Genomic DNA, 72,089 nt, shown 5'->3' on the forward strand with positions numbered 1-72,089 from the left:
CTTGTTTTGGATCTTAAGCTTGACTATGACCCCGTAATAAATTTAACTTTACATTCAGTTTTTCGGCTGTAATGTCTTAATATCAACAAAAGCATGCAACACCCCTTGGTTTTCCAGATTTCTTTGTGAGCAAATATTAGTATTTCAATGTTTTTATGTACACTTTAAGTTAAATAGCCCAGCTGTATTATTTACAGTTACTGGCAGTGAATGTAAACAGTGAAATTACTAGTAAACGAGTTTAAAAACACACATATAAAAGTTACAGGTATGCCTTATCCCCCTTAGTCTAATGCGTGAAGCACAATCATCTGGACATGTCTGTATCATTTAGGTTTATACTTATTAGTCCATTGATTCTACGTTTGGTACTTTAAACAGACACAATACAAACGCTATTAGCAACACAAAACTATTTTGAAAAAAAGTATTGTAGGGCCTGGCAAACCGAGGTACAGAAGGACAAATACACTTGCTTGCCGGGGAAAACACGCTCTTTAATATTAGTCCTTAACAGGACTATAAGAAGCACCCAATGAGGCCCAAGCCAAATACACAGAGCAGAAACACAATGTTGTCAGACGCCGAACTGTAAGGTGCTCACACGGTGGGAGATTTACACAAGCTAAATACACTTGAGGATCAGACAGGGTACACACAAGATACAGGCAAACACACACGCGACAATAGGGAAATGCAACCGTTAACAACAACCTTACAACAAGAGCTATTTACAATTACAGACAGGGGCTATTTACAATTGCATGCGGGGCATGCTGGGATATGCGCTACAGTATTTTCGTACCCTGACCACTTAGAGGCTCCGTATAAATGTGACATTGTACGGGCTGTTAATAAAATACTAATGATTCTGTTTCACTTTTTTTTTTTTTGGGGGGGGGGGGGTATTGGAATATATTCAAACAAATTGTATGACATTTGAAATTCGTTCAAACTTGATTTTTGAAAAAAGTGACAGCCCTAGTTGGGATGCTCTTCATCGCTGTTGAAGTTTCCATCACCAGAAGGACAAGAACAAGCCATAATGCAGGAGGATGCTGACCTGTGGAGACGGGGATTCACTCCAGGGCCAGAAATCTTTAGATTACACTATGCCAAATCGTCAAGGTGATGGTGAGTAAGGTGGAAGTGGTGCTTTTCCATTCAGATCATTTTATCTTCATGTTTTGATCATATAGCGATGACCCACTTAAGCTTCCACATGGTTAATGTGGATAACTGGAACACACAGTCAAGCTTAAATCTTACAATGTGACCTCGATAAGTTAGAGACCTGGCATATGGCTTGGACACACTCTCCCTGATGAAACGATTCAATGGTTACATCCATCAGGCTCCAGCTGCCTCGGCTAGCATCGCATATGGCTCTCATCCTTCTGGCTGGACAGGGATACTTCCAGGGCTGGCTCTCTGCAGACTGGGGGTCACTTCCAGACACCTTAGAAGAACAAATAACTTCAAAGAACAATCAAAGACCTCCATTTACATGGAAATATAGGTGCTATTAAATTTCAGGATGGTGCCAATCTGTGTCTTCAAGGACCAAAAAATCATAGGCAGGTTTCTGGGACAGTACAATGAAAAATACTCGAGGGTAGCATCAGCCAACAGCAGTGTGCCTCCATGAGAGAGCTGTTCATTTGCATTACTCTCAACAGCATGCTTGAGATGTTTGTCCTCCAAGGCAATACTTCAGGGCAAAAAGCATCATCGTTCAGTGAAAGGACTATATTAAGGGCAAATTACACAAGGACAGCAGAGCGTAAGGATGCGGCGCAGAGGAAATGCATCAAGGCCAAGTCACATTGCGCATATAAAAATGCCGTCACTCAAATCGACATGCCATATCACATTGGGAGGCCCCTGGGCTCTTTAGCAGGCATTAAGTTCATGCCTATGCACAGGGAGGAATCTGTCGTGTGATATTCTGAGCCAGAATGTCTGATTTGGCTCTGTGAAGATGCTACAGTTGGCAGAGGTGGGTCCAGTGTTGAATGCCTGATGCTACAGCCTAGTGTTACAGTGCTAGGGTACACCAATCAGAGGTCTGGGTAGGATGTTCAGATGCTGATCAAGACTCAGGAAGCACATATAACAGCATGCGCGTTGGGGCGGGGAGGGTGTACTCTCTACTTCACAGTCGTTGGATATTTCTAGGTAATTAAACATCCACTGCTCGCTGTGCTGATACCCTGAGGAGCTAGGCTGTGAAGGCTCTGATATCGTTCCTATTATTCAGTGCCTTTTCTTTCACAGAGGATGTCAGATTAAGCGCATGGGTCTTCATTAGCTGTGGCTGATCCCTTAAGCCTCACCACACTGATTTCAATAATCTTATTTCATTAACCGGGTAAGCGTTCATCTTCCACTCCGACCTGCCTGCTACCAAGTTGGAAACTCACGGCCAGATATTCTCAGCATCACAAACCGCAAGCAAACAACCTTTTAAATGCCAGAATCAATGGTGAATCAACAAACACATTTGACCAAATTTTAGACATTCAGAAATATTCTCTGCTGAAATGTTTTGTACACTTACAGCTTGCGTGTGGTATAAATGCAGGACTTGTTACAATGCAGCAGTTAGAAAGCCATAAGAGCAGACCCTAGCAGTAATTCCTGTGCTAAGTGCACCTCCATTGTCATCATTTCACACCGTAGTTAAACACAGTCAACTTCTTGGGCGTGAGGGATTACATTAAGTAATATGAAATAATCACACATGGTAGGAGCAGACAAACCCTGATAAGACACGCTAAATCCCTAACATTCTCAGAACAGTCCGACGCAGAGTAAGGAAACACGTTTAATTACACCAGACAGCTGTCTCCATGTTGCCTTGCGGCAGTGAAGGTCATGGAGTCCTGGAAGTCACACTCTCAGTCCCTGCCTGTGTCTGGGCCGCCAGTCAGAAAGTCCTGCAGAGCTGAAGCAGATATGTCCAGGTGACAAGCAGCGCTGGAGAGACCTTGAAAGTCCAAAGTCCTTGAAAATGTACCTGTATCAAGAGGACGAATCTCTTGATATGACCATCAGTGTCCATTTTAGTTGGAGGTGACATCATACAGGCATATATACCAAAAAATTAATAATACTGATTCAAAGACCTTGTTCAGAAACAATATATGCATTTTCATATAGATGTAGAGTCATTTACGCAGGTTAGAAACAGCAATGTTATCACACAATTGGACACGCAGAGAAAATTGCCTAGAAATTACCCTACATGCATCTTAATTACAGAAAATTGTATAGTAATAACAGTTAATATAATTACAAAAAATAACTCATTAATCGTACAGGGGGGGGGGGATTATGCAGTACAGCAAATAACCTTTGTCTGTATCAATTAAGCACTAAACAAAATGGCAATAAAAACCAAATTATTCCTTTATTTGCACTCTTTTGATTTATTTATTTTTTTTGCTTTTGTTTTTATTAGCTGGGTTGTTGACTGAAATTTCGGGCAGGACCAGTATATATACAGCCGTGGAAAAAAATAAGAGAAAATAAGAGATTTTTAAAGAAATCTGCATTTTTAAATCCTGGTTTCCTGGAATCCAGGGGTGAAGTGCACTGCTAGGACAGTTTGTATCAGGCTCCTAGAAGCAGGACTGAAATTCCTAAAGCAAGGAAGAAGCCCTTCATTAATAAAAAACAGAGGAATCTACCTTTCAGTGAAGTAGCTTCATCACACACTGAAAAAATTACAAAAATCCAACCTTTCATTGAAATAAATGTATAAATTATTTTTAACAAAAACACTTCTGCCACAATTATTGGCACCCCTGGAAATTATAGTGAACACAATGTAGCTGAAGCATGTTTCCCCTGTAAATTGTTCATCTTTGAGTTGATTGGAGGGAATAGGAATCTTCAAGCTATAATCCATGACTTCCTGATCAACTGGGGTACAAATATCCTCCTGAGACCCCACCCATTCATTTATGTCCATTGTAGTTGACATTTTGTTTTTGCATCTATCTTTTCACTGATGTAAGGAAACATATTTATGTTAAAAAGAGGACATGCTGTGAAATTGAAAATAAAAATAAATTTGAAAAAATCTAAATTGTAAGATGTCTTATTTCCTCCAAAGACAAATAACCTACAATTGAAGGACACTTTTTTCCTTGGGTCTCAGGAGGATATGAGGTGACAGAGCTCAAATTTTCTTAGTCATCCATCAACATGGGAAAGATAAGAGAACATACAAATCAAATGAAGGAGTAGTGTGTTGACCATCATAAGGCAGGGAATGGGTAAATAGCTACTCGCCTGAAAATGCCCATTTGTACTGTTGGGGCAATAATAGTTAAAAAAAAATTTTTTTTAAAAAGTGGGGACAACTGGAACTGTTACAAAAATGCCTGGAAGAGGACCCAAGTTTATTTTGCCCCCATGTACAGTGTGGATGATGGTGAGAAAGGAAAAATCCCCAAGGATCACTGTTGGTGAATTACAAGACCAAGTAAAATCTTGGGGTTACCATATCTCCGAAAAAACCATCAGACACCTGTTACGCCCAGCTCGTCCGATCCTCGTGTGTGCCACGCCCACTTCGTTACCTCGTGTTAATTCCCGATTGTCATCACCTGTTTCCTGTTCCTTTTGGTCCACGTCTGAGTTAGTCTTCCCGGATCTATCATTGTGGTGCTATGTGATGTTTAGTGCTCGTTTTGCCTGGTGTGCCTCCTGTCCTGTAAATAAACCCCGTTTGTCCGTATTACCGGGGGGCACAGAGGTATTGCGGGGGGGGGGGGGGGGGGCACCAATGGGATAGCCTCAGGGGCATGTGCCACCCTAAAATAATCTCTTCACAGACTGGACGATTAAACAAATAAAGCAGCGCAACATTACAGTAACTAACAGTAAATAAACCACTAACTTACGTGTACTATTAGAGCATTTATGTAATTAATTTAAACTTTATTTTACCAGGTAAATTACACTGCTTTACGTGATATTCGGGAGAAACAGCAGACTTTTTATGTTGTAAGGTGTAATGACTATGTGCTTAGGTTGCTGAGGTGTTTTTTTCTGTTCCTACATTGTACTCCCTACTGAAGTATAGTTTGGGGGCTGTTTTTTTTTATCTCCTCCTCTCTCCTCATGTAATTCTGTTTTTCTGTTCTTCCTATATCCCCCGTCTTCCTCACCCGTCTACCCCCTATAATGTGATGTTTGTATATGTATGGTCGGGTTGATGGCCAGTTTTTCGCTGGTACTTGTGACTAGTGACATGGTGTATTGCAACAGCAATAAAGGTTTTTTCATCCTCATAACGCATCGGAACTTCCGGGGATACAAACGTCATACAAACGTCATGTTCTTCAGCCAATAAGGGCAATGTTGTGTCGTCACGGAGGCTGTTCCAGTTTGTTCAGCCGGCTGAGAGGTGCTGTACGATCTGTCTTAAGTCGTCTTGCTCTTGCAAGGTTTTTGTACCATGTGACATGGTGACGCGTGACGACGTTTTGCAGCGCCGGACAAAACGTCTAGCCATATCATGAAAAACGAGGTTTAAAATTTTCTACATGACGTGCAGGGAGACTATCAATTAATGGGTATGATTTAGTGTTGTTTTGTGCTATAGTATAGGCTGAAACCTGCGGTTATCATTAAAAACAAAATGCGGTAATCATAAGACAAACTTTAATTTGTGTACGCCAATGTATATTAACAGGAATGTTAAATCTGCATTTGCATAATTTCAAAATTATGTTGGACTTTTATTTTTAATTGATTGCTCTTTTTTCCCCCATAGTGGTGAAATTGTACCATTTGTATTTTGTAATTGCATTTGTTTCGCTCAATTACATTTACATTTTTTTTACATTTTACAGCATTTGGCAATTAGAAAAGGGAGTTGTATTTCAAATAAAGTTTGAATCTGAACCTGTGTAGTTTGAATGGGGGGGGGGGGGGCTCAATAATGTTCCTATCTAGAAAAGGGGAGCCCTGCAAAGAAAGTTTGGGGACCACTGGGTTAGATAGATAGTGTTTCTTTTCCATTGCAGCCATCATGGTTTATTGTCAGTCATTCGTTTTGCTCTTCCTGAGAAAAAGGCCAAGATAAAAGGAGCTACTTCAACATAATCCTCTGAATGTTATTTCAACAAGCAGGAAGTGATCGTCAAGTGGAAGTGGTTCTGCACCTATGGTATGCGGAGCTGTTCATCCAGCTGGATACCATGCACAGTGTGATTCCATTATGCTGAGGAGATTCGAGGTCCGGAGAAACGTCCTGCAAAGTCCAGTGACCCTGCTTCAGCCTCCGGTTTGTTGTAGTGTTTCAGGCCCTCATTTAGGTTTCTTGAACTTTAAGGTCATTTTTAATTAACAATGATTAACTTAATTCCTTCTTGATAACTCTCTACACTGCGGGGGCTGATCACCCCTCTCCCTTCTTCCATTATGAAGATCGCTTGTGGGGGTGGGTGTGGGGTTGACCGTGGTTAGGTTAGAATCAGAGGGTTGAATATAATTTCTGGAGCTGAATGATACTTTAATAAGAGGAATAAAATGGTAATCACCTGCAGCAGTGTAGCCCTGACCTATTAAATGGGACATTTCCATTTCATTTTGCAATGGCCAACTTTAAAATGTGTGCGTCAGTTCCGCCTGGTTACATGTGTAATTGAGTGTGCAATGCCTGTCTTGGGCCACCAGAGGGAGCACACACCACATCAAGGCAGTCACCATCAGCAGGGTTCCTGTGTCCAGCAAGATGCATCATAGAGGGAAATTATGCTCATGTGATTACAGTTAAATCAGGTTGTATCTAAATTTCAATCTCAGTTTATTCACATCCTTCAGCTCATGCTGTGAGTTGCAACACAGGAAAGAATGAACTTCACCTAAAACACGTTTTGGTTATTTCAGTGTCCTGGTAAAACAAGAAGCCATCTGTGTCCATTGTTGACTTGGCGCAAAACATAACATGATTAGTGAGAAATGTTAGCTAGTTAGCTAGAGAAATGTTCCCGGTTCCTAGTGCAGTGGATCAAGCTGAATCTATCCCATAAATCTGCAGGGCCCTGGTGAACAGACTTAATGAAGACCCACTCACTATGAGAGTCACATCCATCATTTTTATCACTGAGGGACAGGGGCTGGGCCTTTACACGTAATGGTTTGCCCTGACTTATGGATCTGTTAGCCCAGCAAAAAGAGCAATGTATTCCTAGGAGTGTCTTTTAAGTAACATCGTTTAACGGTTTGGCCGTATAGTCAGTTTCCATGGGAACTATGAGAACATCACATGTGTCAGGTAATTCTATTACCTGACAGCAATATAAGTGAGATTTTTTAAATGTGTCATATTTCAGTTTATTATGTTTTTGTATGTGTGTCTTCCTGATTTGTTGGATGTTCTGCTTTTATTAATTCCAAACCAACTGCATTAATCCATTATGTTATTAACATTTAATTGCTTTGAGAAAATATGCACTAGTAATGTATATTTTGATGAAAGACCAACTGTTTAAACTGGTTAGATGAAAAAGGAATATGCGATAAGAGCTATAAATCCTCTTCTGAAGCCATTTCAGTGATCCACTTAAATGTGTGAATTAATTAGATATGAACTCAATCACAAAACCTTACCAGGCTTTACTAAACGGGTTCTTACATTAGCATTTTTAGGGGTTATGTTGGTGACAGAAAATTTCCAGCCAGTCTTTTAAATTTCCCAGGCACTGTTATTCTAGTAAAAGTGTCTTGCTTATTATTTCCATAGTTACCTTCGTTTACATGTGGGATTGTCTAGCAGTATTAACAATGTACAGCATATTGCTATTTTATGGTAAATGTTGTACATTATCTGCTCCATTTTTTCATCCTTCCGTTTTATGTTCACTGTGGAGTGAGGTTTCACACATTTAATTTCATACTTCTTTGTACACAGGTGTACTTCACATTATTTTCCACTAGAGGGAAGCAAAGATCTAGTTTTTTCTATTACGTGAAACTGAAAATTCCTGTGAAATATTTATTTATTAAGTGTGAGTACAGGTACATTATAGTGTTGTGTTTTTTCCCACATATCACATCTTGCTCTCTTTTTTAAGGCATACTCACACATATTAGTGAACAAGAAGCTTGGTGCAACTTGGCAATACAATAAATTAATAAACCACTGAATCATGGAGAAGCTTCGCTGTGGGGACCCGCTCCAGCATCCCACCCCAGCAGGAAGGTCCCTAGGCCCAGCGTTTATCTCCGCAAGAAAAGACGAGAAATGAGTTCTAAACTGTTAATAGAACAGGGCCCACCTGCAGAGGAGGTTGTCTAGCATGGCTTAATGGGGGGGGGGGGGAGGGGGGTCACACCACACACTTGTAAGACCTGCTCGAAAACTCAAGAACAGAGCAGACAGAATTGTTTTTTTAGAAGAAAAGCATTGAGTAAAGCTTGGGGTAATACTACAGCACTCATTCATTCACTTTATGCATTTAAAGTGGTCCTCGAGGTCCGAGCAATGCTGGTTTTCCAGCCTTCCTTTGCCTGTCAGTCAGGTGTCAAGCCTCTGACCAATCAGAATCAGTAATTATTAAACTAACTACCTGGGAGAACTGATAACAAGGCCTGGATTTGGAATCCAGGTCCAGATTTGAAGAACCCTGGTTTAGACCATGGCTCAATAGCATGTAGTTAAACTGGCAGTTATAATAATAACATTTTAATAGTAAACATTTTTGAGCTCTTGGAGTTTCTTGTGATTTATTACAGTTTAAACACCATCAGTGCCATATACGGTAAAACCCAGTAAAAAGGGCCAAAATGGTAATTAATTAAGAAAAAGACCTCCCTACAGTTGACCTGCATGTGTTGACTGTGCAGTGTTGACCTTTCTGTCCATTTCACCCCGAAACACCTCAATGTCAGGTCAGCTGATTGTTCTACGTATTCCCCTTCTGCTTGCTTTTCATCAAAAAGTTCTATTAACAATGAGCATATTGCTTGGGCTTTAGCAAAAAAAAACTCTAAGGTCAGTAATGGAAGAGTTGAGGAACACGCAGGCCACACACATTTGGGATTTGTGATCTTTTAGGTTGCGTTTTTTCTCAGTGTATTACAAACGATAAAGCACTTTTCTTTACAGCGTCATTATTTGGGACCGTGTTCCACCACATGTAGCCTTGCTGAAGCAGAATGCAGTGCTGATTTCTAGCCAGACCAGACAATTCTGTCAAAGCCATAAAAGCCAGCAGTAAAGTCTCTATGATCCCTGGACAGCAAGGAGACGTCTTGTGCCATTGAGACACTTTGCCATGCAGTGCACGACTGATCCGTGTTGGTTTTATTTCCCTGTGCTCCTCTGTTCCTCCTCTTCTGACTCTGATTTGCTACCAAATCCTGAATGTGGTGAGATGCTCCAGCTTGGAGACAGATTCTGCTGCCAACCTTAATGGGTCACTTGTTGTCTCACCTGGGGGAGTCCGATTCCAAAGCCTTTTTTTTTGTTTGCCTTTCCTGGGTTTGGTTCCGTAAATGACATTTCAGGGCTGCCACCCAGCCGTGACAGTCACCGACAGCCCTGTGACATTTTTCTTGTGTGCCCCAGCATCTCCTCTTTGCTTTGTCACTTTCTCATAGATGACATCAGCCTACATCCAACCCAGCATTTTATAACTCTAAACCTGCAGTTTGTGCAGGTAAATTATTTAAACTGATTTACTGATTAGTGATCCATCAGGGCAAATTAATGAATTAGGGTAAATTAGTAAATGAAATGAATAGTGATACATCATGTTCCAAGATTATACTTGTTTACGTTTTTTTTATAACAATTTATTCATTGAATTGTTCCTTGGGATAGATAAAAAATATTTCCAGAATGCCCACAAATAACATCCTGAAAACATTCTCCATATGTTTAGGGAAAAAAGATTAATGACGGAATCAGGAGATTGTGACTTGGCATTCTCTGTTTGAAAGCTTCTGTGTGTTCTGCTTGGTCAGATGAGGCTTGTTTACGTTCAGATATAGGGATGTAATGATACACTCAACTCACAATTCGATACGATTCACAATGAGCTGCAGACAAATTTATTAAAAGATATTCCTTTATTTATTTTTCTTAACTGTGTAAAACGTGTCCTCTTCTTAACAGTGCAACTGAAATTGAATAAAATACTGATACCCAAATCAAAATACATAAAAAAAAAATCTTCAAATAAACGGTAATGCTTTACATTAACTGCACCTTCATAAATCTTTAATAATGCATTCATAAAACGTTCAGTACACCTTAATAATGTATTCATTAAGTATTCATAAATCATTCATAAACATTATGCATGTATACCTTTACATCCTAACATCCCTTAACAGCTGTAATATACATTAATAACAAACATTATATAACATTATATAATAATAACAAACATCATAATTGTATAATAATGTAACGTTTGTTATTAATGTATATTAAAGCTGTTAAGGGATGTTAGGATGTTAAGGTCTACTTATGAAGGTGCACTGAATGTTCAATAAATGCATAATGAATGAATTATGAAGGTGTACTTAATATAAAGCATTATCAAATAAACTAAGGCTTGCATGTGCAGCTTCTTAGCGTGGTTTGCCCTTTTAATAATCTTTGCTCTGTCAGTGGTGAATTGAGCTCACTGTGTGGTGGACATGCTGAAGCATGTTTGTTGTGCTATTTGTGTATGTTATCAGTCTTTTACAGTGTTTGCACACAGTTTTTGTCGTCTGTGCACTTATAATAAATGTAATATTACACCAGTTTTTCTGTTAAGTACCGTGAAGTACTCCTAAAGTAGCGATTCATTTTCCACGTCATGCCGGCATGCCAGTCATTCACAACCCAGAGGAGTCAGTCCCAGAGGAAGACGCTTCCCTAAAGGAACTTGAGTGGGACGCTCTGGGTGTTGCCCTAAGTTCTACGTCGTGGGCCCGTGTCCAGGACTTGAACCACAACGGTGCTTAACTCCAAAAACTACGGCAGTACCAAGGAAAGTTCCAAAGAGGGGTGGGCCGAGTCTCTATCTCCTAACAAGGGAGACAGGGACACACCATCTGTGGCAGCCGGACCTGTCTCCATCTCTGCTGTTGCCTGGTAGGTCCCACGGCATCCGTGGTTTCCGGCCTGGAAGACCCGGGGGTGCCCCCTTGCTCTGTGGTGACAGCGGCACCCCCAGCCTCAGCAGTCCCTGCTGAACCCACCTGCTAGCCCTAGATCTTGGTCTGTGGGTCCTTCTGTGCCCCTCGGGTGTGACCCACCTGTCTCCCCAGCATCCTCTTCTGTCCTGATCTCTTCCCTACCTCCTGCCTCAGTTCTTGTCCCAATCCTGGCCTCACAAGTCCCAGGATGTCACCTGAGCCCTGCTGACCGTGCCGTGCTGCCATGGCCCCACGTAACCGCCAAAGCCAAGGGGGACACACGCACATTGGACCAACGCCCAGCGTCCTGGGGTCTTCCAGGTCCCCCAGTCTAACATCACTCCCTCTCCTACCTTTTCCCTTCTCTCCCTTCTGGTCTTGGTTTTCTCCTGTCCTGTCGCCTTGCCCTAGTTAGTTCCCCCTGTGGTCTGCACTGGTGTCTCTGTCCCTATCCTGGTGGTCCTTCTATGTGTCAGTCCTGAAGCTTGTTAGTCTTACCTCTTGTTCCTGACCTCTTGTTAACCAGCCACAGCCACAATTGAGTTTACTCCTCTGATAGTCATGTGTATTAGCGTCTCTTAGTCCAGTGCTCCCAGTCATTGTTTTCTGTCTGCGTGTGCTGCCCTGCCTGGTTTCCATGATAAACTCCCCCGTTGTACCTGCTGACAGCCTGCATTTGGGTCGTCCTTCTCCCGCCATACTAAAACAGTACTAAAATATATGGAAATGTGTGTGAAGCAATGAGAAATGATGTTCTACTGTGCAGAAGTGACATTATGGTGTGGGGATTACACTTGTTCTGCAAATGTTAATTGTCATTTGAGAAATGCTCCAAAGCAATCGAGAAAAACTGTAAAATCTACAAAAAGTGGCAGTCTCAGCTGTAAAAAGATATTAGTTCAGCAGTTTGAGTTGATAGCGACTCTTGCACACCTGTTGGTTTTCCAGATTACTGGTAAAATTTAATTAACATCTGAATGATAACATGCCCTTCATGTTCAATAGGTGTCACTGTCTTACAGTCACTGGTAGTGAATGGACACAGTACAGTTATTAATAAAGATGTATATGTATAAATATGTCAAAACTTTTGTCATCTTCCATAGCCACGTACCCACAGCTGTGTGTGTGTGTGTGTGCGTGTGTGTGTGTGTGTGTGCGTGTATGCGTGTGTGTGCGAGCGGGTTTACCTATCCTTATGGGGATACAATGTCCCCATAACGTGATAAAACTGGTTTCCTTGTCCCCATAAGGGAAAACTCTATTTTATAAAAATCGGTGACTACTATGAAAAAACTAAAAATGCAGAAACTCTTGTATTTTGTTAGGTTACTTATGGTTATGGTTAGGGCTGGGTGGGGGTTAAGGTTGTCATAGTTAGCGTTAGCATTTTTCCCATTGAAATTAATGAGCGGTCCCCATAAGGATATGTTTACCCTACATGTGCGTGTGTGTGTGTGTGGGTGTGTGTGTGATGGATGAAGGAATATTGAATGGATTTTGAAGGGTGACAAGTTTAATACTGAATAATAAAATGGGATTATGAATATGAATAAAAAGACTAAGGATAATTATGAAAACCACAATGCACATGTTTGGAAATGAAGACAATTATCTTAACTACAATCAAACTTTATGTATGCATTTTCGCTGTCAGCAATCTGCTGCCAGCATGCCTTTCTAGCTTTGACGGCAGCTATGGTGTTGCGTTTCGCCATTATTGTACTTTAGAATTCTTGATATTTTACCATAATAATTCTCTGTTCTGCTGCAGTGAAACAAGTAGCCCTGTAGCAATCCATGCTTTACGTGATTGACTGATCATTGTACACAGCACACTTTTATGTGCTAAGAAAGTAATCTTGGCTTCAGTAAGAAAACCTGGCTTGACACAAATTGCTGATAGTCAGCATCGTCATACCATCAGTTTCAGATTGCATTTGTTTGGTTTTGTCAAACTCGAACTTATCTTCGAAGTCTAACTTAGTTGAACCAGCTTCATGATACAGGGCCCTGGTGTGCTTACCTGAACAGCACTAGGATGAGCTCAAGCTAACAGGCCTGCTCTTTCTCTCAGCAGCCACTGAGTACTGAAAGTAACTGAAAACTGAAAGTAACTGAAAGTAAATTTGAGGAAAATAATGTATTTCTTCTGTTGGTTTATCTCTCATTTTTCAGTTCATGGTTCTGTGACAGGGAACCTTTGAGGGAACCTGCCAGATGTTCAGATTTTCTTTATATAGTATCCAGTCACTGATCCTGGAAAATATTGTATGCTGAATCTTTGTCTTCCATCAGTCTGGCTGAGCATGCAGGAAAATGGGGTGTGATTTCTGAAAGACCCAGAGTTTGGTTCTTAAACGGGTCTCTAGACACCACGATGACCTTCCTGTAGCCTGACTTAAGGGCTGTCTCTACATGAAAGTAAATACATGCTTAGAACACAAGAACATAAGGAAGTTGCAAACAAGACGAGGCAATTCAGCTCACTTGGAGGGAATTAAACTAATAATTTAAAGTTGGTGGGATCTTGTCAAGTTCATATTTGAAGGAATCTAGGGTTTTAGCTTGCACTACCCCTTCGGGCAGACTGTTCCATACTCGCATTACACGGCGTGAGAAGTTGATTCTCAGATCCAAACTAAAGTGTTCCGCCACTAAATTTCAACTGTGGCCATGGGCTCTTAAATTAGAACTTATTTTGAAGTAACAAATTGGATGAACAGCACCTAGATTTGTTAGAATCTTATATACCTGGGTCATGTCACCCCTTAGGCTGCATCCACACGGCAAGTGGTGAACCGCTCATCACAGCCTAAAAATTCACTTTTGTGTTCACACCGCCAGCAGCGAACCGCCTGACACTTGAATACTACGTCATAAAAGAGCGCTTGCCTTAAAAATAAGTGCAATTGTAAAGTGTTTTTTAGCTTGAAACAAAATGAGTTGCATTGTTGGTTTACCCAAAAAAGCTCTTGCTCTCTTGTCCTTGGATGGTAAAGTGCGCTTATAAGTGCATTTACTTTAGTTTCTTCAGCTCTTACCATTGAAATTTCGCCACTTGCCGTGTGGACGCAGCCTTAGTCTCCGTTGCTTGAGACTAAACAAATCTGGGTCTGCCAACCTCTGTTCGTAAGACAGCAAATTTAACCAGACTAATCAACTAACCAAAAATGAATACACTGAAGAAATGAGCATGTAATCTGGTGATGAGACTGAAACTGTCACGCACGCGGACCGGAGAAACAGGAGCAGGGAGACGAGGAAGCAGGGAACGAGGGATTTATTATAAAAACACATAAGGCAAGCCACAAGACTGACGTGAAACTTCAATGACCAGACTGGGGAAAACATACCTAATGCAGACTTAAATACAGGTGGACGAAAGATAATCAGAAACAGCTGGTGAACACGGGGAATCCACACGGGGTTAATGAGGGGGCGTGGCACACAGAAGGAGCAGACGATCGGGGCAGGACAGGAACCCCCCCAAAGGCGCGTACTCTGGGCGAAGCGACAGAGACCGAGGACACAACAGTACCTGGGGGAAAAAAAAACAACCTCAACGGGGCACAGGGAAGAGCACAGACACACAGAACTGGCACATAGGGGACAACTCAAACAATAAGCCACAAACCACTGGGAATGCAGACAAACACAAAGACACCAAGGACGGAAACACAGGACCAGGGATCAAGAAAGGGGACAACGGAGGGACCACACCAGGGAATAAAGGCACGGAGGGATGAGGAGGAAGCACAGGGGGCACACCCACAGGAGGCACATAGGGACCATCAGGAGACGTAGACACAGAAGGACGGGAATGACACACGGGAGGCACAAAGGAACCAAACAGAGAGGAAGACACAGAGGGATGGGGAGAAAATACGGAGGTCACAAAGGGATTAGATTGCACTGAGGGACGAGGGGGAAACACAGGGGGCACAGAGGGACCAGAGGGGAGACTGAGAGGTGGGAACCCTGCTGGGATCTACCTTGTCGTGATGGTGGGGGAGTCACAGGGGAAGTCAAATACTGTAGATCCCCGAGGGGTCCCACTCGAGCTCTTCCTCTGACTTCACTGTGGAGGGAGGAGCGGTGGTCTGGAACTCGAGGACCTCCTCGGGGACTGTGATGTGAGGGACAAGAATCGGGAGAACTGAGGCTGTAGGGTCAGGGACAGAGTACACTGGGGCCGAGGGGTCAGGGACCCAGGGGAGCTGGGGGTTCATAGGGCGGTGCGTCGGCCGCCGGGGCTGGACCCTTGCGGGGTTGCGAGTTGGCCACCAGGGCTGGACCCTCGCTAGGTGGCGCGTCAGCCATCTTGGGAACTGGAGCCTAGGACGGGACATCGAGTGTGGGCGGAGCCTGTGGAGCTGGGGCCTCGGGCGGAGCAGCTGCAAGACCTGGAGCCACGGGGGACAGGGCAGGGGCCGCTGGAGCAATGGGGGACAGGGCAGGGGCCGCTGGAGCCATGGGGGGCACTGCAGGGGCCACTGGAGCCTCGGGGGGCACTGCAGGGGCTGCAGGAACCTCGGGGGGCACTGCAGGGGCCGAAGGACTCTCGGGGGGCACTGCAGGGGCCGCAGGAACCTCCAGGGGAGCAGTCACCCCTGGCATGGGAACCACGGGACCCCTAGCAGGGACTTGAACCACCGGGGGCAAAGCAGGGACCACAGGGAGCTGAGCAGGAGCCACGGGGAGCTGAGCAGGAGCCACAGGGTGCTGAGCAGGAGCCACAGGGAGCTCTATGGGTGGCACAGGAGCAGCAGGGGCCTCAGGCGGCATGGCTACCACCAACTCTGGACTAGCAGGGGGCACTACGGGAACATCGGGGGGGCGGAACTGGACTCACTGGTGGGGGTTGCACCTGGGGGGTGGGCGCAGCAGAGACCTCAAGTGCTGCAGCCTCTCCTGTCAGAGGAGCCTCCTTCTCCATCCGCTGGAGCAGCCTCCTCAAGGTCTCCTCGGCTCGCTCCAGCTTCTGTGGTGGGGCAGCAAAAGTAACCTCTGCCAGCTCCTCTCTCAGCTGCTCCAGGAGCAGGGCAGCCCCTGGGGAGGTTTGCACTGCGGGCTCCCCCATTATCCGCCAATAAAGGCCCTGGAGAGTAAAAAGGGGCGGGCCAGGGTCTCGGGCACGGGCGAAGCTGCAGACGTGCCAGCCTCGGGCGTTGGAACCACGGGGGTGGGAGCCAGTGCCCCCTTCTTGGGGAATTTGGGGACCTAGGGAATCCCGTCCTCGGCAGCTCTGACACCTTTATGGGCCGGGCATGTGCCCACAAAGGCACGGGCCTCGGGGACTGGGGCGATGGACAGCAAGCCTGTCGACAGGCTTACCTCTTCAACAGGCGTGTGGAGAAAGGGCGCTTCCGGAACTGATGCAGTGGGCTTAGGCGCTGCGGGAGCCAGCTGGCTAAAACCGGAGACTGGCGACCCGGGCACGATGAACACCGCAGGGTCGATCACAGTGGGTGATATCTCTTTAAGGGCCACGGAGAAACGAGTGGAACTTGTAGGCAGACAGGCGTCCTGCGTAAACGCAGAAGCAGGCAGTCTCACCTCTGGTGCAGGCGATGCAGCTGCGTCGGGGGCCGGCTCGAGGAGGGCGGCGTCCACGGTGACGTTGAGCGTCATCGGCGAAGCGGGAGATCCCGGAAGGGCTTTGGACACGCCCCTCCGTCTGCGACCCTTCCGCTTCTGTTGAAGTAGATGCAGCAGGAGCGACGGGGAGATTGGGCTGGCCGGACAGTTCCAGCAACCCACAATCCCGGTACACCTGGTGTACCATTGCTTCCGCGGTCCCGCCTCTTAACCGTGCCAGATTCAGCCGTACCTCCTCCACGCAGCACGAGGCATCTGACAGGGAGATCTCTTCTAGAATCTCCCTTGAACGGAAAGCCAGGGCTCTGGCAGCTGAATCTTCCCTTACCTCGGGCTGTTGGAGCCAGTAAACCACCTCATCCGTCAGCTCGAGGTATTCGTCCTCCGTGAGACGAAGCGTTTGTTTGTCGAGTCCGGTCATTCTGTCATGCACGTGGACCAGAGAAACAGGAGCAGGGAGGCGAGGAAGCAGGGAACGAGGGATTTATTGTAAGAACACATAAGGCAAGCCACAAGACTGATGTGAAACTTCAATGACCGGACTGGGGAAAACATACCTAACGCAGACTTAAATACAGGTGGACGAAAGATAATCAGAAACAGCTGGTGAACACGGGGAATCCACACGGGGTTAATGAGGGACCGTGGCACACAGAAGGAGCGGACGATTGGGGCAGGACAGATACAGAGCATAATTTCAGGTGCCTCTAAAGTCCTCCGCACAAGTTGCTTTGCCTTGTCTATGACGAAGGTTAGTTTTGCTCCTGATAATTTTGTCTCCTGGTGATGCCACATTCCCCGGTCAGCAGAACACACCATTACTTCTCCCAGATACATCTGAAAGGACATGGCACCTCTCCAAGACATCAAATCCAAGATCGTTTGCATAGAGTTTGGGCCAATTTAATTACAGTTAAGGGGCTAGCCTTCGTAACATGCTCATTTCTTGTCGATTTGGCTCTACTCGTATCTGCTGAGACTACAAGTGAATCATCTGTAATGGAGTTATAGATGAAACCGGAAACAGTCCAGGCACTAGGAAATCCCTCCAGCACAAAGATTTACGAGCCCTCCTGTCTGTAATACTTTAAATCCACATAATTCAATCAGAACCGATCGCCGGTCCATTTGGTAAGCAGCTAATTTAGTAAATTAGTACTGTGGCCAAGTGAATCTACTTTGTGTCCTTTTGAAAAGAGAAAAGAGTCATTGCTTAATGTCAGTGTAACACAGATGCGGGTTTATTTCATGCTGTGCAAAAGCCCAGTTTCAGCAGCACATCTCAGCAGGAGGGCCTTAATTTTTTTTACTACAACTTGGTGTTTTTTACTTATGGTTTTAATAAAACCACAAGTATTCAAAAAAATCAAAGGTAAACAAAATGGCCTCCATATGATTTCATGTACTAGCAGTTGGGGGTCTGCTTGAAACATTTCCGGCATCGCTGGATCCCTGGAGATAATCTTCTCAGGCTAATAGCATAATGCTTCTGATTTTGTGCGAATGTTAGTGGCCTAACTGGCTTGCTCATTTCTCTTTCTAAATGCATTTTTGCGGTGATGATACGAAAATCCTACGTGAGATCATGGTGAGTGTTTACGTCTTCCTTGGGGAAGGTACTGCGTAGCCCCTTAAAAAGGTACATATGTCATTTATGATAATGACACTGTGATTAGATTTAATTATGACACTAAAACTCTGTGTGGAGGAGATTTGTGGGCACACAAATTCTGTTTTCACTCATTGCTAGTTCAGAGGTGCCACTGTTGATAGACCCTTTTCCTCACATCCAAACAAATTTGAAGTGGAGATGCACTTTCCCATGAAATGTTGCGTGGCAGAGTGAGTGCCCTTAGGTTCGCCAGGTGAGACTAGACCAGAAAGCATTGGAGCATGACGCTCATGGTTTAAAGTCTTCCATTCCAGAAGAAGAGGGTAAACTGTGGGCACCAGTTCTCTCAATTAGCAGCCCAGAAGGCAATGGTGGAGCATGGTAAAAGCTGCACCTGAGCCTCTGGTAGTGAATTACACAAAATGCCAGGGTTGGGCATTTCCGGTCCAGAGACTAGTCAAGTCAATTCAAGTATTTAATAGCATTTTTAACCATACACAGTTCAGTACAGTATGCAATCAAAGGAACAGCATTTTTCTCAGACCAAGGTGCTACATAAATTAAATAACAGCCCAGCAACAAAGAGTGTATAGTGAGCAGAAACTGTGCAACCATTGCAGGATAGTGCAAAAGGACAAGACAACTGACACCGATGAGTACAAACAGCACAGTAAACCCAATACTGATAAGGTGCAGTTTGGTTGTGCAGTGAGATCAGTACAAATCCAGACCAATATTTTGTTTCTACAAACCATTTGGGCATAAATAGTTACAGTCACAGAGTACTCAACTGATTGGTGGAAATTAAATCTTGGTCTGGATTTGTAGTTTCTGGAACTGAAATGCCTAACATTGCATGATACAAAATAAATCGAATGGGGGATGGTTATCCTTGATGACACTCAATATTTGCCCATCCCTACCCTCGAGATCTCATTAAATGTCTCAGATGATCACTCAAACAGACACTTAATAGGGAGACGCATCTGATACATTGATTTGACATGTTCTCAAAAAATTAGGTTATTTACAAATTCAGCTCAGCTGGCAGCTTTTATAAACGCTTGACTACAGATAGTGGGCATTATCTGAAGATCCAGCTGTCAACACAGGGCATATTTACAGACATGCAGAGTCCATTCAATTTGAATTGTCTCAGATGCACATGAGAAAGGCTTTGATGGATTCATGAGATTAGTTGTTTCACTTTGAATTGTGTGAACTTCTCTTTCGGGTTTATCCAGTAGCCTTGGTACAGGGTCAAAAAGCTTTGCTTTGTCCCAATGTTTAAATCTGTCCATCCATCTACTCTGTTTTTAAGATCCTATTTTCTGGATGTGAACTGTCATTTTTCAGATTACTTTCTCCCAGGATCTTGACTACATATTGCCCCTTGGTTACGTTTTAGTATTTTATTCCTACTGTTGTTATGTGTGGTTTTAATGCTATGGATCAGGCAGCATCTTTTTCCCTGGCTGCTGTGCCCTCTTGCTAAACCTGTCAGCGTTTTTTAAAAGAACATTCATCGCAATGTTCGGGCATCCTCAGCCACCTGTCTCCGTGGAAACACCACTGCTATTCCTCCTAGAGGCGAAAATGCAGTCCACTGTTTCTCTGGAGGTATGCAGGATTTATGACATTAATGAAACATTTGCCAGGAATCATACCTATGATATCCTAACATCCTACATTTCTGTTTTCTACAGAAGTAGAAAAAAAAACCATGAATTACCTCTGAGGCGATGTTGTCATGCTGGATATCTATATTTAAAGGGATCCTACCTCCTCTTTTGGAGCTCTGTGACAGATAGAGAAAATGATTTCAGTTTATGTCTTGATGTAATGGATTACCCTGTCTTTCCCTGTAGGATGAGTCTTCACTTCAGATTGTTCCTCGCTTGCTGTCAGTGGGAAGATGTATAACAGAGTCTAGGTCATGTGTCTTCCTCTACCCCAGAGGAAGCTGGAAGAAAACACTTCTGAGCAGTGCACCACAACTGTATTGCACCGCAACACAGACAGACATCAGTAGGTGGTGCAGTAGCAAAAGGGCCCTTGTGGCCAGATATTTCCTTAACATCTTTTGCAAATAATCAGCTGTGGGAAATGAGAAAAATGGTGAGGAATTAATTAACGCTGTGGGGGAGAAAAATTGTCTCAGCAGAACAATCAAATAACATTAGATAAGAGCATCAATTAACAGAAACAGATGAGTCTGAAAAAGGTGAAATGAATTATGTCTTGTTTCTGGTCTTAATTTATTCATAAGCACCCCCCCCTTCCCTGATGGATTGGAAGTCTGTTACCTTTATTGCAGAAAACTCCCTTTGTTCACGCTGACATAAATAACCAGAATTTTACTACTGCCAATTGTTCCTGATTCTGTTAATACATCTGCACTAGAAATCCTTTCAATGAGTTAAACTGTGTTTTAGCCATAAAGAGGTACAATGCAGGTTATTTAGTGGGGCTAATCCAAAGCTATTCACAGTCACTCTAGCTCCTACGTGACGTAACCGTTGTCTGATCAAGTCTCTGCTATTGTTCGGCTGGAGCGCCAGAAAATTCAGAAGGAAGTTCTGCCATCAGATTTGGGATGTCAGAGACGCATGGGGGCCATGGTGGCAAGCAGAGACTTTCTAATTGTAGCAGCAAATGAGAAAGAGGGTTTTAATTTCCAAAGTACGATGTCTGACCACCCTGCACCTCGGGTTTCGCCCCGCCGGGGGCTTGTGTAAGAATGGGGGCCGTTAAAGCAACTTTTTCCCCCGCCTCTGCTGCTAAGGACAGAATACTGATCAGCATGAAGATGGACAGGGGTCCAGGGTTGGGAGATGGTGGGCGGGGCAGGGGGACCCATGCTCCACCTCACCATGGAGATGGGGAAACTCACGTGAAAAAGGAAAAGTGAGGGGATCCTCTACCAGGTAGAGGGGGGATATGGAGAGCACCTGGGAGGGGGTTTGTCCTCAATCAAACATGGATGAGAAGTTATACTGAAGGCAAATGTTTCAGGGGGGGACACCACCATCTGGAAGACACAGGATACACTTTTAATGGTGTTTTAAATGGAGGCCTCTGCAGGCGGTGGGATGCCCCAAGGCCCTGGCTCATTTGTACCCGTAAGAGCATTGAAACTGTGCTGGTGTGTTTCGGTCGTGCCGAGCTCTGAAGAAAAAGAGACATGACTGCTCCTCATCTGCCTAAATGAATCCTGACACTCAAAGCTTCATTTAAGGAAGGATTTGTAGAAATGTGACTACCCCCAAAATGAAACAAAATCAAGTAAATGTGTGGAAAACGGTGATGAGACTCTGCACGCACCAGGTGGCCTGGGAACCCGTGTAATTACAGTGATGGTGCCCTGTCAGTCATCGCTCACCACGCAGCTCTGAGACCAGCCTCTTGCAGCATCCCACGTTCAGGCTGACAGCTTAATGGGCAGCTATTTTCGGCTGGAGAAACTAATAAATGACCTCATCTATTCTGCCCATGGGTGAAGTCCCTCCACCTACCCTTATCTTTAACGGGTTTCATTCTACACCTTAACTGCAATATATGGGTGGGTTTCTAAATACTCCCTGTGCTGCATTGAGTGCAATCTGGACAGCACTGTGGGGGGAAGGGGGGTAAATGCTTGTGTTTTTCTGATGCACATCCCTACCTGACCCAACATGCTAGTTTTATTCTATTTCTACATTTATTTAATAGACACATTCTATCAGCAATATACACTTCTTTTGAGAAGGCAGGGTCAGTCAGTCCGTGGAGCAATTAGGAGTTAAGGGCCTTGCTCAGGGGCCAATGGCGACTTCACTCTACCAGCCTGAGATTTAAACTGGTGACCATGTGATCACAGGCACCTGCCAACCTGCTGAGCTACACGCTGCACCCCCTCCCCCAATTCCTTGAAATGCCTGTCCACAGCCCTGCCCTTATCCTGTAACAGAAGAGTCCCACACAGGAGTGATGTCCTCTTTAAGAAAGGGTGTGCCTTTCCTGCACCCGCTTTTTCCTTTGTCCTGCAGGAATGGTTTTAAAGACAGGGTACTCAGTATTGTCATGAAGATTTTGGAATAAAGGTCATGGCTTTCCAGACCTAGGCCAACGCTACCAACCGGGTCACATGATCACCTGGGACGTTTTTGTTAATGCCAGAGTGCAACCGTTTATCGTTGTTTATGTGTGCTGCACCTGTGTACACCACATGCTCCAACGGATGCATAACAGCAAAGGTATGCGACGCAGCCATTTCCGCTGATGGCCACAGGATGCAGAAACAGCATGCTTTGCTTGCTTGTGTGTCTGTGCCACTGTTTGAGCACCTCAGCAGAAACAGCCATTCTGCAGGACATCAGATAAGTTTAAACTGGTGGAATCCGAGCAAGTCAGTTAAATTCTCTCTTACTCTCAGGATCATCAACTGACACTATTAAATTCCAGCACTGAGTCTTTTCATCATATACTGTACACTCACACTTGTTTTTTTTGCCAGAATTTGTTAAATAATACACAACAAATTCAGTTAAATGTGGTATACAACACAGTTCTCAAATGACATAATATCCAGTTCTACATACCCTTACGTAAGTAAAATTTTATATATAGTACCAATCAAGAATCTGGACACCTTCTTTTAATGCATTTCTCTTTATTTTAGCAGTGTTATTTATGTTATAGTAAAAATCCTTGAGGCAATTAAGTAACACATATCAAATATTGCAACGACCAAGAAAAATATTCAACATCTTCTCAAAGTTTTATATACTCATCAGAAAGCCTACTTTTGCTTCAATGACAGCATTGCAGACTGTTGGCATTCCTTCAGTCAGCTTCCAGATATAGCCACCTGCAATGCTTCTCCAACAGTCCAGAAGGAGTTTCCACAAGTTCTGGGCAGAAGCTGACTACCTTGCTCCTACTCTTTGATCCAGCTCATCCCAAACCAGCTCAACGGGGTTTAGGTTGGGGGTTTGGAGGGACCTAGTCATCTGCCACAGCCCTCCATCTCTTTCCTTGTTCACAAGATAATACTTGCTACATAACCTTGAGGTGTGCTTGGTGTCTTTTTCTTAATGAAAAATAAATGATTTTCAGTAGGTGTGTCCAGACTTTTTGACCGGTACAAGTTGGATTGACCTTCACATACCATTCCAGACACCTTACAGCAAAAAACATACAAGCCAAAAATAATCCGGATTAAAGAATGTGTGTTAAATAAATTAAAAGATAAAGTTTAAATATGTAAAAGGACACAGAGAGGGCTGACAGGTGAGTGATTGGTTGTGTGCAACAGACTATTTTTGCGTTAGTGCTTCCATATACTGTGTCTCGGATATTTTTTGTGTAAGTCTGGATTTGCGTAAATTGAGGGCTGCCTGTATTTGAAACACAGTGGCCATTGAGTGATGTTCTGAAGGAGGAAACCACAGGCCCAAAACCACACAGGCCCAATTCCACACAGGCTGCTCAGGTTTCTATGGGCGGAACCGGTATGGTATCAGTTAAATTTGCTAATGGGGTTTGTCAGCAGAAAAAACAGAGACGTGAAACACGAAAGCCCCAGTCTTGATCAAGGAACTCCTCCCATAACCGCTGGAACATTTTTTATCCAAAATCATATATTCACCTAATTGTTCTTTATTATTCCATAAACAGCCACCCTGATCCTGTTTGACAATAACAAAACCAGACTAGTTTTATGGGTGTTTTGCTGTAAGAGACAGACTGTAACAGGAATGATGGGATACCTCTGGCAAGGCTGCAAATCAGCATTTGTGGAATTTCTCTGGGCCTGTCACGCAGAAAGATCACCATCTCTACTGGACATTGTGCCGGAATCTGTGTCCACAGCAGCTTGAAGCCCAGACTTCCCTCTTGGGAGTCTTGCTGATCTTTTTAGCCCCAGCTTCTGGTGAGGAGGCTGACAGGTTGTCTGTCACGTGCGACCAATCACCATCCTGTCAGCCCTCGTGCTGTGATCTTTGACATTTAATCACCATCCTGACTCCAGTCCTCGCACCATTCCTGCCTCTCATCAAACACCAAGGAAGATTTCTCCCACGAGCGGGACTCATAGCCTGCCATAATAATTACAGGGCTCTAATGAGGGCCAATCAGAGGTGTTGGCTTCCTAAAAAGGTCATCGTTCAGCATTATATATAATAATATAATCATAACTAAATGTCTTTCTGTTCATTCCTGCATCCTCAGTGGAGATGATTGAGGGAATGTTAAATACTGCCATTTTCCCTGCTAAGCTTCAGGCGTATTCGGTCACCCTATCCCATGTGTTTCTGTTACAGCTGTGTTGCCACTGTAAACACACATTCCGTAAGCGGATGAGCAGGCAGATGGGGGTATAATCGGGCGGGGGGGCTTTGTCTTATAGCTGGTTTCACGTGGCAGCTTAGTATGACAGTGACTCCCAGGCCACCCAGGAAAGGGTTACCCTCCCTGGTGGTTTAAGCATTAGTAGCTCCGATACTTCATGTCTCTTCTTACCTCCCCTTGGCAAATTGACAAGTAAAGTCACCCTCTGAAAGAGCTCCTCATGGCCACAGGTCCAGCTCCTTAACCATCATGCCTTCTGCTGGCCTGTCAGTCATAGAGCATTCATGAAAGGGCTTCAATTCATGGCTGAACATTAAGTGCGCAGAGGGGTGGCAAGGAAGCACAATAACAACTATAATAACACCACCACCAACAACAACAACAATAATAATAATAATAATGATAAAAGGTGTCCTAGGTGCACCCTTGCCATTGTGCCCTATTAAGCCTGGGATATGCCCCAGTCCGCCTGTGACCCTGTACTGGTTATTAATTCTGACACTGAACTGGATTTATTGAATCCCATTCTGGTCCATCCGACCCATCATCCTACTGCTCAATAATTGAGCTGGAAAAAAAAGTGGTATGCATAAAACAAGCCAGCCTGTCACCTTGTTCTCCATGCTACCGCTGCCTGTCGTCACAATCACTCTCCTGAATTAATAGATACAGAAGCCTATGTTTTATTTAATATAGCATTTAAAATCTTACTGGTGTCCTTGCAGACATATGGTAAGGCATCGGCGCCATAGCTATGAATACCTAATCAACAGTATGCAGATGTTTTCAAGGTCACATCTCACTTTGGAACTATACTTTTATTAACACCGGTAATTAATTATTACAGCTGGCAGACTGACTGCGTTTTGCTGACACAGGGAGACGCTGTGTTTGCAATATGTATGTTGTGTAGGCAATGTTTTGTTTGTTTCTCTTTTATTTTTAATCCTCAATATATCAAACATACTTCCCTTTGTGATAGAAGTTTTGGTTTGTGAACAATGTGACATTGTGGTAGAGTTGTGGGTTTCAATTGGCCTATCTATTGAAAATGGGTTACATGTTACTTTTATGTCCATAAATGTTATTTCTGGATATAAGGGTCAGGGGCATCATTAGTCACACCAATCAGCATATTTTTAGAGACACTGTTACTGTATTAACAAAGGTTAATTACCTCAGCATTTTAAATGTTTGCTATGAACTTTTGTTAGTTGGGGATTTTTCTGCTATTTTCATGCAATCCTCCTGGGAAATAATCTGCCACACAATGGCATGAATGCGGATTTATATAAAAGATACATTTCGCAGAAAGGGTGAATTGCTGCCTGCGGGTCGCCACTAGCAAATGCAAGTGTGACCGGACACCGAGGTAAGTGGCACCAGCGAGCCCCCGGTCCCAGTCCCCCGTTCCCCGTGCACCGGTCCCAGTCCCCTCCTCCAGCGTGACATCACAGGGCTGCCGCCCTCCCCTTAAACGCAGACGGCCGAGTACTCGCCAAGACTCGGTGTCGCTGCTGTTCAGCTGGAGAGGATGCGATCCCCTTAACCACGTCTGCCCCGGTGAGTGTCGCCGGACGGGACGTGAGGTCTGCGGGGCACTGCTGCGGGACCTTGGTAGCGGTGATTGTTTTATCCGATAGAGGGGCTGTAATATAGCAGCGTGTGGGAAGTTCATTGAGAGCGGTGCTGTTAATGCGAACGACGCATTGGTAGGTATGGAGGTGAGTAGGTGGACAGCACTGCCTTGCACTTTGGAGGAGGACGATCTGCTTCTCGCATGTAACCTGCGGTTCATCGGACGGCATCAAAAAAGTGGCTTCATCCCACGACTGACATGAGGCTCGGTAACTTCCAACCATCGGCCGAAACTGTCCGTCTTCGTTTGTTCAACACATGCCAGTAGCCTAATAAGCGGCTTGTCTCCGGTTTCTTTAATGGTGCGTTTATATAGCCTATGCAGGCATATGAGTGATAGAAAGTTATAACTTATAGATATTACATATTCATGTATACATATACATAATAAAATTGTGTCTGTATGTGATGCATCTATCGTGTATTTTACACATGATATAGCGGTATGTATTAATGTGCATTTGCATGTGAGAAGTTGCTCGCAGCCACGCTACGTGCGCCTCTCTGCTTCCCCTAATAATAAACTTCCTGCTTTTTGGATTTTAAATGAAGGCATGTAAACAAAGATCCCCTGCCGATTTAGAGATTATCGATCGACACGCCCCGTACTATTTACCCCAAAAAAGCGCAATTTTGTGCAAATCTTTTTTGAAATACGTACCTTCTGTTGCACCTACAGTTAAGGGTGATGTTATTCGAGATTACTGTATCTACCAACTGCTTTGCCAGTATGGTGTGTCTTAGAGTAGCCTATATCTGCTAAACGGTGGTATTTTAATTGCTTGGCGTTTCTTAGTTATTTTCGTTTATTAGTTATTTTCAGTTTTAATTGCGTTCCATGCATGACATCACCAATATAATAATGTTACAGGTTCCTAAATCATTGGTAATTTTTTTACAATTGTCTTCCTCACTGAAGAAGAAAACGGCCTAAATTGCTCCAGAGACTACTTTTCTGTCTCAGACAGGCTGTTACTATACTTTTACTGTGCAGACGCCATTGGATGAAACTTTACAGCCGAAGGAAATCACTACGTGGATGAAAATACATTTTTATGTTCATACGCAGACATGATTCTGCTCCCTGTTTTCGGAGTTATCAGCTTCTATAGTTTCCATAGCTGAGAGACGGACCAATGGCGACTAATCATAATAAAAATTATTTTCCACTTTGCTATGAAAAGTAAGCAGATGTACGACTGACAAGCACATATAGATATATGCACTGTAATAATTATCCATGATTGTGCTACATAATGGTCTTAACCTTCATTTAATTGTATCACCGTTATTGTTGACAATTTGTCCGTTATTCTGGGAGATCATGTACTGTAAGACTGTGCACGACTACCCGTTCAGTCGTCCTGCCCTCACGTTGGGGTTTGTGCTAAGTACTGTAGCAGGGGCCATCAGTATCACTGTTCTAGCTACAGTACAGCAGTGGCTATCTGTGATCGGGGAGAGATTAGGGACGCCACGCGGTGCAAACAGCAGCGAGCAAACCGGCATGCTTATATGCTGTCGCTATCGGCGATTTTACTCTGCGGGTAACCTTAGCATGATTGATAATAGGGGTGATGGTTTAATGGACGGGGCACTGAGTTATCACCCCACCCCTGAGACAGCTGGCTAGTCGTAAGTATAATTGGATGGTTAGTGCAAACGGCGCGGTCTTATTGATTGACAGGGCGATTGTATTCCTTAGATATTGATTCGGCCACTGCGGTGTGATGGGTGACTAAACTAAAACGCAGAGAGAAGCACAATACAGTAACCGGTCTCCTTACTGGCCCCTCAAAGTGGCGGCCAAAAAACTTCTGTGAATATCAGTAACTTCCAATGGGGAAAGGAGATCGAAGAAGAGAAATGAGCAAACCGCAAAAACCATGTTCCTGTCTCCAGGGTCAGGTTTGTTGTTTCTGGGACCCCACTCAAAAAGTCACTTTGGGAAGCACCCTGCCCCCCGAGTGTAGTGACTGTTTGTTGCAGATAGGGGACCCCTTATAAATGCGTAGTCTGAATGGTGCTAGCACCAGGAGCCCTTCACTCTCTGAAATGGAGGGGAAACAAAGCTGTCCGAAGCCATCATCTGTTCTCCATACTTAGTGTGATTCCATAAATAGCTCTGTCATCTTTTCATCTCTCTCTTTCTGTGTAATTCTATTTCTTTTTTGTGCATTTGTTTCCCAGGCGAATGTTAGTTTTTTGTTTTTGTTTTTTTCGTTTTTTTTTGGGGAGGGGAGGGGGCAAACGTCTGTGCTTTACTTTACATTAGAAATATAGCCAGTTTTAGTGAGGACTTGCTTAGTTTTCACCAGAACTGTTGGCCAGCCACAAGATGAGTCTTCATTAAGCTGTTTTTCCCAGAGGGCTGACGTAATCATATAGCCCCAGTGTGTTATTTTTTTTTCAACCATGCACCAGCACGTATCTGGTATTATTAAGGCTTTTTGTGCTGGTTAATCTGCATCGTTTCATGTGCAATGAAATGAACATTCACTCTGCTGGAGATGCTTTCATTAGGACTTCCCAGCTTTATTGGAGATCGTAAGGCTGGCATTAACAGCCATGAGTTGGTGTCGTCTGCCTCCTTTCTGTTTTCCGCCTTGCGCCCCCCACCCTGAATTTTCCATGTTCACCTCACACTAGAAGGCAGATCTGCTTATGAGTTGCTTTTCTGTTTGAGTGGGATGCTGGGGTGAATTTTTGGACTGGATTACTGGATGTTTCCACTGTAAGTGTTGGAGAAAAGGCCAGTGGTTAGGACTTTGATCCTGAAAATGTAATAAGGATGTCATAGTTCCCCCAGTCTCCCTTTTATAAAGTCTGACAATGCTAGACTTTTCCTTGCATTGTCTGAGCCTTGTTGGTGACGGATCTGTGTACCCTGAACTAGATAACCATCCCATGATATTCTGTTTCCTTCCCTCAATGTCAAATCTACCAGTGGAGCTACCTGACTAAATGATCTGTCCCCATGTATCCATGAAATTGCACATTTCCACAGCCTGTGGGCTCCGGCAACGGTTGGCAGTGACTCCACATTACACGCTGCTGTCTTTATGCAGTGCATCTCTGGATTTCCCATCCCCAGCTGTGTCCCCTTACGTGACCCTGGACAATCTTAAGCCGTCTCCACACTACACGACTTTTAAAGTCGTCTGATTGCTGTACTGTTCACAACTTGTAGTCTTGTAATTGGCAGTCTTTAAGTCATTGTGTTTTACACACTACATGACTAATTAGTGACAGGGGGTCACACACTACAAGATCTTTCACCAGGAGGAATTGCTGATTAATCTGTCTGGTCTCCAAACTGTGTTTTATCATGAAATCACACGCATGAATGACACCGGGAAATCACAATTCTGGTGTAAACGTGCTACAAATTGTTACATGTACAAATATGCGGCAAAGTAACCCTCGTATACATAGAACTTCCAGGAAGTAGTAGTTTCACATGCCTCGTTCTTTAGTCACCCGGCATTCAAAATTTATATATATATATACACTACCATGGTTTTTCTTTATTGTTTTCTACATAGTATATTAATATTGAAGACTTCAAAACAATGACGTAACACATGTGGAATTATTCAGTAAACAAATGTGTTAAACAAACCAGAATATGTTTTATATTTTAGATTCTTCAAAGTAGCCACCTTTTGTGTTGATGACAGCCTTGCACACTCTTGGCATTCTCTCAGTCAGATTCATGAGGTATTGACCAGGAATGGTTTTCCAACAATCTTGAAGGAGTTCCCAGAGGTGCTGAGCAAATGTTGGCTGCTTTGCCTTCACTTTACAGTCCAACTCATCCCAAACCAATCTCAGTTGGGTTTAGGTCGGGTTATTGTGGAGGCCAGGTCATCTGACACAGAACTCCATCACTCTTCTTCTTAGTCAGATAGTCCTTACATAGCCTGGAGGTGAGTTTGAGGTCCTTGTCCTGTTAAAAAACAAATGCTGGTCCCACTAAGAGCAAACCTGATGGGATGGCATGTTGCTGCAGAATATTATGGTAGCCGTGCTGGTTAAGTGTGCCTTGAATTTTGAATAAATCACCAACAGTGTCACCAGTAAAGCACCCCCACATCATCACACCTCCTCCTCCATCCTTCATGGTGGGAACCACACATGTAGGAACCATCCACTCACCTTTTCTGCATCTCACAAAGACATGGCGGGTGGATCCAAAAATCTCAAATTTGGACTCATCAGACTAAAGTACAGATTTCCACTGGTCCAGTGTCCATTCCTTATGTTTATTGGCCCAAGAAAGTCTCTTCATCTTATTATTCTTCCTCAGTAATGGTTTCTTTGCAGCAATTTGACCATGAAGGCATTCTTCATGCAGTCTCTCCTGAACAGCTGATGTTGAAATGCGCCTGCTACTTGAACTTGGTTTCTGAGGCTAGTAACTATAATAAATTTATCCTCTGCAGCAGAGGTAACTCTTGGTCTTCCTTTCCTGGGGAGGTCCTCATGAGAACCAGTTTCATCATAGTGTTTGATGGTTTTCACAACTGCACTTGAGGATACATTCAAAGTTCTTGCAATTTTCTGGATTGACTGACCTTCATCTCTTAAAGTAATGATGGACTGTCATTTCTCTTTACTTTGTTGAGTGGTTCTTGCCATAATGTGGAGTAGAACAGTAGTTGAATAGGGCTATTCACTGTGTAGAACTGTGTACCAACCCTACCTCTGCACAACACAACTGATGGTCTGAAACACATTAAGAAGGCAAGAAATTCCACAAATTAACTCTTGACAAGGCACACCTGTTAATTGAAAACCATTCCTGGTCAATACCTCATGAATCTGACAGAGAATACCAAGAGTGTGCAAGGCTGTCATCAACGCAAAAGTTGGCTACTTTGAAGAATCTAAAATATAAAACATATTCTGGTTATTTAACACTTATTTGTTTACTGCATAATTCCACACGTGTTTCTTCATTGTTTTGAAGTCTTCAGCATTAATCCACTATCTAGAAAAAAATAAAAATAAAGAAAAACCATTGAATGAGAATGTGTGACCAAACATTTGACTGGTAGTGTATACACATACACACATATACACACATGCCCGTACCTACCATTGAGGACACCAAGGTGAAGTACTTGGTATTTTTTCCTTCCTCTGATTTCATCTCACTCAGTGTCTTGCACTCTCATTGACTGTAGTCATGACACTTCTCAGACCTACAGGATTTAGAGTCGACAACAGATCTAGATATTTAGCCTGCTAGATATCTGGCGGGTATCTGCAATGCATCGGTGACTCCACTGGGTCGCGTCTTTGAACAGTTCACACATAATGATTTAGCGCCGATTTGCCAGGGCAGATCGAACACTGAAAATTGGGGCTAAAATAGTGTAGCGTGAACTAGGCTTTACCTCCACTTGTAAAACCATTACCCTGCATGTCTCAAGGTGTCTGTATATGTATGCTAACCCTTCCTGTCAGTTGAGCGCTGTCACACATCGCTGGGGAGGCGAATCAAGACCCTGAAGTCACTTTGAGACTGGCTAAAATCATCTTTGAAGAATGGTGTGGGGTTCAGCAGGTTAGGACTCCACTTTGAGGCTACCACTTCAAATCCCAGGGTCAACAGAGTTATATCACCATTGGGCCCTGAACAAAGCCTTTAACCCCCAGTTGCTCCATGAACTGTTTGACCCTGCTTTCTCAATTGTACTTACTTCACTTAAATAAGCCCAGAACAGACTGGCTTGGGATAAGGTTGAGGGATCTGGAAAAGGTCGTGATTCCACTGTAGAACACTGGCTAATTAAAAGATGTGAATGAAACAGGTGATCCTTGTGTGTAAGGTGCCCAGGTTACTGATTGCTGTTTACTGTCACTGTACAAGCAGATAAACAGGTACGCTGCTAAAACAGAAAATATATAGCACTAGTTGTGCAAGCAGGAGTAGGATTTACCAGAGGCCGCTGTCACATGCGCCATGGTGTGAGTCTGTAACATTTCACAAAATCTGCTGGCTCTTCCCGTAAATGACCCGGAGAACAAACGCAGGGTGGGGGTTCTGGCTGTTCCTCCGTGGGAAGGCATTTCCTCTCGCCTTCCCCAGAAGTGGTTCCTCTCCGGTAGGGAAACGCCCTGTAGCCCCCCCCCCCCACACACACACACACCATGGCCCATAACTTGACACTCGTCATGCTTGAGTCACTTTGGACAGGACAGGTTAAGAGAACCAAGCAATTAATGGCCAATATCAGGACCTTGTGGCAGGTTTATATTATAGGCATGTGGGATAAAGGCGGTTGACCAGAATTTACACCAGTCACAGTGATCTGATTAACTGTCCTGCCCCCCCACCCCCCTTACACACGCATGCACACACCTAGAAAAATCTGCCGGTGTTAATAGTTTCTCACAAAGGTCTCTTAATGCATTAACTTAAACATGTTCATGCAGGTATTGACATTTACTTTCATTATCTCAGATTAGGTAACAGTAGCTGGCTGGACAGTTAATGTAATCAAGCATATATATTTATTGTCTTGCATCTAAATTGAACCCTTCAGAGCTGAAAATTCTTGCCATTTTCAATGCTTCTGTGCAATAAGCTGCTAAATATTGTGAAACGGGACCTATCCCCTCCACTGCACAGAGCCTCAGCCACTTTTAGTCTAATTTGCTCACTATCAGACCATCTGCTGCCGGACGGGAGCTTTCAGATTATATATCCTGCAGTCCTTACAAACTCAGGCCTGGGCAGCAGCTCACTGACTTTTTACATCCAGATATAATGTGCTATGATCGCTGCTAGAAGTAAGCGCTGAACACAAAGTGTGCATAGAAACGGCACATGTTAGCGTGCTTACCAGATTCATGGGGCTGCTTTTAGGTATTTTTGGGGCTGACATTAGCCTGCTAATGGGGTTGACATTAGTGTGCTTATGGGGCTGATGTTAGCATACCCACAGAGGTAGTGTTAGCATGCTCATGAGCTGGATGGTAACATACTCACAGGGCTGACATAAGCATGTTCATTGGGCTGACGTTAGTGTGGTCATGGGGCTGACCTTAGTGTCATTAGGTGTTCCAGGGGCTAACATTAGCCTGTTCATGGGGCTGATGGTAACATTTCTGTGCTTTTTGCACTGATATTAGTGTGCTCATGGGGCTGACATTAGCATGCTCACTGGGCTAACATTACCGTGCTCATGGGGCTAACATTAGCATGTTTACGGGGCTGACCTTAGCATGCTCACCAGGCTGACGACGTGCTCATCAAGCGGCCGTTAGTATGTTCATGGGACTGATGTTACAGTAGCATGCTCACAAGGCTTATGACGTGCTCACCAAGCGGCCGTTAGTATGTTCATGGGACTGATGTTACAGTAGCATGCTCACAAGGCTTATGACGTGCTCACCAAGCGGCCGTTAGTATGTTCATGGGACTGATGTTACAGTAGCATGCTCACAAGGCTTATGACGTGCTCACCAAGCGGCCGTTAGTATGTTCATGGGACTGATGTTAGCATGCTCACAAGGCTTATGTTAGGTGCTGTTGGGGCTGGTATACGCATGTTCACAAGGCTGATGTTAGGTGTTGTCGGGGCTGATATTAGGGCACTCATGGGGTTGAAATGGGTAGATCATGTGAGCCTGGAGATGCACTAAGGTTTACAGGAAAAGCTTTTCATGGGATTTTTGATGCGGATGCTCTCTCTCGTTTTCCTCCCAGCTGCTAATCCAAACATCATGTGTATCTAAGAGGCAGTAACAGACTTCCTGGTTTGGTGCTGTGCAAACTTTAGGAACAATGTCAGGCAACTCTGTTTGTTCTGCTGGCCAGTTCAGATCTTGCGTGCTGTTCCAGCCATGCTGGAATGACTCTATTTCCCTCAATGTCCACGGACGTGTTTGTTTTTGGTTCCAGTGCTACGTGTCTTCCTTACATAACCCCACACAGAGGACAGGAAGTTTCTCCTGGAAGGAAACATGATGTATTAATATTTTGCCCCACCAATAATAAAAAAGCATTTCCAGAATAGACCCAGGGGATGTCAAACATCCACAGGCCACAAGCAAAAGAGAGCGACAGGAGCCTTGCGCCACGTTTCATGTCATGCAGCTTGTTGCCCTTTTCCTTGGGAAGCCAGATTGTAATTATCTGGTTATGGTGTTTGGCCTGGGGACTTCTCAGATGTACCGTCCTGGTTCTGTGTCCTGTGTGGCCCCCACCCTTGCCAGGTCTGTACCTAGAGAGACTAGGAGAGAGTGCTGATTAACAGATGTGCTCTCACTGTACGCTTACTGTCACGCACACGCTCATGCAGACTTAGTGGGAGGAGTCCAACCCACATGTTAGCTCCCACACCCTTGTTCGTGTGGAGTTGTTGAGAGCCACCCAAGTCAAACGCTAAACAGCAGGAATGAGACCAACACAATCAACATGTGATGAGACAAAATGTTCAGGTCTGATAGATTGCTGTCTGTCTGTCTCCCTGCCTGCTTATCTGTTTGTTTGCCTACCTGCTTGTCTGTCTGTTCTGACTCCCTGTCGGCCTGTTTGTCTGTCTGCCTGCCTCCCTGTCGGCCTGTTTGTCTGTCTGCCTGCCTCCCTGTCCACCTGTCTGTCTCCAGGTCTGCCTGCCTGTCTGCCTGCCTGAATGCCTGTTGGTCTGCCTACCTGTCTGTCTTTCTGTGGAATGCTGCTGCTTCTTAATGTACATGCACATTAAAACATTTGCTTGTATTAGTGTGTGTCTGCATGTGTATTTTAGTGTGTGTGTGTGTGTGTGTGCGTGTGTGTGTGTGTCTTCCCCACAATGTAATAAAAACCTGGTTTATTTGACATTGTGGGGACCATTTTTCAGGTCCCCACAAAGATCTGTGAATGAAATCAAAAAAGCAAAAATGCCCAAAGCCTTGTACTTTGTTTGGTTACTTAGGGTTAAGGTTAGGGCTGGGTAGGGGTCAAGGTCGTCATGTTGTGATTAGAGTTTTCGCCATAGAAATGAATGGAGAGTCCCCACAAAGATATAATCACAAACCTGTGTGTGTGTGTGTGTGTGTGTGTGTGAGAGAGACCTTTTGTCTGTCAGATACGTTTCTCCTTGCAAGGTCACAGCCATGGATTCAGCTAGGGTAGCCTGAAGGTACTAGGTTGGGTTCGAGTCGAGAAGCCTATTAACATCAATGTGACACAATACCTACTGTAACTGCAGTGCCCCACTGGGTGGTGTTGGGTGCATGTAACAATGAGATATCATTCATCTTTAAGACCGACTGTCAGAATCCACCTGAACCTCCCCACCCCCCATCCTCACGCATCATTTTTAATTTCCCTGGGCTTAATCAGCATGCGTTTAGTAAATGTGGTAATAGAGGGTCTGTGACTTTTCCCGGCGAGGTCAGGATGTACAGCGCTGCACCCTGAATTATCTGCCCCAGGCAGACAGCGGGCACTCCTCCGCTAATAAGTCATGTGACTAATGGCGTCTGTCCCCTCCATAAATCAAACGTGGTTCTGTTTTGTGCTGGTGGAGTAGGGTCACGGCGTTGTTTCTGTTTTACCTTGCATCACCTGTTTGTGGAGCGGCAGAGCTGACTCTGTTAGTCATCTGTTTCTGCCATTGTTCCCATGTTATAAGCACAGTACACATGAGTATACAGGTACAACAGCATGGCTAGTCCAGGGAGTGAGGAGGGGGACATTTTATCATGGTGGAGTGACTGTCCTCCTGGGGGCTGACACACCAGCCTATGGCCTTCTGTGTGTCTGTGTGACAGGTTTTGACAGTGATAAGATCCCTGTGAATAGGGGCTTTGCTGCTCCTATGATGCAGTCTGTCACTATGGATTTAATTGGGTGATTGACTCAGTGTACAGTTTGGTGCAAGGACGAAATAGCGTGCAACGTAATTAATGTCGAAGGTGAGGTGCGGCTCTCAAAGGCCGCAAATGTGTCTCTGAGCGTTATCTGCGCTGGCCATGCAGTACCTGCAGCATGGCTAGGAAGGGAGGGGGGCACTTTGAAGTTTCAGCTGTGTAATCTTCACTTCCATGCGTTTGTTAGAAGGTCCTGGTGCCTCCTGCCCATGGTGAAGGAAGGTGCTGATGCTGCACATGGACACTTGGGTGGTTGGTGTGCATGGACAGCCAGACCTGTGTTAAACATGCTGCATCCAGTATACTACGGACGCTCAGAGATGCATTCCAATGACGCACTCTGTGTTCAGTATAGTTCAGCAGTTCAGAGCTGTGTTACAATGACACATCGGTCAGATGTTCAGAGGTGTGTTACAGTGACACACTCTGTGTTAGTATCAGTCAGGTGTTACACACAAGCTGTGTTACACTGAAACACTGTAGGTTCAGTGCCAGCTTCAGTGTCAAAGTGAATTGCCCACCGTTCTGTTATACCCCCCTGGCCCCCGGGGTATTTTGTGAGCACATTATTAACATTTGTGTACTTCATCTCCAGAGCCCTCAGTCTAATTCAACCTATTCATTCTGCCCATAATTTAGCCCAAGCACAGCGGACAGCCGACAGTCCTGCTTTCTGAGGCCCTTTTCTGCTCCACTGACTGTTCAGTCTGTAGATCAATATGATTCGACAGGATCCAATTCTGCAGCAGACTTGTTCATTTGTCTGATTTTTTTCTTTTCTCTTTCGCAGGCTGACGCCATTTAAAACATTCCCACTATCTAACGTGTATCTGGTTTTTGGGTCATTTCAGCTCTTCTGAAATTCCTGAGCTTTATTCTTCAGCAAACACATCAGGAGACTAAATATTTCAAAATAATGACCCTGTCATTGTGCCCTGGGATATCACATCCTTTTACGTCCTCACCATCAAAATGTGTACCTGCGGTGCACCAGCTATGTCCTCAGTATCAGTAATAAACATCTGAAAAGTTCAACTTGCTGAACCCCACCACAATGAAATACATATCCTCAAAAAGGCCTACGGCCCATAATACAAGACGGGGGTGGGGGGGATCTGTGAGGAATTTGAGCTGAAATTCCTGTTTTTGAAGTGCTTAGAGACGGTGGTATTACTTGAGATCAGCTGCCATTTAAGGCAGACATGAATCTACTGCTTTTGTTACATAAGGGCATTTTTCCTGGATGGTAAATGTGATTGTCAGCACACAAAGAAACTGCCTTTGATCGGTGCTTCGCTCACAGATGAGCAGTTGTCTGTGTCTACGATGTAAAAACAACATCCCTGTATCAGTTACTGGGTCACATTAAAGTGGAGAGAGGGAGAAGGTGTGAGATCAGTTTCAGCCTCGGCTCACCACACCATCCCACACAGTACGCCCTTCTGTGAGGTGCTTACCTCTGGATCTCTGCCTTCTTGGTCTGCTGGAAGACCCCATCATTCATGCCAGTTCTGCTTCTCTGCAATCTGTAATAATGGTGATTACACACAATCTGCCTGTTGTCAGAAGCAGTACAAATACCTGTGATAGTGCTGACACGTGTGGGCGGTAATCACCTTTGACTCAGTTCCACCCTCTTCAGATTACTGCCTGTCAAAGGTGTTTATTTGTAACACTGACACGGACTGATTTTCAACTTTCAAAAGTGTCATTCATTAGCATTTTTCTTTTGTTTTTTTTTGCAATGAAATTTGTCTAATTGCAGTTTCCTTCTAAAGAACAGTCCCAGCTTCAGGTCCTCCCCTAACTGACATATTACACATATTCAGGCACCTGTGAAGATTTATTCGGCATGTTTTTTTTTTTTTATTGTCTGGTAAATTTTTTCTTCCCACGGGTTCAAATGTGGTGGTACTGTAAATACAGGGATGGCACTGAGGCAGTCCTTGCAGTGTAAATGTTACTAAAGAATAGCTCTGGCACTTATGGCCATTAAAATATTTAAGGAATTGTGGGCACAATTTTCTTTTTTCATTTGGCAAAGCAGGATGGGGATGTCATGGCCATCAACTCCAACCCTTGGCCATCTTCATGTTTCTTATGCATCTTTCCAGTTATATAATTATCTCCACAAGGATCTAGTGAGTGTCATTAACAGGTATCTGCCCTCTTTCGGAGCAGCAACAGAAACAAGGTGGAGGCTTTCCGCCCTGAGTCAGAGAGTTTGGCAAGTAACGGCCTCTGTCTCTCTAGTCCCTGGCATCGACCATTCCGGCAGGAAAATCAAGTCACAACATGCCATTATTTTCCATGGAAAACATTTGCGTTCCCAAGCTGTAACCGTAAACATTATACCTGAATCCTCTCCTTTGTTCCCCATATTTCAGTAAAAAACAGTATTAGACACCTGTCACACTGAACAAACATATTTGAAAAAGAAGGTCCATGAAGCAAATGGGGGTTGAGGGCCATAGTGTCAACCCTGAGATTTGAACCCATGACCTTTTGATCATAAGCACAGTATCTTAAAATGATGAGCCACACTGCACCCCTATATATAACCTGAAGGAGGTGTGGTATTGGACTGACTGATCGTTCTGGTATTTTAATGATGACAGATTGCTTTTTTATGTAGTTTATTAATGCCCCAGTAGGGACGAGGTCAAAGCTGGTATCTGCAGTGACAGGTGAAAAGAAACGGGACATGCAGCTCGTACTGCATGCTATCTGCACTGGGCCGCCACATTTCCCATCAATAAGAGTCGCGGTTTCAGGCAGTGCAGACCTTAATCATCTTTGTAATTAGTTACTGCAGTGTCTCTCTGTGTCTCAAGCTGGTGTCGCATTCCTCTCCGGAGTCTGAGCTCCCTCCCTCCCGACTGCTTTCAGGAAGAATGGAAGACCCCAAATGACAGATTCCCACCGTCGTTGGAAAGGACCTAAAAAAGTAGATAACTAACATGGCTGCCCACCGAATCCGAGTGACAAACAACAGCAATGCACTGCCTCGGTGCAAATCCGAGGGGACGCTTATGGAATTCAGCGAAGGAGTGTCCGAGGCCAGCCTCACAGATGTTAAAGGTCAGCTTCTTCTTCTACCGATGTTGTGCTTAGTGTGCCTTCTGTCATGCTTTTATTATGAAACAGTGTAAGTAATGCAGGTATGCTTGATCTTTCTGTGGCACTTTCTGTAATAATATATGCTCAGCATTTATTCATTGGATTTGTGTCTTTACAGTGCCTTCACCCAGTGCCTTAAGACTGGAGACTCCAACCTCCCTTGGGAATGCAAAGGAAGTCATTGCCATTAAAGATTACTGTCCCTCCAACTTCACTACGCTGAAGTTTTCTAAGGGTGATCACCTCTTTGTCCTGGACACATCAGGTGGAGAATGGTGGTACGCCCACAACAACAAAGAGATGGGCTACATCCCTGCGGCCTATGTGAAGCCAGTCACCTGCAGGAACTCGATCCTGAGTGATAGCGGGACAGTCAGTAACCTTGGGGATTGCTTAGAAGAGGGTGCCCAAGAGCTGGACCTCCTTGGCGACTGGAATGGAGTCCTAAAGCACTGCTCACCCTGCAACAGCAATCCCTTTGTCCCCCGTTCCTCTACTAATCCCTTCTTCTCTGGGCCTCCACAAGGTACTCTGGACCAGAATTGCAATAGGAGGGCTGTACATAGCACTGTGGATCTACTGTTCTTTGACACTCCCTCCAACCCCAACGCCAGCAACGGCAGTGCCTTTAATGGCACCTTTGACTTGACACCTGTGAATCCCAACCCAGATATCACACAGAACTTCCGCAGGGGAAACCCCTTCTTCAGGAGCAAGCGGTCTTACAGCCTTTCTGAGCTCTCCATCCTCCAGGCCCAGGCTAGTTCCCCAGGTTCCTCCTCTGGTTTTTTCACTGGTTTAAAATCTCCGACCCCTGAGCAGTTTCAAAGTAGGGAGGACTTTAGGACTGCATGGCTTAACCACAGAAAGTTGGCCCGGTCATGTCATGACCTTGATTCCCTTGGCCAAAATCCAGGCTGGGGACAGACGCAGCCTGTAGAGACTAACATTGTGTGCAGACTGGACAGCTCTGGAGGCGCTGTGCAGCTGCCTGACACCAGCATCAGCATTCACGTCCCAGAGGAACATGTACCCCTTGGAGAAACCCAGCAGATCTCACTGAAAGCCTTGCTTGATCCTCCATTGGAACTCAACACTGATAGGTGCTCCACGGTCAGCCCCGTAGTGGAGATGAAGCTGAGCAATATGGAGATAAAGACTTCCGTCACCTTGGAGATGAAGGTGTCCGTCGTAGTGAAGAAGGAGAGCCGGCAGGCAGCTGAGATCACATGCGTCCGTAGCGACTGCAAGGAAGGACCATATGTGCCCATTGAAGAGGCCTACATGTATGGGGACACAGTCCAGGTTCGGCTTGATAACCTTGAGCCTTGCATGTATGTGGCTGTAGTGGCACAAGCTAAAAACCTTGCCATCAACTCAACGGTCTGGGACCATGTAGTGAAGAAGGTCACCTTGGGCGTCTATGGGCCCAAGCATATCCACCCCTCCTTCAAGACCGTAGTTGCTATCTTTGGGCATGACTGTGCCCCGAAGACACTGTTGGTAAGTGAGGTGGGGAGGGAGGCCCATTCTGCACCCCCTGTAGCTCTGCAACTATGGGGGAAGCACCAATTCGTATTGGCCAGGCCACAAGATCTGCAAGTCGGCGTTTACTCAAACATGTCAAACTATGATGTCAAGGCCAATGAGCAGGTTCAGATTGTCAGGGGCTTCCAGGTGAAGCTGGGCAAGGTGAGCCGTCTTGTTTACATGATCACGTCTCGTAATGCAGACGACATCTCAGACTTCACATTGAGGATCCAGGTGAAGGACATCCAGGACTGCATCCTGGCTCAGTTCTGTGTGCAGACACCACAGCCCCCTCCCAAAACCGGGACACGAGCATCAGGTCAGAGAAGGTTTCTGAAGAAGAAAGAAGTAGGAAAGATCCTTCTGTCTCCTCTGGCCATCACTACCAAATACCCAATCTTTCAAGATCGCCCTGTTACCAACTTGAAGTTTGGAAAATTGATCAAAACTGTGGTTAGACAAACCAAGAACCCATATCTCTTGGAATATAAGAAGGGAGACATGATTGCACTGCTTAGTGAGGAGAAAATTAAGCTAAAGGGGCACCTGTGGACCAAAGAGTGGTACATTGGGTATTACCAAGGCAGAACAGGACTTGTTCATGCTAAAAATGTTCTGATTGTGGGCAAGATTAAGCCCATTCATTTCACTGGGCCAGACCTCACCACTGCCATACTGTTAGATCAGATCCTAAGGGCCTGTAAGTTCCTTACCTACATCTATGCCTCGGTGAGGACCATACTGATGGAGAACATTGGGAACTGGAGGGTCTTTGCTGACTTATTGGGCTACAATAACCTACCTTTGACGTACTTCAGCCGGAATGATCTTGACAGTGAGCCGGAGAAGGTGGCCTGTGTCCTGGAGAGGTTCAAGGAGGACTGCAACAATTCGGAAGGGAAGGAGAGGAAGTCCTTCCAGAAGGAGCTCATGACTGTGAGTGCTGTAATCGGTGGCTGTGCTGGCGTGATTGCCTCCCTCTTAGCTTAGCGTGGCCCCTTATCTGCTTAGCGGTAGCGTAAAGCTACGCTCTAAAGCACTAATGCTGGGGACTGCAGTAAATAACCAGGCGAAGGAGGTCTGCGGATGCCGTGGAGCATGGTAACTCATATTGGCAGAAACGCCGCCCTGTAAATCAGTCAGTGAACAGGGTGTGTGTGCATGCTGCATGCTTAAATCATGCCACTGCTTCTGCAAGAGTTTTATATATGCTCCTTCATCGTAAGTAAATCCTTGAGAAGGAAATCAACGGCGTATTTTGGGATAGCAAGGCCCAGCGGGTGACTTCACAGACACCCCGGCATGCCAGGCAGTCCTCCGTAAGGCGACATGAGCCGTAATCGCCGGCCCTATTACCTGTAGCGCAGCTTCCGTGAATTAAGTGTGACGGAAGATAACACTGTAAACAAATGCGGTGCTGTGCAGGCCCTGTTTGCACACCGTGTCATGAGGAGGTTGTACGTGAGGGATGTCATATGAAGGCAGCTAGGAAATGCCCTGTTTTCACAAGTAGGCATTTCCATGTTAAGGGCGGGTTTCTGATCTGTGGTTTGCCTTGTGCAAGATAACCCTGATCCGTGTGCAGTCACCTTTTTTTCATGGAGATCCAAAGATGGAATGCTTCCCTCCATTTTTTATATACTCCCTCCTTCCCTGATCTTTCTCCTTAGCTTTCTTCTCCATTCATTTCTTGCTTGCAGGCCCTTACCCCGTATCAAAAGTTATAAAAGCTATAACTAATATGTGGCCATAAACGCATGGATAACAGATTTAAAGGGTCCCAGCGCTGGAAATAAACAGATTAAATGCAGAGCTTATAGCCATTGTTATTCTGAATCACACAGTATTTCACACAGTAAGTGCCAGACAGAATATAGTGCAGAGTATACTTGCAGAAGTACATTTTATTTTTCTTCAAGATTGCCAACATCTTGCTCTTTGCCTGACCTCAGATTATAATCATTAGCCAAGTAAATGAAGACTGTTTTTGTTAATCTGTCATGTTTATGGTGTATTTAAAGACCCCCAGTTGGTCTGTTATCTCTTTCCAGACAGCATATTGTGTTTGACATATTCATTACCAACACCATGTTGCCCCCAAGCCAAAGCTGGAGTTTGTGGTAGGAAATTAATTTTCTTAAATGGTGATTTTTCAGAATTTCTGTATGGAAATGTCGCTGATTCAGACTCTTTGTTTAGGTCATTATTCGGTCATCTGCAGTGGGCAGATTTGAGTGTGTTTACTTATATGTGTTTCATTTTATATGATGAACAAATACTGTTAAGTATATAAAACCTGCTTTTAAAGATGTTGGTGTTTTTTCTTGGTAGAGAGAGAAAAGGCCTGAAAATATTTCACACAGCCAGTGAGATTTAGGATTCGCACTGGAAATTGTAACAATCTCCCCACTGAAAAGCATATTCTTTAAGTTTGAGTAAATCATCAGAGTGAAACAGTGTAGCTGAACAGTGATTTCAGTGGTTTGTCTGTTGCGTCGCCTTCATGGCGAACCTAAATGCTTAACCACTTATTTGTGCAGTCGCCTGCCATAGTATGATGAACCCCTGGTTTGCTGGCCCCCCTCCTGATTGGCTCCCTGACCTGTCATTAGGCAATGTCTGCCAGGCTAATTTTGGAAGTGATAGATGGAGTTCATGGACCCCGGGGAGTCCTCCAAAGCAGACATTAATATTCATGCACCTTTGGCAGCAGAAAGAGAAATAACAATGACAATAAATATGAACCAAAGGAAAGATAGAGTCATCCACTTCTCAAATGAAACTCTCTTTCGAGCGAGCTGTAGCCACATAGACGCATGTGGAGGGTCTGAACACCCCCTTTTCTGGCCCTTCAGAGGGGCAGGATCAAGTACTCTTACCGGGTATGATTCCCAAACTTTGGGCAGTTATCCCCTCTGCAGAAACAGTGAAAATGTAAATTCAACATGCCATGAAAAACACTGGGAGATGCTGCTGCTATTTGTGTCAGGTGGATGCAGGGCATTCCATGTGATGTCCCTCCCAGCTCTGGCCTGAGGCCCCGTGTCCCTGTCATGACTCTCCATGTGAGAATTTCCCCATTTGTATGGTGGTAACCAGTGGCGGCTGGTGAAAAATTATTCTTGGTGGGGCTGACATACCAATAGATTTACCTTCCTAGTCCAGTATAAGCATTCAAAATGAACAGTCAGAAAATGACAACAATTTCACAATCATAATTTAATTTCCTTCTCAAAATCAGCAGTTTCACAGATAAAGTAAATTAGCAATTTACAGCAACAGTAATTTCGGGCTTGTCGGGTCCCAGCTCCTTAACGTGGATTTTTTTCCACCATCTTCCTTCTCGCAAAAGGGTAATTGAATAACGATCTCAGTGAATTTGGTGGAAGCTGCCCCTCAACTGTCGTCGTCGCCATCATCTCTCTCTGACTGACTGACCTGAGAGCAATCCCAAACTTTCCCTTTTTTTCTGTAGCAGGGGCGAAATTTCCAGCGCCCTAAAACCATTTAATTCGGTGATAGGCCAAATCTTTATTATTTTCGCCTAGCAACCATACACGATTGGCTATTTTGCTACACTTCTGGGGCGCTTTGATGAGAGCCCAAGAAGAGAAATGATTGGTGGAAATCTGTCAGTGGAAAGTCAGTTGGTGAAAATTGGGTTTAAATAATTCAGATTGCATGTAGGCATACACTATTAAGTAAAACTGACATTGATAAAAATGTATATATATGGTATATTGAAAGATTTTAACAGCTCTGGGTCATAAGTGGCTTCACCTTGGGTCTCTATACAGATCTTCCGAGGCTTCAATATGCTGCCAGCTTTAGAGGTCTGAGGCGTACATTTCCTCTGCTTTCATTAACATACGTTTAGACAGCTGCAGCAGAAACAATGCTCAACATTTTGTGAGGGAAGTGTGCAGCGCCTCACAGTAAGAGAGCTGGAGAGAATCCAGCCAGGACCCAAGGAAAGCATGAGGAACTAAGGAAGACAAACCGCAGGAATCACAACCACATAAGCATTCTGACTTAGGTTCTTGAGGTTTCATTTTGTCAGTGTAATTGTTAAGAAATCAATAGATTTAAACTATTACTGTCAAGTTTGGCTTTTCTTGGAGGCTTTCAGAATGTTCTCCAGGAATCATGTTTATGATAGAACAATCAGTGTGTTTCATATACCATCTGTGTTTTCGAAGCCTTAGGAGATTGCTGGTCAGTGAGAATGTTGATGCTGCTGCTAATGCATGTGTGACTGGCTGTGCTTCATTAATTTTAATATGCCACCTTGTTATTAACCAAAAGCCATTGCTTAGCAATGCACGTTTCAAGCTTCGTAAATTTTAGGCTTTGGAAATCAGGTTGTAGGCCATGAAGACTTTGAAGGCTCTTTGTACACACTTTGTATTTTTGGGTGAGAGCAAGCAGACAAAACTTTACGAGGCCATGAGGCGTGTTAACCAGCATTCTCGCTTCACATCCTGGTCTGTCTTTGTTTATATACACATCATAGGTTTTTCTCCAAATAACCCAAAATGACTCCCCGAACCCCCCTCCCCCAGCTTTCTGCTGTGAACGCAGAGAGCAACCCCTCACCTCCCCCCCGCCCAGCCCTCTCTTTCTTGCTCCCCTTTGATGCTGCAGACTCTGCATGTTTCAGCCTCGACCTGGGGGGCGGGGGGGGGGGGGGGGGGGTGGGGGGGGTGTGAGCAGATGTGAACAGCCGCACTGGGGATACAGCGGGGGGGGGGGGGGGGGAGGAGCTCTGTCTGAACTGTACCAAAACCAACCCCCTCATCCGTCAGACGCAGAGTCCAGAAGGACCTTGGGAGCATTTTAAAAGGACAAATTATATCTGATTCAGACAGTCAGCTTATTTTAGTCATAGGTGCCATTCTTTGAGGAGAGCAGGGACTCATTGATGCTTTAAGATACCAGTGTTCTTTGCAGCCCTTCCTGCTCTCCTACTCTAAAAAATGTTATTCTGAAGTCACTGCTCTGGGTATCAAGCAGGCAGACTCTGCCCTGCAGTATCAGTGTCAGTGAATAGACACGGAACTTAGTGAAGGAAGCTTCTCAGGCTTTGGGAGACAGGCTGTGTTTGTATAAGTTCTGATTTCCTGTTACTGCAATGTCTCCACGATGCGAGGCGTGGGCACATAGGGATATGCCTGCTGCAGCACTGTCTCTGTGGAGTGTATGTGATTCTCAGCTTTAATGATGTTCCCGGTTTACTTTACATCTATCCCTCCACCTTCCATCTGCACATGTATGTGCATCCATATGTGAATATTACTGAGTGTACGAATGTATGTGTGTGTGTGTGTGTGTGTGTGTAATGTCAAAGTGCTAATGAGTGTGTGTAAACGTTTGTGCATTCATCTGCAGTGGTGTGACAGTGACTTCCCCAGCACCTCAACGCTCCAGCTGGACTCAGGCGGACTTTCCGGAAAGGCTAGCTCAGCACGCGGAGTTCATTAGAGAGCGCAGAGCTTGATGCATTCACGCAGAGCCAAAGCACTTTGTTCAGCTGCAAGGCAAACTGCCGGACCCAGATTACTCAGCCTTAGTCTCTATGCACACATAAACAAGGACTCCCAAAAAAGCAAGTTCCGGAAAAGTTTACAGAACAAACAAAAGAACAATATGGCATTAAGAAATCAAAGGTTTAGTTATTGGTTATGGTGACTAATAAGATGGCCCTTAAATCATGTTGCACACATGGTTTCCTTCTGGATCATTTTCTACATCCCCCAGTTAGGCGTCCTCGTGTGTACCCACTCAGAATACACTTTTGAGGCACAAGCCACTTCCATACCCTGGCTGGATGTGTTACTTAAGGGTGTGATGTCTGAATGTCCAACAGGACCTGGGGATAGATTTGGAAGAGTACTTTCCATGGTCCTGGGGCCATGTTTAATCCTTATCTTTAGCTGATAAATTGTTCTGTTATTAAAATGATGATAATGATGATGATGATTATTATTATTATTGTTAGTCTGTTGCTAAGCTAGCATTTATACCTTGTGTGTGTAGTTCAGTTTTAACAGAAATAGCTGTTCAGGGCTGCTGTCCCACTGGGACACCCGACGGGCATTCTGCAGGGCAGCCTGCAGGGCAGCAGGCACTATCCTCAGGCACCCAAGATAGCTGCAACTATCCTGTGAAGGAGAGCAGGGCCTTTCATCCTCTGGGGCAACCTCAACTCCAGAACAGAGAATGTTATGGGCTGTGAAATATCACATGTCTTGCTGGCCGGTGGGCTCGGCAGAGTGATTGTTGACCTGATGGAAAATAGTTCTAAGGAAATAGAAAAGCCCCACAGTGACATGTGGAGAGAAGCTGGGTGAGGCTAGGAGCTGCTCCTGTTCCAGCCCATCACTGGTTCCATGTGGGTTATAACAGCTCTGCTAACCAGCCATCCATCCTGCCACTCTATTTCTGGCTGACAAAGAGCAAGGGGCCATTATGACAATTATGTGTTATTATGCACATCTGCAATTTGCTCTTTGTTTATACGCAGGCCATCTTTCCCCGGCCCGCTGTTCCTGCATATGGGTCTCTCTCGCTCTCTGGAGGAGCTGCAGGCCAGAGCCGCCCGCCAGCATGGAAGCAGGGGCAGCGTTGTTGTTTCTGGTGCGCCACCCAAAAAGTCACTCTCAGATGTTTCAAAAACATAATAAATAGCTGGTGAGTAGAGTCAGATCTTTGTAGCTAGCTACCTAGTTAGCAGAATATCTCTCAAATAAGGAAGGCATTTAATTAATGTTTAGTGTAGTGACTGTTTGTGGCCAAAAGGGGGCCCCCAAGGTTTGGGGGGCCCTTGGAAATATGTGGTTTGAGCGGTGGTAAACACTGCTACTTCTGGAAATATGTGGTTTGAGCGGTGGTAAACACTGCTACTTCATGGGTTGTGAGGGTGGAGACACAGGAAGAGTTTATCTCTAGTCATGTGATCCTGACAAGACGAGACAGCGTTTGACTTGTGCATTTGAGTCGATGATCAGAAAAAGAGGGAGCAGAAGGCAAGAGCCCCAGCCTACATTAAGCCCTGTTTGGCAGGGTAGGGGTACGGTTAGGGGGTATTCTTTACCCCACACCTTGCCCATGCTGACAGGTCAGTGATGGATGTGATGAGTGTCACTGGCAATAATCCTGATCATGTGACATTGATCATGTGACAATCTCCTTGTGGAGCTCAAGGCTTGGGAAGAGTCAGTCTCAGACTTCTTTTGAACACAAAACTCTTTCGTTACAAACGCCCGGCCCAATTCTTCTGAACCATACTAATATAAAATTATGTTGGTGCCATAAGCAGCATAGGACATGTGGTTATTAGCATAAATTAGTTGTGCAATTATTATTGATGCACTTGGCTAGCATAATAATTACAGTAGACTTATTCTATAACACTTATTAGACATATTTGCCACAAAGGTACACAAACAGGCAATGTGAACAGCCAGTGAACTGTTTTTGGGAACTTCTCTTACTCGGGTCATTAGCTATACAAGTTCGGCCTGCTGCTCAGTATGGTGTTTCTCTGTGTCTGTGTTTTTGTAATAATTACATTGTGGGGACCTTAATGTGAAAAAAGCCTGTAACTTTTTACCTTTTGGGGACATTTTTGCTTATATAAACGAATGGAGAGTCCCAATGAAATTACGAATACGTGAACTGTGCCAGTGTGTGTGTTACCAACCTGTGAGTCTTGCTCCTGCTGCTATATTAATATTCAGCATTCTTCAGTAATTACCTAAGATCTAACGGGTTTAACACCAAGCCCTCCTGCAGCAGGCAGACAGATGAAACACAGATTAAGGCCCCAGATGTGAAAGCCCCCACATTAGGAGATGAAACATACTGTTTTTCTAGCAAAATGGAGAATCCATTCTGTCTCGTGCATATAGATGGCTGGCGCTTGCGTTGCTGGATGACCGCAGTGATGCAGTGGGGGTCTGCACTCTGAGTGATGCAGCGGGGGTCTGCGCTCTGAGTGATGCAGTGGGGGTCTGCGCTCTGAGTGATGCAGCGGGGGTCTGCGCTCTGAGTGATGCAGTGGGGGTCTGCGCTCTGAGTGATGCAGCGGGGGTCTGCGCTCTGAGTGATGCAGTGGGGGTCTGCGCTCTGAGTGATGGCCAGTCTGTTTCCACAGCACCTGTGCTGTCCGCCATCAGCATACCAAATGCGAGGGGCACATTTCCGGAGCTGGATGGAATCAAAACCCCTATTTAATGATGCCTTAGATCCGCTGGAATGCCGCCACCCCCCGGATCGTGAGCTGAAAGGCTGAGTCAGGTCCTACTTGTTTGTATAGACATCTGCTGGTGGGGGGGGGGGGGGCAGGCAAGGACCTGAGACCAGAGATCTTCCTGTACCGGGACCTGGGAATGCTTTCTCCAGACAGGGATGCTTTGCCGGAGATGCCTCCAGAACCGTCGCTAAAAGTAGCAGTAGGATGTTTATCTCTAGTCCTTAAATACAGGGATCTGAAATAAACATGGGTTTGATTCCCGAAAGCCCAGCTCACCGCAGACCATAAACAGCTCTTTGCTGGGACCGGCTGACATCTCTGTAATGGATGTCCCGTGTAGGGGTGAGGGTTTGCTGGCATTCCATACATTCCGGAACGTATCAGTGGATAGGGATGGGTGGGGAATGGGGGTGGAGGCAGGGGATGGACGAGGAGCCCTCTGACCTCGCCATGTTTACTCCCAGCCTTAAGCATCAAGATCTGCCTGGATGCCAGCATGCTCTTACTGTGCTGCAGGGAATGCTACAGGACACAGGACACTCATGTTACAGGACATGAGACACTCATATGTTACAGGACACAAGATGCTAATATGTTATAGGACATGAGACACTCATATGTTACAAGACACGGGGTGCTCATATGTGACAAGACACAAGACATTCATATGTTACAGGACACGAGATGCTCATATGTTACAAGAGACAAGACATTCATATGTTACAGGACATGGGACACTCATGCTACAGGACACAAGATGCTTATATGTTACAGGACATGGGAAGCTCATATATTACAGAACACTGGACCCTCATGTTACAGGACACAAGACACTCATATATTACAGGACACAAGACATTCGTATGTTAGAGGACACGGGACACAAGATGCTAATATGTTACAGGACACAAGACGTTAATATGTTACAGGACACGAGATGCTCATATATTACAGGACACTCAAATGTTGAACCAGTTGTCCCCCACATTAACACAGCTGAGAGTGTTTCAGTTGAGGGTACAACAACTTAACCCAGTACTGTTTTTCATGTGGTCATCAATCTCTGCTTCCTGCCATCCCAGTGTGCAGGGGATGTATGTCTGGGCGTGTGTGCGTGCGGCTTACTCTGCGCTGGCCCCCATCCTGCTCGTCTCTCTGCATATCCTTGAATGAGATGAGCTCCGTTGTCCCAGCTACACTGGTGCTTTCTTCCCGGCGACAGAGGCATCACTGTGGGCTTTACAGATGGTGCCCCAGGCCACTGACAGTGATGAGTAGGGGGTAGCAGATACATTAACCAGGCTGACCTTGGCACATGATTCTCTTACCTTCTGCTGAAGATGTAAGAGAAGCGAACACATTCTTGCAGTACAGATCATTCCAGCCGGCGAAGGCAGAATTCCTTCCTGTCCTGGGACTACCTGTTCTAGCTGATGATGATTCAGGATGTAATATCATTAGCATGACTAACTGGCCTGACAGTGATGTTTCGGATGCTTGCCGCTCATCGCCCCTCCCCCCACAGGCCCTGCTGAAGATGGACTGCCAGGGGCTGGTGGCCCGCCTTGTCATGGACTTTGCGTTGCTGACCACGGCAGTGGAGGTGGCAGGCCGTTGGCGGGAGCTGGCCGAGAGGCTGTCCCGTGTGTCCCGGCAGCAGATGGATGCCTACGAGGCCCACCACCGCGACAAGAACGGCGAGCTGGACAGCGAGGTGAACCATGCCCCGTGGCATGCTGGGATATCCTAACAGCCCAGCCTTGCTAATAAATGATGGTTGCTCTCTATCACTTATTAAAACATGAAATAAAACATAATTATGTGAGATGGATATGGGCAGGCATGAGCTTTTGAGGAACAGAATGTCACAAGGTCAAGGTCTCCACGCTGCTCACCAGCGTCTCCTCTTTTTTCTCCTCCACCCTCCTCTTCCCACCACCACCCCAGGCCATGTGGAAGCCAGCCTATGACTTCCTGGTGACGTGGGCAGCCCAGATCGGCGACAGCTACAGAGATGTTCTCCAGGAGCTGCATCTTGGCCTCGACAAAATGAAGAACCCCATCACCAAGCGCTGGAAGCACTTGACCGGCACGCTCATCCTAGTCAACAGCCTGGACATGCTGCGGAGCTCCGCCTTCAGCCCCACCCCTCACACAGACTTTGCGATCTGATGCCCCTCTCCACCCTGCCACCCTGCTGTTTTAGCCCTGCCCCTTACCCCACCTCTGTGCCAGTCAATCCAATCCTCATGTGCCATTTCCTGGTGATCTGCCTGTGGTTCTCAGTATTTTTTTCTAAGAGCATTTTTTTATTGTTATTGTCCTTCACAGTATATATTTTTTTACTGCTATGAAAGAAGCTGGAGCAGTTTTGTAGAAACACTTTGGCATCTGTATAAATAAAGGACTGTATTATGCTTCATTTAGCCTGGTCACATGTCCGATGAGGTTTAAGAAACATGTATATTTATAAGCATTAAAATGTTTGATGACAATGATATGATTCGCCCCTATTTAATTTGGTATATGGATAGGGGCTGCCAAGTCACTGCTCCCACCCCCTTCACTGGTAGCATGAAAACATCCCCAGAAAGCTGAGTATTGCCCCTGCACAGTGTGGGCGTGCAGCGACCATGCAGCATTACAGCTAAGCCTGACCCTAAAGCTTCCCAATGCGAATCCCAGGGGGCGTGTGCTCTCAGACCAATAAATGAAGTATCTGCAAATCCCTAAGACATTTAACAGAATAAAGCAGTGTGGCTTTTCTAATAAATGACACACCCCCAGGAGACTTTGGCTGCACCAGCATTGCCATGATGCTTGGCACCCCGCAGTTAAAATGCCATAGAAACGATAGAGAGCGAGCCATAAAAACAAACAAGCCAGCGTGGTTCTGCTCGCTCGCAGGCCTCTTCCAGAACCGGCATGGGCTTCTCCGCATTCTGGTGGCTCTGACGGGATATGGAGGAGGCTTTTAAAGATGAGATCTGCCTCCCTGTTCTGCATGAGGAGGCCCAGGTGTCCTGTGAGCTGGAGTAGGAAGTAGGTGGCCTTGCATTTTGGGAACAACGGCCTAGATCGTGCACCTTTAACTGCCTTTGTGAAAATAGACAAACAAAGGGAAAAGAAAATATTTTCAAAGGTTAGGAGACCTCCAGCAGACAGTGTGTCTATGAGTGATTTGTGTTTTACTGAGCACACTGATTCTGCTTGGTTTATACCCTTTTATATTATTAAAGTTAATGAGTCTTAATTGGTATAAGTGTAATTAAAAAAGCAGGGGAATCGACTTGGCTGAAATTAATTAAAGGGTATAAAACAGGACAACGCCTTTGCACTCACAGATGACACTAGGAGGAACTCAGGAGGTCTGCACAGGGCAGAGGTAGTGTTTGCCACCACAAAACCGTGCATTTGTGTGGGACCCCCAAGGTTTTGAGTCCCCTTGTTGGCCACAAATGTCACTACATTGGGGGGTGGGGCATTGTTGCTATTCAAATGAGAGGAAATTATGGGTGGGAAATATGTAAATACACAGGGTATCTAATGCAGCTCAGAGATACTGAAGACCCCTGGAAATGGGGGTTGTTCAAAATCACTCTTTTTTAACTTTGAGACTGAATTTAAAAGCCTTACATCTTCACCCCTGAGGAGGCAAATTTGACTGGTTATCCAACATTGCAGAGTGAGAAGAAAGGCATAATTTTGGCAAGAACATCTCCACGGTGGGGAAATGACCGATTTCATTTAAAGATGGAAACCAGCTGATTCACAGTGACTTTTGTCAGCTGAAACAGGCACCGCAGTCGAAAGACAGTAAACTGGCAGTGGCATGCTCAGTAAGGGTTCTTCTTATTTATTACATATTCCTTTGCTTTGCCCTTTCTCCCCATGGATATTATTTGAGCAACTCGTTGCTATGGATACCAGCTATCATACAATAGTTGAGTCCCGTGAATTAAGCTGGGGTTGAAGACCCTTCTACGTCCTGACATCCATTTCCTCCTGACTTTTCATGGTCCAGTTGAGTGCTTCATCTTCTCGTACTGCTCTCAAGCACCCTGTACCCTGCTAGACCTCACCCACCCCCACACTGACATCCAGAGAGTGGAGGTGAACATTGCTTTCTCTTTCATCATTTTTTAAGTGTTTCAGAAGGCCTGTCCCGCTTTGTGTTTGCCCTGACCAACTGTGATTAGAGATCTAGCCTTTTTGAGTGACTTCCATAACTCGGGTGGGGGGTAGCATAATCAGCAGGAGGATAATTGCCCGTGGCTCTCTCTCCCATCATAATGGCGGTAATTAAAGCCATCACAATAGCTCCCCCATCAGAATGGCTGCAGACACAGGGTCACTGTGTCCCACAGAATGGGCCTAGGAGGCCATTCTCATGCCGTTGCCTGGCTACAGCTTCATGTGGGGGGCCCTATTAGCATCCCTGGGAGAGGGTTACATCACGCACCCCCCATGCAGACCCCCATCAAGTAGCCAGTCAATAGCATGGGACTCCAGATTACACCAAGTGACTTAAATGCTCCATAAAGGCCACACTGTGGCCATCGGACTGTCTAACTGCATCTTACCGTGTGTTTAGCTGACACGGATCATATGAGAGACGGGCTGGACCTCCTGAAAGTCGAACAGCTCAGTCAGCTCTCAATATCCTTCTGTTGCTCATATATAACCTGATACCTGACTGGAATTAAGCAAATTTCTTGTCATTAGAGCAAATTCCCACACTCTTTGCCATCCACTTGTGGGTGATTAACAGTAATATTAATTGCATCTCACATATCCTGCATTCTAAATTTAATTTTAAGCTCGTTAGTGCAGTCTCAGTGATGGGGAGAAAAGTGGACACATTGATTGGCCCCCTGCTGGCCAGTCACGGCACACATACCACTCACCTGCCCTGCCCTTCCTCACACCTCGATGTCACTATCATCAGTAATGGACGGATGGAAGGCAGTGCACTTTAGATATCCGTTAAATAATTTCCACTGATGTGACCTGTGTTCTTTTGTTTCATAATATTTGGGATCAGGCCCATTACACGCAATTCCAGTGCCCGAGACAAAACCACCTCAACCAAACCCCCATGAAGTACAAAAGTACAAACCCCCCCCCCGCCCCAGTGATGGTTGGCCTGGCTGAAGCTGTCATGGTGCATCTGATCCAGACTGATGTTCAGAGCAGAACTGGGGGGCAGACTGAAACCTGGCAAGCAGCTCTTATCGTCTTCTTTTGCTGTGAAGGCCTTTGTTCCCCCTGAGCCAGCCCATCACAGCCCCCCCCAGCATGGGCCCCCCTCTTGCACCGCTCTGGAATGCTAAGCAGGCTCACTGGTTTTCATTAGCCACCGTCACCCTCGACTCTTTCCTGGTGGTACCAGCAACCCCTCCTCCCAAGAAGTAAGAAGTGCTGCGAGTGATAAATGATTTTCTCACGTGAAACCAGCATTTTTTTCCTTGTAAGATCTCACACTGAACATGCGGGTGTTTCTGCCTTATGAACCATATAAACAGGGCCGCCCTTGTTGTGTCTGGGGCCACACTCAAAAAGTCACTTCAGGGACCCCACTCCCCTTCAGATGTTTTCAAAAACTAAATAAATAGCTAGTAAGTAGAGTCAGAACATTGTACTTAGCTACCTGGTTAGCAGAACAAGCTGTCTCAATATCTCATAAATTAGGAACATATTTATTTAATATTAGTATAATATAAGTAGTATGCAGTGACAGTTCGGGGGCCACACAAATGCGTAATTCAAGCGGGTGTAAACACTGCCGCTACATGCAGATGTCATGTCATGATCTCACGTCACGTGACCCAGCCATATAAGGATTAACTCAAGGACCATGCTCCTCATTAGGCTCATGTAGCTCCTGGGTTCCTAGGGGCATGGTCAATGTGGGGGGAAGCAAACAAAGCCCTTTAACCATTAGCCAAATCCAGAAGTCCAGGATGACATTTAGGAATTTGTTGGGTTTCTGCTGAAGGCCATTTCCGTTTAGACTATTTTATGTTCTAATTCGGAAATCTGTTCCATATCTTTAATATGGAAATACGTGAATACTCAACATTAAGAACCCAGACACACGTACATGAAAACAACTATTCTATTCTATCTATTATATCAACTATTCTATTCTATCTATTCTTAGAGAGATACACCACCAGACTGATGGCAGTCTACCTGGCAGAGTCCAGACTACCTGTTCGTGGAGAGGAGCTGAACTTCAGCCCTTCAGCAACCGACAGGGGAGAAATGAAAGGGAGCCGTGACGACCTGCTGTCTCCATGGCAACGACTCAACACATGGGGGCTTGCCAAAAATGTTCAGAGGGCACTAAAGCAAGGGAGAGATGAAGAGAGAGCGGTTTCTTTTGGCTGAAGAATCAGTTTTGATCTCATCCCTCCCCAAGCACACACCTGGAGGATGACAAGCAGGGCAAATGACCTGTTAACAAGATGCTGAAAATAAAACCTTGGGGACTGACGGACATGCTGGCTGCAGGTGGGACACTTACAAACCCATATCTGAGATGCTGATGTCATAAATGCCTCAGAAGTCGCTTAATCTTGGCTGTCTCCAGGCTGAGTTGCTAGGTGGCTAGCACTGTTAGCCACTGTTATGGGTTCTAATTCAGTGGCGTGCTCGAGGAGTTCACGCCCCTCACATTTCTGTGGGTTTCCTCCAGCAACTCCAGTTTCCTGCAGCTACTCCAGTTTCTTCTCAGTGCATGTGAACAGTGAGTTTCCTGTGTCTGGCTGATTGCTAGGGCCTAGCCTGTCTCACTCCTCCTCCCAAGATGAGCTCGAACTCAGGCAAAGCCATATTACTTGGAGGAACCGTTGATGGTAAGCCAGTAAGAGCCAGCTTATTTGCTACTACCGTATTTTCCGCACTATAAGGCGCACTAAAAAGCCTTTGATTTTCTTAAAAAATAACAGTGCGCCTTATAATCCAGTGCGCTTTAAACGTGGATTAATTTCTGTTGTGCATACTGAACTCGAAGCGATTTGAATGTTTTAGTATTGAAAAGTGAGTGTATTGTGTAGTGCTTCACGTGTTATAAATTAACAATTTCAAGAGTTATTATGAATACGCTGACTTTTGATTTAGCGGTATAGGACCATATTATAAGTGTTCAATTTTGAGTTATTGTTAATAGGCTGACTTTTGATTTAGCGGTATAAGACTCTTGTTTTTTTACGTGTTAAAGAGTAGTGAAGACGCTCATAAACGTTTGAACAATGTTGACAGTCATTGTGAACATGTAATGTAAAACTAATTTTCGTTGACTGGCTTATCTGACTGTTTTGTTTTGCTTAAAGCGCCTTAAAGTCCGGTGCGCCTTGTGTGTGGAAAAAGTTTGAAAATAGACCACTGATTAACGGTGCGCCTTATAATGCAGTGCTGGTTATGGTGCGGAAAATACGGTACTTTTTTGCCAAAAGAAAAGGCCCCAGTTTAGGTAAGGCTTAGAGCCTCAGAAGAAGGTATCATTTAGCAGGAAACACTCTATCTCCACAGACGGCATCCGAGGAACCCTGTGAAAAACACAGCGCTTTCCCTGTAGCCCTGCTGCTCTGATTACCACTATGCCCACGTGTGCAAGCCGCAATGTCTTTCAGGGCGCTGATGCCTCTGTTTCATTTCTCCGCACCGACACAATGCAAATGCATTTCCACCTCCCCCCGCCCCCAGCACTCCATTAGTCGATGGAACAGCCTGAATATCCTATTCACTGGGAATGAAAAGCTATGAATGGTGTAGGGCAGCAGGGGGCGCAGTGGTTAAAGCAGCTCATGCACGGCCAGGGAAGGGCCCAGACACTGCAAATAGGGTATTTATCTGACTTACTCCATTGAAATAATCAGCTTTGGATAAAAAACCACATAAAACCATCTAAGCATATAACTGGAGTGTCACACTTTGCTGCCTGTTCGATAATTACCACCTTAATCCATTCCCATGGGTGTCAGGGAGGTGATTTGGTTTATTTCATTGTGACAGAAGTGAAACTCATTGTGGTTCACAGAATCATTTGTTTGAATCCTGTCCCAGCATAAATGTCTCCTCCACGTATCCCACTATTTCCTCGTCGCTGCCTGTCCACCTCCTGCCCCAAGCTTTGAGGTGCCCCGAGGCCCCCTGTTGGCCACAACCAGTCACTACACAAAATATAAAATCAATGCTTTCCTTATTTAGGAGATACTGAAGCAGTATGTTCTTCTCACCAGCTAGCTAGATATCTTGTGACTTTACTAGCTGGCTATTCATTTCATGTTTGAAACATTTGAGGGGCCCCAAAGTGACTTTTTGAGTGGGACCGAAGAAACAATTAAACCACACCTGGCTCCAACATCATTGAACAAACCCACCTTCCCGTTAACAGATCTATAGACTTGACACATCCCCTTGGTGGTGGTGGTGGTGGCGGGGGGGGGGGTTGTGCATGGTTGAGCCAGTCTGGGGGGGATGGGGGTCAGCCACTATATGTTTGGAGGCGGCAGTGTTTTCCAGATGAACAGCGGCAGTGACGGGTAATGGATGATGAAGTCAACATTAAAAACATAGCTGAGAACGTCCCCGTGGTTATGAGTTATAAAGCCAAATACCACACAGCCACCATAACTGAGAGGGAAGGGCCCTAAAAGGAAGATAAACAAATAACCTTTCATTCCAAAACTGTCTATAGTTTCCTACATGTCTCAGTAATGTCTTTTATCAAGATCACTCTGTGCCCTCTGATAACGTCGACCGCCTAGCTTTTAGCTCGGAGCAATATCAGAACCCAGCTAGAAAATTTCTATGTCTTGTCAATGCGATGTCTGATATCTGGAAGGATCTTCCTCTTGGACAGCCAGGAGGGACAGCAGGCTCCGCCCCCTGGTGGGAGGGGCTTTACATTATAATATGTTCCTGCAGAAAGTGCCTGCTTTCAACTCCCAACGTCCAGACACAGTGAGATATACCACATACCCGATGTGGTAAATTTTCTTTTGTTTTGACCCAGGTTTCACTAATCAGTAATCTTGTGTATTAGGGGAGTGAGTAAGATCTGATGCTGAAAAGTCATCAGTGTGGGTAACGAGCTTTTTCTACCTGATGAGAAGAAACCAACTCCGGAGATATGTGAAGCAAATTCCACCCACATGGTGCAGAATCAGCATGGAGGTCAAAGTTTAGTACCAGTATAATTCCATCCACCTGGCCACCGACAGACTGAATGCAGCTATATGTGCAGTACGGAGGAAATCAGGTCTCTTGTTGCGTGGAGGCGGACCTCCTGCCTGGATGGACAAACTCCTGGCATGACATCAGATACCTGCTGCTGGGAGAAGTTGGGGGAGGGGGCGTCCATCCATTTTCCCAGGCCCAGGGGCCGAACGTGCAAGTGACATGCAGTTTGGAGACGGAGAAAGAAGTGGATTCAGACCTCAGAGAGGAGGCCGGAACACCCAACCAGGAGGTGCAGTGGAGAGATGGAGAGACTAACTAGGGAATAACTCAGTCCATCAATGGCACTGAGTCACAGATTTCCTGCCATTCCCAAGTCAGAGCAAATTGGAATGCTAGGAGCGGTGCTCCACTTTGAAGATGAAAATTCGCTTTGAATGTGTGTGGCATTAGAATTTGTGATGTATTAGCTGCTTACATTAGTACTGCCTCACTAGAACTTTGCTTCAGACAAAAGCATTTGCTAAATAAATGAATGTAAACTTGAATGTAAGGTAGGATAATTATTTTGTCGGGTAGGCGGTAGGGAGGTGGGCGGGTTGGTGGATGCCAGGCTAGGGAGGGCGTGTGCAGATGAGGAATGACGATTAACTGAGCAGCTCCAGTGTTCTGACACAGCTGGAATATAGCCGGTCAATAAGGCCAATGTTTTCCCAGAGTTTTGGGTTAGAGTGTTGAATGCACATAATAGTACCACGGATCCAGCCTTATGTCAAAGGGACATTTCAATTCAATTGGCCATTTATCTCTCAAGAGTTGGTTTGTAATGGAAAAACCCATCCTCAGGTGACCCTGGCTGGTGCAGTTTGCACTCTTCTTGGAACCAGCCAATCAATGACCCCCATTCGGTCAGTGAGCAATTAGTGCAGAACGAGGAGGATTTCATGAAACGGGCACAATAACAAGGCCAACCACTCCTGGGCAATCACTAATCCTGCCTCAGGGGCAGTGGGGATATGCTAGGAGGTGGGGGCAGTGAGAACCACCCTGAGTGACGGGGGGGACAAATAATGGCCACTGTGAAAAGTGACAGAAAGATACTTCAGCCCCCTGTGAGTCCTCATCGTGCCATTTCACCTCTACTGTAGTCACACCTGATGTTTCACCCCAGGGTTTTTAGACTCTTATAGTTGTTTACTGATTGATACACAATGATATTTTATTGACAGGATTCAAATCTTGACTCAATGGTACAACAGGAAGCCCATCTTGGGACATGGAAGGGCTAAGTTTGGGTTAGGAATCCACATCCTTAAATGCTGCTCTACATGTACTCCCTAATCGGAAAATACCGCTTTTATTTAACACCAGATCCTTAACTCATTAGTTTGCCTAACAGATAACTTAAGTGTCAAACGGTTCCAGCTTACTGCTTAAATGCCCAACTGAAGTAGGTAATTGTTTAATTACAGTAATGAAGGCCTGCAAATGGGAAACTTTTGCATTTTCCTGTAATGGGCTGGGTGTTTTTTAGAGTATTTTTCCAGTTTCCGAGAACTGTATTCCTTCCGGGCTGTTTAAAGGCTGGGGGTGCTTATGATTACGTTGAATCTCTCCCCACACATGAGTGGAGTGCATTAGGAGCTCTGAGTTACAGACCGGCGTAGCTTCCTAGCACACGTGTCCTAATGGAACAAGCAGCAGACGCTTGTAGGGAGACAAGTCTGTCAGAACAGCAAGAACTATGAAGAGCAAATGATCTACCAGCACCCCCCCCCCCAACCACACACCACACACCTACTCCACACTTTCTCAAGTGATTTTCATCTTAATGCACAAGGTGGCCTGAGAATTGCACTTGAAGAATCTCAGTGCTTGTTTCCTGGGGACTTCAGATTGTTTAAGAGAGATTCTCTGCATCCGTACCCATGGAAACAGAGACATGCTGCCAAATGGTGTCCCACGTGGACCATTAAGAGTGACTCAAATCTCAGCCAATCTGTTTCTTTAAGAATGCTACTTCAGTGGGTCTTTATTAAGTTAACGTAGTAGTATGCTGAGAAAGGATGCTATGCAAAATGTGTATCACATTTAATAAAGTTGTTTGCAAAATAAATGTAAAAGTAAATGCATTCAGAATGAGAATGAGAATCAGGTTTATTCACCAAGCACAATCATGCAAAAGGAATTTTACTGGGTACGAATGGTGCAGACATAAGGGCCAGCAGACATGGCTATACAGACAAAGATGCAGTAAATACAACATATACAGTTACAGTATGTGCAAAATAATAGCAGTGTGTTTAAAACAACAGAGGAAAAGTTCCATGTTCCTAATAGCATTTATTTCCATATATACAAAGGCACTGGGAGCCATGCACATTCAATTCCTAATGAAAACATAAACAATTTCTTTTTTTTTTAATGAAAATGAAGAAAAAGAATATTAGGTTGTTCAAAAAAATAGCAGTGTCTGCATTTTCAGAGTATTTACAGTATAAACTGAAAATGAAATGAATGGAATGAAGATTTAGCTTTTCCTTTAAGCACTGAACTAATATTTAGTTGTATAACCATTATTTCTGATCACTGCTTTACATCTGTGTGGCATGGAGTCAACTAACATTTGACACCTGCAAACAGAAATTGCAGCCCAAGCTGACTGGACTACATTCCACAGATCTTCTGCATTCTTGGGTTTTGCATCAAAAACAGAATTTTTGAGGTCACTCCACAAATTCTCAATCGGATTGAGGTCCGGGGATTGGGCTGGCCACTTCATGACATCAATCTTTTTGGTCTGCAACCAGGATGTTGGCCACTTGCTGGTGTGTTTGGGGTCCTTGTCCTGCTGAAACACCCATTTTAAGGGCATTTCTTCTTCAGCGTAAGGCAACATGACCTCTTCCAGTATTTTTAGGTACTGAAACTGGTCCATGGTGCCTGTTATGCGATAAATGGGCCCCATTCCAAAGTATGAGAAACATCCCCAAACCATTATGCTTGCACCGCCATGTTTTACGGTCTTCACAGTGTACTGTGGCTTGTATTCAGTATTTGGGGGTCGTCTTACAAACTGTCTGCGGCCTTTAGACCCAATAAGCACAATCTTGCTCTCAGCTGTCCATAGAATATTGCGCCACTTCTCTTTAGGCCAGTCAAGGTGTTCTTTGGCAAACTGTAACCTTTTCAATACATGTATTTTTTTCAGCAGTGGTACTTTACGAGGGTTTCTTGCAAATAGTTTGGCTTCACATAGGCGTCTTCTGATTGTTGAATGGAGATCTTCTTTGATCTCTCTGGAGCTGATCATTGGATGCTTCTTTGCCATTCTTGTTATTCTATGATCTAGGTGGATGGTAGTATTCCTTTTTCTACCACGTGTTTCAGGTTTTCTTTCCCATTTCAAAGCATTTGAGATCTTTTTAGCTGAGCAGCCAATTATTTTCTACACTTCTTTGCATGTTTTCCCCTCTACTAATCAACTTTTTGATCAAATTTCTTTCTCCCTCAGTGCAATGTCTGGAACGACCCATTTTACTCACTGAGCAAGGGCTAAAACCAGCAGGTACAACATCTGCTGCCTTCCTTCCTTAAATAAGGGCCATAATTGACACCCATTTCTTCACAGATTGAATGACCTCCCTAATTGATCTCCACACTGCTATTAATTTGAACACACCCCTTTCATTAAATGAGTCAATTACCCCCAATTAGCAGCATGCATGTCATGTCTGTTAAGTCTGTTGGTTGGCCATTACTCTGCTACACCTAGTCATGAATTTGTTCCCATGTTGTATCATCATTTCTGCCAAAATCAGTATTTAAACACATTAGTAATATTAGACTGCTATTATTTTGCACATAACTGTATATACAGCTAACAGAATATGTATATAATATATTTTTCTTTCTTTTTTCTTTTGACATAACTGCTACGCCTGTAAGCATTCACCTTTAAAAGCGGCAATCGATTAATGTACAAATACGTACATATTTTATGTGCATTTTCGCCGAGATGACAAGAAATTTTTGTTCATTTTAACCTTAATATGGTAATTCGTACTTCATTTGCAGTATAGAGGTTACAATGCATGGTAATTTCTTGTCATGTCGTCGTAAATGCACATAAAATACATACGCATTCTCGCTGTTAGAACAATCGATTGCCGCACGAAGTTAATCGATTGCCGCTTTTAAAGGTGAATGCGTACTTGTGTACCAGATATGTCAATCCCTGTGAATACACACACACATACATACACACACACACACACACACACTATATGGACAAAAGTATTGACACACCTCTTATTCACTGAATTCTGGAATTTAATTCAGACCTATTGCACTACAGGTGTAGAAAATCAACCACTCAGCCACAGAGTCAGATTCACAAACATTTGGGAAAGAATGGGTCATTCTTAATAACTCAGTAAATTCAAGTGTGGTACTGTTACAGGATGCCATCTTTGCAATTAGTCAGTTTGAAATTTTCCCCCTGTTAGATATTTCATGTTGAGCTGATATTGCAAATTGGAAGCATTTAGGAACAACAGAAACTCGGACACAAAGTGGCAGACCACGTGCAGTGACAGACGGGTCGCCACGTGCTGAGGTGCATAGTGGATTAAAGTCGACAACACTGTTGGCTCAATAGCTGTAGAGTTCCAAACTTTTTCTGGCATTAAGCCCAGCACAGCTGAGCAGCTGCATGCAAGCCTCAAATCATGAAGCACAAAGCCAAGTGTCAGATGGAGTGGTATAAAGCACGCTGCCATTGGACTCTGGAGGAGTAGAAACATGGTCTGTGGAGTGATGAATCACGCTTCTCTGTCTTGCAGTCTGATGGACAAATTTGGGTTTGGCGGATGCCAGAAGAACGTTACCCGCCTGACTGCGGTATGGGGTTGTTTTCAGGGGCTGGGCTAGGCCCCTTAGTTTGAGTGAAGGAAACTTAATTCTTCAGCCCATCAAGAAATTTTGGACAATTCTAAACTTCCAACTTCCAACACTTATTATTCCAACAGTTTGGGGAAGGCCCCTTTCTCTTCCAGCATGACTGTGCCCCAGTGCACAAAGGAAGGTCCATAAAGTCAAGGCTGACAAGGCCACACAGAGCCCTGACCCCAACCCCATGAAACACCTTGAACTAGAACGGAGATTGTGAGCCAGGCTGTCCCATCCAACATCAGTGCTTGACCTCACAAATGCTCTTCTGGATGAATGAGCAAAAATTCCATCAGACACACTCCAAAATCTTGTGTAAAGCCTTCCCAGAAGAGTGTAGCTGTTATAGCTGCAAAGGTGCGACCAACTCCATATCAATGCCAATGGATTTAGAATGGGATATCATAAAAGTTCCTGTAGGTGTAATGGCCAGGTGTCCCAATACTTTTGTCCATATGTTGTGTGTGTGTGTGTGTAATATCTAAGTGCCAATGAAAAAAACTGATATGCAGAAGGAGAAGAGACTGCAGTTAAGCTGAGGTCACTGGGTAATGGCTACTACAGTTCTTGAGAAGAAGCTGCTTTTGTGTCTTGTGGTCCTGGTTTTATTGCTTGAAAGTGCTTTCCACTTGGAAGGCTCTGGAAAAGCTGATGACCAGCATGAGAGGGGTTAGTGATGACCGTTTAGCCCAACTGATTAGTCTAGTCTTGATAAAGGATGTAATATGTATACAGCTTTAAATGATATTATATATTTTGATATATTTTGTTTTCTTCTTATGTTTGAGTGTTTTCACCCATCTGTCCAGATTCCTTCACTGCTGAGAGACAATTTAGATGCTTATAGCTCAGCGATTAACCAGTTAAATATGGATTTTCAGAATGCTTTTGTGATTTCCTGAAATTCAACAAACCGCTGAACACATCAGTCACCGTGACGACCGAAGCAGGAATCACCAGATAATGATGCCACAGGAGGACGTCTGCAGGGTGGTGTGGGGTGAACTGGGTCATGCAGCTCCTAGGGTGCCCCCCCCACTCATAGACCCGCTACACACTCTGGTCCCCCACCCCCTGGCAAGCCCGTTTTGCTGCTGACAATCTCGCCATCATTGTTTACCTCTGTGTCCCACCCGCTTCCTTCCTGCCCGGCGAGCAGTGGAATGGCCGGAATCTGGGCCTTTTTGTTTGTCCGTCTGCTCTGACCTCAAGTCACACCCCTCCAAGTTCCCTGCCTTTGGAAGATTCCACCTTTGCTTTGCTCCAGTATCGGGCTCCCCACACGGCACGGTTTTGCTTTCTTCTCCGTTTACTTCCCCGACAGACCCATAATGAAAAAGTTACCCACCCCAGCGTGTGTGGAGAAATGTTAGGCCAGTCTCGTCACTCTCACTCACCCTTACATCATACGAGCAAAACCGACACGTGACCAGTCTAAAAGTTATACATGGGTCCATCTTATCCTAACTGCATCACCATGCAACCCTGATGTAGCAAACATGGAATTTAACAGAAGAACACAAGTTTGATTTCAACAGTAGCAGGGACCAAATCAGCTCCAAACCCCTGCCCCCCCCAAAACACATATGGTCCTTGCAAAATATTGGTAAGGACATGCCCCTGCCATCCTTACCCAGCGCTTGAATTTAGCGTAATTTAATCCCCATTCACCTTTGCTTTGATTGCCATTTTTCATTACTTGATTTATTTTATGATATCTTCTCCTGTCAGGTGGCTTGATTCAGCATTTCTTTTTGCCACTTTTAACTAAGTACTGCATCCTGCCAGGTGACCCTGGAGAAGAGCATCTGGAGAGCGATGCTAATGCTAATATGATGCAAATGAACCCACTGACGGGATCAGCGTCTCAAATGTCGCGCTTTCAGCTGTGGCATGACGGAGGGATGGACTTCAGTAGATGGTAGATGGCAGATCCAGCCCAGAGTAAGATGCCTATAGGGCCACGGTACAGCTGTGAGACCAGTGTTCAAGCTGAGGGAACCCCCCCACAAGAGTGAAAGAAGGCACCTGGGGGGACCATTTTACAAGATTCAGTGCCACCCCCATTTGACAAGTCTTACTGCCCCCCCGCCCAGTCAACAATTTTTACTGTCACTCCCCCTATCGCCCCCCATTTTACTGCAGTTCCCCAGATTTTTTTCTTTGTAGGTGTAGCTCTCACTGTACATGAAGTTGAAGACCCCAGTCCTACATACAGTATATGCAATTTCATGTCATGGTGGGGGTCCACCGTGGGACCGCCCCAAGACCTCGGACACGATTTGAACACTGTGTGAGACTGTTACCTGAGTTCTTTGTGAATCGCACTCCCAAGGACCTAGAAGCTCCTGCTTTGAAGGTCAGCGAGCTTCCTTCTCATTTATGGACCACAGTCAAGCCCTCATTCCGACCTTCGCCCTGACACAATGCTGAGTTGCCTAGCAACAGACACTATTACCAGGGGGGCCTTTCCTATTTGTCAGAAGGCGCGCACACCTGTCTTACTTTGCAATGTCAAAAAATAAACTAAAAACTCAGGGCTATGTCTGGGGAGGGGTAATGCCTTATAAGAAATGCTCTGTTAATCGTTGCAGCACATACCCGATCAGGGCTCTGGAGGAGCGATGGCTGCTGCCATTTCCCCCAATCACCTCCCCTTCAAGACATGGAATCATATTTCCTGGGCAGCCCCTGGAGCCCCTGTAATCTCTCACATGCAGGGAGAAGGGAGTGAAAAGACTCATCGCACTCTCATTATGGAAACGGGCCCACAAAAGAAGGCAGCACGCTTTATCTCTTGCCTCATTGTTCATGCGATCAGTGCGTGTGCCTCCATGCCACCTAAAAGTACAGTTTCCCACAATCCTCCCTGCTGTCCTGCAGGGGGCGCTCTGACATGGGGCTGTTTAAAATAGCAGTTTACTTGTCAGCTGAAACAAAAAATGGCTCCACCCAGGATTTTCACAGGACATCACAGAATCTGAATGGGGGGAGAACAGGAGATCATTCACTTTCTGCTCATCCTAGTTGGAGAAAGCCCTTTTAGGGCGTGTTCCTTTGTCTGGGAGACTTGAGGACTATCGTGATGGAACAGCTTCGTCCGGAGGGAAGGGGCAAAAATGGACCTTTCCTTTGAAGTGGCTGACTGCTGAGAGCAGTTTTATCTCAGTACCGCAAGCTCCGGGGCAGCAGGGGAGGGAATTAATGATCACATTCTCAAAGCACGCCACCCTGGTCCAACACTTTCACCCCCTTCATGTATGAGCCAGACACACCTGAGAAGTTTACCTCAGCTTAACAGACCTAGAAATGGCTTTTTGTTACCGTACCACCAATTAGCAATCTCATGACTGTCACCAGAGCATAGGTGTGGTCATCTGTCGGTATGTAAGTCAGCCATTTCCAAAGACTTTGTGGTTTACTGACATAATTAAAAATTCTCCAGTATCAGTAAAATATAAAGTAATACACTATGTAATTATTGGTATGAAATGGTATCCCTGAGAGGCTGGTAATCAGCACTTGTAGGATAAATAACAGTAATAGTTTTGGCAGAGGTGAGATCAAAATGTTTATGAGGTGATGTACTCCTGGCAGTGTTTATGAATTTTATGGAGTGCTCCCACCCTACTGAAAAGGAAGGAGGGGGTGCAGAGGCGATGGTCCCGGTACCTGGTACTCCTTGGTGGAAATTACTCCACGTCTCCCAGGCCAGCTGCATCCCGCCCGGTGAAGGAGAAACGCATACGTGTGGGCGGAGGGAAACATAAGAGGCGTATAATTGCAATTTGTCAAAGCAATTAATCCTGTGGCGAATGCATTTTCGCGGGGTGAACTGCGCAGCATGACCGCAGTCCGCCTCGGGTCGAGAAGCTTGGACCGTCTGCACACTCGAGTTACCGCCTGTCCGGGACACCGGTAGTCACATTCATAACGACCTCTCCTGACGAGTTAAACTTACTGCATACATGTTAATGAGCAAACAGCGAGTCACGCGTGGCACACTGATATATGCATTTTCCATTTCGGAAAGAAAAGGTTTAAATCAACGGACAACGAAACAAAGGCAAGAGGAAAATGTATGAATTGCTTAACAACACTTATTAAATATACATTTGAATATTACAGGTGTAATAAAGTTAACAGAGGTAAAGATATTAAAAATGTGTGTCTTAAAAAATAATAAAAAAAACTCCTTAATGGTGCTAAACCTAGCAAAATATATTTATTCAAATTATTTCAGTAAATATGTTGTATAAATTACTAGCTGGGCTAAAATGTATATTTTTGCTTCTTATAGGGACGTTTTCTGGACAACATGGTGTAATTCTGCCATCTAGTGGACAATGTGCGTACATAAAATTGATTATATCCATTCTGACTCACTTTTCATCCTAAATTGTAGTGATTTAGATCCTATTCTCCGAAGCACAGGCAGGACTGACCGTGAACCTCTGAGCACTCACACATTACAAGGAAGTAATCAGATCACCTTAACTGCACATGATTAGATGGTAGACAGGAACACACACACACACACATACACAGCTGGGACGGGAGTTTCAAACACACAACTCACACTGGTGAAGTGGTACCCACTGGCCGGTCATTTGTATTATCCATCTTCTGACTTATGCACTGAAAGGTCATCAGCAACTAGAGTTACTTGTTAACAATTGAAAGGTACCGCCTTTTGTTCTTTTCCTTCTAGATCCACATTTCGTACTGTTTCAAGACTTTTTCCGAGACAGGTATCCAGGTGGATGACTTGTTAATAAGCTCATCTAACTACAAGCTACATTATTGATGAAGTGATGGAGGGACTGTAATATACCAAGACTGGACATACACAGGACATACAAGACTGGACAATACTATGATGGGCACTGTATGTAAAGGGGAATACATTTTGAATTAAGAAACGCCTGGTGATAATTTACAATGTCAAGCCGCCATTGATAAAGCCTTTAACAATGGAGTCTATCCCAAGCAGCCCAGGGCACAGGAATGTTGTATACCCTGGGGCAGGTTTGTTGTTTCTGGGGCCCCATGCAAAACAAACAAACAAATAGTAAGTGGAGAAGATCATAGACAGATTAGACAGATTAGATTGAGGGCTGGGGTCAAGACAAATTAGTATATTCAATTCTCATTCTGTCCACATGATGGCGACAAAATCCAAAAGAATTCAGGTACCACTTTACAATAAGGCTCCCATTTGCTACTTGTAATTGATAGTAACTCATTAATAAAAATAAAACTCTGTTATAACTTGTTTAAAATTGTCAATTAATAATTTGTGTTATAACCTAATTAGTAACTAGATTATAAACCATTCATAAACTCTATATGGGTAGTCTTATTGTAAAGTGGCACCAGAATTCAACCACGGCCGTGTACACATCCATCAGAGTAGGATGCTCGTTTTCCTTATTATCACCGTATCTGTATCTGTTCTACTATAAAATCGCAAAAATCCAGATTTTGTTATGAATTTCATTATCAGTAATTTGTTACATCACATCTCTAGGTTACTTTAATGAATTTCCCACTGGGATCAATAAAGTATATCTTATCCTATTACATTGCTTTAGGTGTTTTAGATGTGCATAACAAGGTGTGATTTCTCCATATTCCATGCCAATCTATGAGTAAACTATGAGGGGATTGGATGTGATGCAGTAACCCATCAGTGCTAGCAGTTATTACCTGGAGGTTTCGGGGCTGGTTTTCTAATTGACTGGGTCGGTAATGAGCAGTTAGTATCCCAGATAGCACCGTGTTATTGTTTCAACGTTGAATTATAGTTAAATGTGTTGAATTATGGTCAATGTTAAATTATCAGTGTTGAAACTTAATTGATTTTTCGTCAGATTTTCAATACCGAAAAATTGATGGTGGCAAAACCTTGATTCAATGTTGATATAAAGTGAAAGACTGAAGATGAACGTTGTTACAGTACGTCCAATTTTCTGATTTGGAATCAATGTCATTTCAACATATGTGTGCTATCTGGGATATATCTTTTCAAGATTGATAGGCACATCGTACAATTGTTCCCTCCAGAATTGCTTTTATTGGTAAAGATAAATGGGGTACAATGAACATAGTCCATATATTACATACAAAATTCAGAATCTTGCCAGGTGGCATATCGTACATGTACAAAGTATGGGAAGGTGACCCGCCGGTAGGTCAGTCCATCTATGAACCGGGCTCTGTGAAATATGGACCATAAGATATGTGTACAATCAGCAGCTGGAAATGTCCTTCATTTACTGCGATACATCGCATAACGCAGTGCCAGTAAGATCTTTAAAACACTGATACTGCGTCCTGCAGTTGATCTACACAGTACTGTTTTCCATTTGAGTCCGATTTTAATACTTCTCTTGGTAAAGCAGAAGTTTATTTTATTATGTCAGGGTGCATATTAAATGCTTAGTGGTTGAGGTACTTGCGTTTTTTTTTTTTTAAACATACATTAAGACATTTAAGTCTCGCAAACCCCACAATATTAACGATCTGTTCTCAGCATATGGGAATTATCATTTATATCCCCTCGAAATGCTTCTGGTGCAAACAATTACAATCTCCCTGCGTACTGTAAGTATATCCACCCCGACGTCAGCGTGCGTGTATTTCCAGATTCCGGTGGTGTGAGAGTGAGGTGCGTTTCTCGTGTCTCTGTGGGCGGGTTTCAAGCTTTCGTACCCGAGCGGATAGTGTCACCTTCAGTGCGCTTTACGCGGTGACTGGAAGAAGGGCTGCTGACGGATGTATACCTCCTTCTTCTTCTACGTGAATTTAAGTACTGATAGTATTCGTTTTTAAATATATATAGGCTATATATTTTTTTCTTTTGTTTTGTTATTATCCGCAAAGGGAAAACGTTTGTCGGTGCAAGAAGGTGGACGCGTTTTGGTTTTATTGCAATCTTGACACCCAGCGGTCTCTGTGGAGCAGCACAAGGCTGGTGTGAAGCTATAAATATCTGGGATAGATTTATCTATGATCGGGGAAATGCAGCGTTGTCCCCGACCAGTGTTTTAAATGGGGATGCTGGCGCGAGCCGCACCGCTGGAACCACGCAGATGTGGAACGATCTCCATGCCTGCAGAAGGTGACCACTGAGCAGTACGGTGCCATCACGACATTCAGGTGGGGCTTAAAGCCTCCTTTTCTACGGGTATCTTTATTCACATTTTTTGTCGCATCATATTTTGTCTTCTGAAATCCTTATTCCTCCAATAACAGCTAATGTGTTGTCATTGCCTTTTTGAGTAACCCTTTAAAAAACGCACTGAAAATGGGAAACGGCTTTTCCAATATCGCAGGCTTTCAGTCTCTCCATATTGTCATGTTGGGTCTGGACTCTGCCGGCAAAACCACGGTGCTGTACCGCTTGAAATTTAATGAGTTCGTCAACACTGTACCCACAATCGGCTTCAACACAGAAAAGATCAAGCTGAGCAACTGCAGCGCCAAGGGCATCAGCTGTCACTTCTGGGACGTGGGGGGGCAGGAGAAGCTGCGGCCCCTCTGGAAGTCCTACAGCCGCTGCACAGACGGCATCATCTATGTGGTGGACTCGGTGGACGTAGACAGGCTGGAGGAGGCCAAGACCGAGCTGCACAAAGTCACCAAATTCGCGGAGAACCAAGGAACCCCACTGCTGGTGATCGCCAACAAGCAGGACCTGCCCAGATCGCTTCCGGTGGCCGACATCGAGAAGCAGCTGGCGCTCCATGAACTCACACCGGCCACTACCTATCACGTCCAACCGGCCTGTGCCATCATCGGGGAGGGTCTATACGAGGGCATGGACAAACTATACGAAATGATTGTTAAACGGAGAAAATCGCTAAAACAGAAAAAGAAACGATAGCGAAACGCAGAGGATTTGCGTTTTAGAGTTGTTTTTGCGGTGTCTCATTGGTGCCGCTGAAACGCAACCTATTTGGAAGGGATTTCTGTTTCCTTTGGGGTTGAAGTTCAAGGAACCTGTTGTGAAGCTTCCGAGCAATATGTATTGCACGTATTGTTATACTAAAACGGGTGCTGGATTGTTTTAACCAAAACTTGCGCTGATTTAGGAGCAAAATCAGAAGTTTAAGAACTGGCTGGTTCCAGTTTTTGCTGCTTCTTCGTGGATTTTAAATGTAGCTTGACAATTTTATCTCGACACAAAGCACTGTGACTACCGCTGGAAGTGTATTGAGTTGCTGATCCTTTGAACTAAATGCATTTATTGCAACGACTTTGCACGCAATGTGGATGCACGTCATGCATACCGAAGTCGACTTTGTCAATTGAAATGTTTTATTTTTAGTTTTACAGTAATAAATCGGAAGTTAAAAACCGGCACTTGTTCCAGGTAATAGGGTAGAAGATTCTGCGCAATTATGAGATGGGTTCACCTTGGCTATAATATGGTGTCAGTATGGACATTAACATAAGAGTGTAGTTTGGTATAGTGCGTACTCACCAGAAAGACGGCTTGCCTGTAGTGTTATAGGTAACAATTGCAAACGACATTTTTAAAACAAAATATATAAAGCTATGACACTGTATAGTAACGCAAGACTGTTGATGTACAGTAGAAGCCAAAACAATTCTGAAGTATTTTTGATTAAAAATTATTCAAATGAACTGCATGCATGTGTAGCGGTGTTCTTTCTTAACTTTATTGTAATTTCGCTATTTTGTTTTCTCCAGACGTGAATCGGCAGGATGAGACTCGTTCTTGTTTGTTTTTGTTGTCACGCCACATGGCTGTTTCCTAGGAGCTAGTGTTTCAGTGTGTCACGCCTCTGTTTTCAGCGCGATTGGGGCTTGTCA

At 44.7% G+C, this 72,089-nt stretch overlaps 2 protein-coding genes across 5 annotated transcripts; both read left to right on the forward strand.

Moving 5' to 3' along the window:
- The first annotated feature begins 26,164 nt into the window (after positions 1-26,164).
- sh3bp4a (SH3-domain binding protein 4a) lies at positions 26,165-51,610 on the forward strand. 4 transcript variants are annotated; one of them, XM_023836825.2, is made up of 6 exons: positions 26,178-26,263; positions 26,417-26,547; positions 39,098-39,289; positions 39,447-41,794; positions 50,638-50,826; positions 51,060-51,610. In XM_023836825.2, exons 3-6 carry the CDS (start codon positions 39,169-39,171, stop codon positions 51,282-51,284), a joined length of 2,883 nt encoding a protein of 960 aa, XP_023692593.1. In that variant the 5' UTR covers positions 26,178-26,263; positions 26,417-26,547; positions 39,098-39,168; the 3' UTR covers positions 51,285-51,610. The 4 variants fall into 4 exon arrangements, with proteins under 4 accessions (XP_023692592.1, XP_072573501.1, XP_023692593.1 ...); XM_023836824.2 differs by lacking the exon at positions 26,417-26,547 and having other exon boundaries at positions 26,165-26,263; XM_072717400.1 differs by lacking the exons at positions 26,417-26,547; positions 51,060-51,610 and adding an exon at positions 47,382-47,548 and having other exon boundaries at positions 26,165-26,263; positions 50,638-50,779.
- An 18,297-nt stretch (positions 51,611-69,907) lies between these two features.
- Positions 69,908-71,900, forward strand: LOC111856669 (ADP-ribosylation factor-like protein 4C). The gene is made up of 2 exons (XM_023836813.2): positions 69,908-70,409; positions 70,586-71,900. Exon 2 carries the CDS (start codon positions 70,609-70,611, stop codon positions 71,134-71,136), a length of 528 nt encoding a protein of 175 aa, XP_023692581.1. The 5' UTR covers positions 69,908-70,409; positions 70,586-70,608; the 3' UTR covers positions 71,137-71,900.
- The last annotated feature ends 189 nt before the right edge of the window (positions 71,901-72,089 follow it).

The sequence above is a fragment of the Paramormyrops kingsleyae genome, chromosome 1, assembly GCF_048594095.1.
Source record: "Paramormyrops kingsleyae isolate MSU_618 chromosome 1, PKINGS_0.4, whole genome shotgun sequence".
NCBI lineage: Eukaryota > Metazoa > Chordata > Actinopteri > Osteoglossiformes > Mormyridae > Paramormyrops > Paramormyrops kingsleyae.

Excerpts from the sequence above, each read along its gene's own strand:
- LOC111856669 (XM_023836813.2), top strand. The coding sequence starts at position 70,609 with ATGTTGGGTCTGGACTCTGCCGGCAAAACCACGGTGCTGTACCGCTTG.
- sh3bp4a (XM_023836824.2), top strand. The coding sequence starts at position 39,169 with ATGGCTGCCCACCGAATCCGAGTGACAAACAACAGCAATGCACTGCCT. Across the intron at positions 39,290-39,446 it reads CAGCCTCACAGATGTTAAAG|TGCCTTCACCCAGTGCCTTA; the intron begins GTCAGCTTCTTC and ends GTGTCTTTACAG. Across the intron at positions 41,795-50,637 it reads TCCAGAAGGAGCTCATGACT|GCCCTGCTGAAGATGGACTG; the intron begins GTGAGTGCTGTA and ends CTCCCCCCACAG.